This window comes from Phyllostomus hastatus, unplaced genomic scaffold (genome assembly GCF_019186645.2).
Source record: "Phyllostomus hastatus isolate PE091 unplaced genomic scaffold, TTU_PhHast_1.1 phas_contig_716, whole genome shotgun sequence".
NCBI classification, from domain to species: Eukaryota; Metazoa; Chordata; class Mammalia; order Chiroptera; family Phyllostomidae; genus Phyllostomus; species Phyllostomus hastatus.
The window spans coordinates 59,005-130,647 of NW_025333946.1; the positions used below are offsets into that span (position 1 = coordinate 59,005).

The window sequence follows — 71,643 nt, forward strand, 5'->3', positions numbered from 1 at the left end:
GAATAGGAAAAAGAAGTTAAGTGTCCAGCATGTAGAAGGCTCTTCATTTACTGTCACAAAATCCTGTGGGGGGAAGATTAGTATTTCCATTTTATAGACAAGAAAATTACAGGCTCAAGATGGTTAAGTAACTTGTGGAAAGTCATAAAAATGTCCAGATTCCAAATACATTCCAAGTGTATTCTTCCCAAAGCCCATGTGGCCCCTCCCCTGACTACTCACTGAAGTGACAGAAACTCTGTGACTCTGTAACCCAGTGTATCTACAGTGACATCACGAATGATGATTGTCTATGGCTCTTTCACTGTAGAACTGGATTTAGTTCTAGGATTCCTACCTGAATTGAACCTAAGTGTACGAGTGATGCTTCAAAAACAGGCACAGCAGTCGAGTCTGAGAAAGCCTCAAGGAGAACAGTGTGACCTTGGTTTCTGACAGGGGCCACGTGTACATCACCCGTCTGCCTCCCACACAGAGCAGACTTCTTTCAAAGAGGAAAAGCAGGACATCTTAACCTTGATAGATAAAATACAGTGTGGTAGATTTTCATAAAGTTGATTAGTTCCAGAACAACAGAAAGGGCTTTGGGGAGAAAAAGTAAAAATTAACCATTTACTCTAAAATTGCCTAGGAAAGTATAATCTAACAAGATGAGAGACAGAAGATTACATCATTGCTCTTTTTGATATATTTAAAAACAGAGAAAGGAAAATTATATAGATTATACATTTAAAAAATTCCATTCATAGTATATTAGCCTTCTTGCAGAAAAGATGAAGAGATGTGAAAAAAAATATGTATCTGCTCAACTCTGCAAAGAAATTAAAGAATAAACCAGGAACTAGTGAGATTGGTTACCAACAGGAAGAAATAATGGGGAAAAGGGAACTGGTTAGTAAGGATGAGGGGAGACTAACACTGCTGAGCTTTAAATCTTGTGTAAAGTTGGCCTCTGTATCTCAGAGCTCTGCCTCCACAGATTTAACCCACAGTGAGTGAAAAATATTCAGGGAAAAGGTACATTGTTGCCAACATGTACTATGTAGTCAGGTCTATGATTCTAGTGTCTGTACTGAACATGTACAGACTTTTATTTCTGGTCATTATACCATAAACAATGCAGCATAACAACTATTTGTACAGCACTTACTTTGTATTAGGGATTATGAGTCATCTAGAGATGATGTAAAGTATAAGGGAGGGCATGCATAGGTGATATGCAAGGACCATTTTCTAGAAGGGACTCGAGCATCAGCGGACTTCACCATCTGCAGGTTCTGGGGTTTCTGGGAGTGGGGTGTGTCCTGGAACCAATCCCCTGTGCATCCTGAGGGATGATTGACTGTAGATAGGAATTTCATGGTAATGTTTCATATATCACAAAAACAAATGAATACCTGCAATGAGCTAGAGTGTGAAGGGAACCCCAGAGGGAAGGAAAGTACAACAAATGAACCTGACTTTGACAGATGTGCACCCACACTGAAGGGAGGGAGGAGGAAAAAGCACTAACCTAAGATGGAAAACGTGTGTTCAATGGCTGCCACAGGACTGATGACAGAAGCAACTACACACAGATACTTCCTACTTAGGAAATTCATTTTCACAGGGGCATGCCTGAATTGGTAATTCTAGACTACTTTTCCTACTATATCATGATTGATCAAATAAACAAGTACATTGTGAATGCTGAGAGCCAAGTCTCTCACTCCTGGAGAAAGCAGTCCCCAATAAGCACAGGGAGAGGGGTAGAAGCACCCTGTGGTGTTGAACTGGAACAGGAAGTGTCAGTACGTACTCAGAGTCTCAGTATAAATACAGACTAATGTAGAAACACATACAAACGTGTGCACATGCGTACTGAGGCACATATACTATGTTTCCCAGCTCTGTCTGCTAAGAGGTTCTAGAAGCGATAACGTTCCACAGCAGGAGGAAACCCAGCACTCAGACCTCACTTTCTAAATCCCATTCTCCAATAAGACGACTCAGAGCTCCTTGGAAAATGGTGATTCTAGACCCGGAGCAGGGAGACTCCACAGTGGGCCTGGAGCACTAGTGGGGCCCAAAGTGAAAAAGTGCTTAAAACACCATGAAGGGCTTAAAAGGATGCACCAGCCAAGCTGAAGGAGAGCTTCCAAAGGACAAAGGTGGCACAATTTGAGCGGTAAAGCAAGAACAGTGATGTCCAATATTACAGAATAAAATAAACATCCACGGTCCCACACTGATATGAAAAAAGTTGAATAAATAAACGGGGGTGAAGAGGCAGCTCTTAAACACAAAATTCTGACTAAATGTAGAAGAAACAGTAGAAATTAAAAAAAAATAGTATTAAGCAAATATCACACTAATAACTGTGCTAAAGTCAGAGTGTGGAGATGTTCCACAAAAGAAGATACTTGCACAGTCTCCTAGTGTTTCCCTCCCAATGAGATACTGAGGAATCACAGAGGGAAAGAGCAGCTGTGCAGTGGGAACCAGGCAGACCCGCCTTCACCTGGTGACTCAGGAACATCACCAGCAAGGCCTCACCAACACCGTGAACCTCCCGAGAATGAGAAGCGCATGACATAACTTGTGAGGTATTGTCCCAAACATGCACAACCTCAGTCTAACCATGGGAAACATCAGACAGACCCACACTGAGGGATATTCTACAGCACATCTAGCCAGTTGTCTTCCAAAGTGTCCACGTCATGAAGAACACACGAGACTGATGAACAGTCAGTCACACACTGGAGGGGCTGAGGAGACAGGACAACCAAATACAATGTGGATCCTGAATCTGACCATGAACCTTAGAAAGGCCATCACTTTACTTCCTCACACAACCAAAAGGACAACAACTTTAAAAACAAAAAACAACCACAAATTCTAGAATATTGAACTGTATGGAAATCTGACAACCAAGGAGTTAAAGAAGAAATATTCAACCAGACCTGTAGGAGGAGCAGAGATGGGCAGCCGGGAGGAGAGGATGTGCAGCAAGGCAGCGGCTGGAGGACCAAGGCAGATGAGGCAGTGGCAGGTGGACCAGCTGGTCCCACGTTTGAGTGCAGATAAACTGGGAGGAATAACTGTGGAGTGAGCCAGACCACACAACCCAGGGTTCCAGCACGGGGAAATAAAGCCTCAAAACCTCTGTCTGTAAAATCCTATGGGAACTGCAGCAGTGGGAGAAACTCCCAGCCTCTTGGGAAAGTTTGTTGCAGAAACCCACAGGGTCCCAAAATGTACAAAAACCCATTCACCCAGGAATCAGCACCAGAAGGGCCCAATTTGATTGTGGATATCAGAGGAGGTAACTGAAATCAGGCTGAAAGCAGAGCAAGGGGCATTGTTCCCTCTCAGACCCCTCCCCCACATACAGTGCCACAGGACAGTGATGTGGGCTGCCCCACCCTTAGAATACCTCAGGATCCTTCTCTTACTATCTAACAGGCTCACTGAGACAAAGAGATATGGCCCAAATGAACAGATCATACCTTCAAAAATAGAACTAACAGATGAAGACATAGCCAACTTATCACATGCAGGGTTCAAAACACTGGTAATCAGGATGCTCACAGAAATTGCTGAGTATCATTACAAAATAGAGGGAAAAGTGAAGGCTATACAAAGTGAAATAAAGCAAAATATACAGGGAACTAACAGTGATGGGAAGGAGACTGGGACTCAAATCAATGGTTTGTATCAGAAGGAAGAAATAAACATTCAACCAGAACAGAATGAAGAAATAAGAATTCAAAAAAATGATGAGAGGCTTAGGAATCTCCAGGAAAACTTTAAATATTCCAACATCCAAATCATACAGGTGCCAGAAGGAGAAGAGGAAGAGCAAGAAATTGAAAACTTATTTGAAAAAATATAATGAAGGAGAACTTCCCCAATCTGGTAAAGGAAATAGACTTCCAGGAAGTCCAGGAAGCTCAGAGAGTCCCAAAGAACTTGGATCTGAGGAAGCACACAGCACAGCTGTGTTACATTACCCATAATTATATTACCCAAGTTTGAAGAGAAGCAGAGAATCTTAAAAGCAGCAAGAGAAACAGAGACAGTTACCTACCAAAGAGTTCCCATACGACTATCAGCTGACTTCTCAAAAGAAACCTTACAGGCCAGAAAGGGCTGGAAAGAAGTATTGAAAGTCATGAAAAGCAAAGATCTAGATCCAAGATTACTCTACCCAGCAAAGCTATCATTTAGAATGGAAAGGTAGATAAGGTGCTTCCCAGATAAGGTCAAGTTGAAGGAGTTCATCATCACCAAGTCCTTATTATATGAAATGTTAAAAGGACTTATCCAAGAAAATGAAGATAAAAAATATGAACAGTAAAATGACAGCAAACTCACAACTATCAAGTGACTGAACCTAAACAACAACAACAATAAAAACAACAAAACAAAAACAAGAACAAACTAAACAAACAACTAGAACTGGAAATGAAACCCAGAAATGGAATTCCCATGGAGGGTTATCAGTGGGGAGGGGGCGAGGGAAGAATGGGGGGAAAGGTACAGGGAATAAGGAGCATAAGTGGTAGGTACAAAATAGACGGGGGAGGCTAAGAATAGTATAGGAAATGGAGAAGCCCAAGAACATACATGTATGGCCCATGAACGTGAATTAACGTCAGGGAATGGTGGTAGGACAGGGGTACAGAGCAGAGGGAAATAAAGGGGAGGAAAAAAATTGGGACAACTGTAATAGCATAATCAATAAAATACATTTTTTAAAAAACACAGGAAGAAATAATAAAGTTGCCAGCACTGGGACGCTTTCCTTACAAAGCTTTTCCCCAGTTAAAAGAAAATAACACACCCCTTATGGAACTCTTGGAAAGTCGAGGAAAGCAGAGAGAATACCATAAAAGCTATGAATTTCTTGGTTCATTTCCTTCAAATTATACAGAGTGAGGTAAAAGTGGGTTTACAGTTGTGAGTGCACAAAACAGAAGTATTCTTGCATTTTTATTTATTAATTATTGCAGTATTTTCCACACTAACAACTGTAAACCTACTTTTGTCTCTCTCTGTACCTGCAGACTTTACTTGCATAGTATTGCATTGTATTTTTACATTTTTAAGATTCTGGTCATATTTATTTTGATTTTGTATTTTACTCTTTATATTTGATGTTATATGAGCAAGTTTCTTGTTAAAAGATAGTATTTGAAAACATGGCTTTTCAAAAAAAGATTTATCCACCTGTTTATTTTTTTAGAGAGAGGTCAAGGGAGGGAGAAAGAGAAGGAGAGAAACATCAATGTGTGGTTTCCTCTCACGTGCCCCCAACTGGGCACCTGTGCCCTGACTGGGACTTGAACGCATGACCCTTTGGTTTGCAGACCAGTGCTCAATCCACTGAGCCACACTAGCCATGGCTGAAAGCATGACTTTTAATAACTATTTACTATTTCATCATATAAATATACCATAATTTCACTACTCCCCTTAAAAACATGTAGGTTGTTTGTACTTTTTTCTTTTACTATTATAAAGTTTTAGTCAACCATTTTGGACCTAAATCTTCACATGACCTTTTGCATAGTAAAAAACCTCTAAACTGACACAATCAGACTATGGCTGGGAGTAAATTAATTTACTTTTTCAATAACTTTTTATTTGTCAATTACGGTTGCCATACATTTGTAGTGACTAGACATTTACATAACTCATGAAAGTATCCCCCAACAAGTCCAGCACCTACCCGACACCACCCACAGTTATCACAAGACTATTTACTGTGTTCTTCAGGCTGTACTTTATGTCCCTGGGACTGTTTTTGTAGCTGGCAATTTGCACAACTTAATCCTTATCCACCTTTTACTCATCTTCCCAACCCCTCTCCCCTCTGGCACCATCAAAATGTTCTTTGTGCCCCAGCCAGTGTGGCTCAGCTGGAGCGTCATCCTGTAACCAAAAGGTCGTGGGTTCGATTCCTGGTGAGGGCACATACCTAGACTGCAGGTTCAGTCCCTGGTCCTAGGTGTTTGTGATCCCCTGTACCAGCATGAACAGGAGGTGATCAATCGATGCTTTTCTCTTGCATCAATGTTTCTCTCTCTCCATTTCTCTCTCTATAACAAAATTCCCTCAGGTGAGGATTAAAATAAAAAGTTCTCTGTATCAGTGACTTTGCTTCTGTTTTGTTTGTTCATTTTTATGCTTCCTGGACTTGTATGTCTATCTCCTTCACCAAGTGGGAAGGTTTCCATTATCATTTCTTCAAATATGTTTTCAGTTCCTTGATCTCTCTCTTCTCCTTCTCGTGCCCCAGGATGCCAGGTTGTTACATCCGATGTTACCCCAGAGGCCCCTGAGTATCCTCACTTTTTTTGGATTCTTTCTTCTTTTTGCTGTTCTGATTGGGTGTTTGTTGCTACCTTGTATCATCCAAATGGCTGACTGGACCCTCTGCATCATCTAATCTACTGTTGATTCCCTCTCATGTTTTCCTCATTTCTTACTGGTTCTTTTTAATTTTCTATCACCACTTTCAATATTTCCTCTCTCTCTGTTAAATTCTGAGTTCACTGAGCATTCTTATAATCAGTATTTTAAACTCTGCATCTGGCAGACTGCTTGTCTCCATATTTAGTTCTTTTCCTGGAGTTCCGTCCTGTTCTTTCATTTGGAATATATCTGTCTCCTCATTTTGCTGGCTCTCTATCTTTGTTTCTCTGTATTGGGTTGAGCTGCTGCATCTCCTGTTGGTGGAGCGGCCTTGTGTAGTAGGTGTCACGTGGGGCCCAGGGGTGCAGTCTCTCTGGTCACTTGAGCTGGGTGCTCCAGGTGTGTCCCTTGTGGGCCCTCCTGCTGTAGTTGAGCCTTCCATCGCTGTTGACCCATCAAGGGGAGGGACTGACCCTCAGACTGACTGAAAGTGAAGAGTGGCTGTGACTAGAGTAGAGGAGCTGTGTGCAGGGGCTGCCCCCACAGAGGAGGACTCACTTAAGCAGGGTCTGGTGCTTGCTGAGTCTGCCTTTGGGTGTGTCATTTGTGGAGGTGGTTGGGCAGTGCTCTGCCTGGTGTAAAGCTGACCATGGAGTGTGTTGTTACTGGGGCTTTTGGAGAGAAGCTCTGCTGCAGGCCAAGTTCCACCACTTCCTTTGTTCTGCCAGGGCACCTGGTATGAACTACAAAGTGATCTGCAGACAGTTGCCGCTGGGGCTGGGCATGGAGGGGCCTGGGAGAGGCTATGCTGAGAACCAGTGCTGGCTGCCACTGGTGCCAGGCTTGGGGAGACTTGGCAAAATGTACAGGGTATTTTGAGGCCAGATGCTACTTGTTTGGGGTTTGTGAACCTTTGAGAGATTTTAGGGAAGTCTGGAGCATGAGGTGTTTGCCTGTAAAGCCACTGGAAATGGCTTGGGTGGGCTCAAAGATGGGTGGGGTCTCAGGGAATCACCTGGGTGAGGCAAACAGTATTGTCCAGGATTTTGGAGACTCAGCTATGGTGCCCAATGTGCCTGCAGGGGGGAGGCTCAGCAAAGCAACAATGGCTCCTGCCACACTTCTGTCTGAGAGAAAGCTGTCCGCCCCCCTCCCCCCGCCCAGTTCCTGTCCTGATACTGGACTCCCTGTATGTCTTTGGTGCCTTTTGAGCTGCTGCTCCAGCTCTGGAGCTCAGAGCAGGTGAGTTCAAGTGAGCCAGTGCACTGGTTCTCCAGAAGCCCTCTGTCTCACTCAGCCACAATTCCCACTGGAGACTTCCCTTTCCAGCACAGAAACTCAGGGCTGGGACCCCTTGCTCCTCAGAGGGACCTCCACAGCTGAGATTCCCCTCCAGATTTTTAAGTGCCCTGTGGGCATGAGCCAAGGTCATTCAACATCACCACCCCTCTGACCAGTCTCAAAGTGGCTTCCTCTTTATATCCTTAGTTGAACTTCTGTTCACCTAGATCTCTGGCAGTTTTCAGTTATGGTTGCTCTGTAGTTTCGGTATAATTTTGATGTGGTCATGGAAGACAACAAGCACAGTGTTTACCTACAACCATCTTCACCCCTCTATTATTATTTTCTTCATTTATTTAATTTTAACTTTTGATTTTAGAGACAAGGAAAGGAAGGGAGAAGGAGAGGTAGAGAAACCACATTGTGAGAGAGAAACACTGACTGGCTGCCTCCATACGTGCCCCAACCTGGGACTGAACCTGCGACTCAGACACATCCCTGACTGGGAATTGAACCAGCCACCTTTTGGTTTGTGGGACAACACTCAACCAACTGAGCCACACTGGCCAGGGCTCAATTATCATTAATTAATAAAGTTATTACTGTATCATGCCACAAACACTTCTGCTGCACTTGTGTCCACTCTTTGGCAGAGAAGGTTGGACCCACACAATGCACAGTTTCATCTTAGTGAAAAGGTAAGATGTGATGCTCAGGGCCTGCTGGTGGCCCTGGATCCCATTTCTTCTGCAAAGTGCTCCCTACACAGGAGACACGGCAACCTCACCTCAGGACGTCTAGAAAAGAAAATGCAAGCTTGCTAACTTGAGTCAGTGTTGAAGCCCAAACCTGTCTCCTGACATTCTTTGGGTGCTACCTGGTCCATTTTTAGGTTTCTATGTGTTCCAGTTGATGCTTTAAAGTCACCAGTGAGCTTTTATGCTCTCATGGATGATGGTGGGTGTCTGCCTACAGACTTATATCTTGACCAGAAGTCCGGAGGATAAGCTAATTTAAAAAGTTGCTTTAAATGAAGAATCATAAAAAAGAATGTATACATACCTCAAACATTTTTTTAGACTGAAAACATATTAAACTGCATTAATGCAGTAACCCTGTGTGAGAAGGCCCAGGCCCTGTCTCTGACTGCGGCCCCAGTGATAAGAGCCCCATGTCACCTTGACTAGAGAAACCAGACGTGATATTTCACTGGTGTTTACAATGTGGGTTTCTTTAAAGTGGAGTCAGAACCAGAAGACACTTGTAAAGTGATCAGTGAGCAGAATCCTTCTGATAAAAATGCATCCTGAATGGCCTCTGCTGCTATGAATATGAGTCACAAACAAATATGTCTTTGAGACCCTTTCAGTTATTTTGGATATGAACCCAGAAGCAAGTTTACTAAGTCATATGGTAGTTCTATTTTTTTAATTTTTATTTCTTTACTTTTTTTAAAACTTATTTTTCTTTTCATTGATTCCAGAGAGGGGAAAGGGAGAAAGTGAGGGAGAGAAATATCAATGTGAGAGAGAAACATCAACTGGTTGCCTCCTGCACGTGCCCTGAATGGGGACTGAACCTGCAGCCAGGGCACATGCAGTGACCCGGGACCTAAGCTGCAACCTTCTGGTTTGCAGGATGACCCCCAACCAACCGAGCCACTCCGGCCAGGGCACTAGTTCTAGTTTTCATGTTTTGAGGAATGTTTTCCTTCATGGCTGCACCAGTTTCCATCCCCACCAACAGTGCCCAAGGTTTCCATTTCTCTGTGACCCTGTCGGCACTTGTTTTGTTGTCTGATGGCAGCCATCCTGCTCAGTGTGAGGGGACGTCTCTCTGTGGTTTGACTGACATTTCCCTGGTGATTTCTGACGTTGAGCATCTTTTCATTTTCTTGTAGCCCTGATATGTCTCCTTTGGAGAAATGTCTAAGTCTATTGTCTATTTTCATAATCAGGTTATTTGGGGGTTTTGGTTGTTGAATTACAGGGGATCTTTATGTATTCTGGATATTAACCCCTTATCATTCATATGATTTATAAGCAGTTTTCCCATCCATAGTTTGCCTTTTCACTCTATTACTGTATCCTTTGCTGCACAGTGTTTTTAAAAATTTTGGTGTAGCATAATTTAGGTATTGTTTACTTCTGTTGCTGTGCCTTTGGGGTTACATCCAAGAAATCATTGCCAAATCCAAGGTCATTAAGCTTTTCCTCTACATTGTCTTCTCAGAAAATATGGTTTTAGGTCTCATGTTTAAGTTTTGGTCAATTTTGAGTTAATTTTTACTATGGTGTAAAGTTATGGTCTAACTTAATATTTTTGCATGCCAATATCCAGTTTAGGAACAACATCATTTGTTGAAAAAACTGTCCTTTCCCCATGGAATGGTCTCAGCACCCTTGATGAACTACTAACTACATAACTTTTAAATGTATGTTTGAAATATAAGCATATTCACAATTGTATAGGAGGAAATCTGTACAGTATTAAACAGAAAAAGTTTTTTTTCACATGGGACTAGAAAAGGAAATAAAAAAGATAAAATAAAAATATATATTATTTTATCCTTCCTCAAGGACACTGACTTTAGAGAGAAGAGATGGGGAAGGGGAGAGAGGGAGAGAAACTTGGATGTGAGGGAGAAACATGGACTGGTTGCCTCTCATATGCGCCCCAACTACAGACTGAACCCGCACCCCAGGCATGTGCCCTGACCAGGAGGCAAACCCGGCACCTTCCAGTTGATGGGACGATGCTCCAACCAACTGAGCCACATCCACCAGGGAAAAACATAAAATATCTTAACTGTAAAAAGTTTTCCTTTAAAATGTAAAAGTTGATAAATACTTAAATACAAGGTTAATCATTAATAAGTTTCAGATAATTAAAAATACATCTGATTCACTCCTACTGTGCTTTCATTGAAGAACTGCCAGGACCTTGCACCTGCTCCTGATCTGCAGTGGTTTGCGAGCACACGGGGTGGGGCGACAGTAGGTTCGCAGTTGTGAGTGTGCAGAACACAGTTTGTCCCTGTGTTACTATTCACTCATTACTGTATTGTTTTCCCCACAAACAACTGTAAATCTACTTTTGTCCCACCCTATATTCTGCATGTTTTTACAAATAAGGTCTTAAAATTCTATTTTAAATGCTATAGTCACAATCAAACCCCAAAATCAGCACGACTTTCCATTCAACCATTCACTTCTCTTTAGTCCCGTGGAAAAACAGGTGCACTATATGGGACCCAGAGAACTCAGTGTGCAGTGTGTGTGCTATAGTCCACGTATATTATTCTTCTTCACTTTGATGCATACAACTGCTGTAACACAGCATATACACACTGTCCAACCCATGTTTCTTATTTTACACAGGTAACTGGACACACTACGTTACAGGAGTTTTACCAAAGGCGTCCTGCCCTATCATCACATTTCCAATCATCACCTGAGGGAAGCCTCTAAAAATCTTGTCACACTGTGTTGGTTTCAGTCACGTACAGTTTTATTCCCACACTCTGTGCAGAAAGTACGCGAATGGAATCACAGACTCAGGACTGATCTTAAAGCCCTTCTCCAGATGCCTCCGTTATGCAGGCGCAGGGCAGAAAGTCAGGCAGCGTGTTCGTGCTCACACCCCGCAGTGAAGAGCAGAGAGAGGAGCCTGGCTGCCCGGCACCAGCTGGGGCTCTCCCCACGAGACCACGCTGTCTCCATACAGGTGCGTCACAGGTACCGCGTCTGCCCAAATTTACCTCTTCTCTCTGCTCAAAATCATAGGAAACATAAAAGACTCCTTCACCATAGAGTGTTTCACTGAGAAAACCTGGGCGGAGAAGGTGGCAGTTTAAATTCTCTGCAATTCTTAAGTCTACTTGCAAAGATAACAGCTGAGAGAAGACTTTTCTTAAATCTCTCAGCTTCTTCCAGACAGAAATTCAAAGGGAAGAGGAAGAGTTTGGGGCAGTGGGAACACAGGGGTCTGCACAGCCATTTACTCTGAGATCATCTAAATCGAATAATGTCATGGCCATGCCCTTGAGGTTCATATCCCTAAATCAATAAAAATGAAAAAATATATAATTTATCTGTCTTTATTATCTGCTACATCAAGAAAAGACTCTGTATTTGACTTTGACTGCTGTCTTATTGAAACACAAAATTAATCTCACATGAGACATTCACTCACTAAGGCCCCGAAGGAGAAGAGGGCAGTGGCAGGGGCAGCGAGACAGCCTGGAGAGAGACAGGACAGGAAGCAAAGGCACCAGGACACACGAAGGCCAGTGAGCACCAGGGGAGACAGAGTGGCAGAGAGGCAGAACAAGTTTAACACCTTAGCTCCTCACCCGCTGTTCCTTTCCCAGATCACTGGGAAAGCAATTGCTCATTGCTTAGTGAACAATCCAACTACATTGGACTTCTGGCCAAGATGGAGGTGTAAGTAGAAACACTTTGCCTCCTCAGACAACCAAAAGAAGGACAACGACAAATTTAAAAACAAAAAATAATCAGAACTGACAGACAATCGAACTGTATGTAAGTCTGACAACCAAGGAGTTAAAGAAGAAACATACATCCAGACTGGTAGTGGGTGCAGAGACAGGCAGCTGGAGTTGAGACAACTCACCACACAGCAGAGGCTGGAGGACCTGGGTGGGGTGAGGCAGTGGCTGGTGCAGCAGGTGGTCCCATGTTTGTGCAGATAAACCAGCAGGGGCAAATGGGGAGCAAGACACACTGCACAACTCAGGTTACCAGGGCAGAGAAATAAAGCCTCAAAAGCTCTCACTGAAGAAAACCTGTGGGGGTTGAGATGGTGGAAGAAACTCCCAGCCTCACAGGAGAGTTTGTTGGAGACCCACAGGGTCCTAGAATGTACACAAGCCACCCACCTGGGAATGAGCACCAGAAGGGCCCAATTTGATTGTGGGAAGTGAAGGAAGTGACTGAAAGCTGTCTGAGAGCTGAGCAAGCAGCATTGTTCCCTCTTGGACCCCTCTCCCACATACAGTGCCACAATGTAGCAACCTAGATTGTCCCACCCTGGTGAATACCTAAGGCTCTACCGCTTATTACCTAACAGGTGCAACTAGTCAAAAAAATATGGCTGAAATGAAAGAGCAGATCAAAGATCCAGAAAAATACAACTAAGCGATGAAGAGATAGCCAACCTATCATATGCACAGTTCAAAACACTGGTAACCAGGATGTTCACAGAACTGGTTGAGTAGGGTTGCAAAATAGAGGACAAAGTGAAGGCTATGCAAAGTGAAATAAGAAAAATATACAGGGAACCAACCATGATGAGGAGACTGGGACTCAGATCAATGATTTGGACCAGAAGGAAAAAAATAAACTTTCAACTGGGACAGAATGAAGAAAACAAGAAACAAGAATTCAAATAAATGAGGAGAGGCTTAGGAACCTCTGGGACAACTTTAAATGTTCCAACATCCAAATCATAGGGATGCCAGAAGGAGAAGAGAAAGAGAAAGAAATTGAAAACTTATTTAAAAATATAATGAGGAAAAACCTCCCTAATCTGGCAAATAGATTTCCAGGAAGTCTAGGAAGCTCAGAAAGTCCCGAAGAACTTGGACCCCAAAAAGCACGCACCAAGGCACATCATCATTCCATTACTCAAGACTAAAGAGAAGGAGAGAATCTTAAAAGCAGCAAGAGAAAAGGAGACAGTTACATACAAAGGAGTTCCCGTAAGACTATCAACTCATTTCTCAAGAAAAACCTTACAGGCAAGAAGGGGGCTGGAAAGAAATATTCAAAGTCATGAAAGGCAAGGACCTACATCCAAGATTGCTCTATCCATGAAAGCTATCATTTAGAATGGAAGGGCAGATCAAGTGCTTCCCAGATAAGGTCAAGTTAAAGGAGTTTATCATCACCAAGCCTTTATTATATGAAATGTTAAAGGGACTTATCTAAGAAAGAGAAGATAAAAACTATGAATGGGAAAATGACAACAAACTCACAACTATCAATGACTGAACCTAAACAAAAACAAAAACAAACTAAGCAAACAACTAGAACAGAAACAGAACCACAGAAATGGACATCACATGGAGGGCTAAAGTGTGGGAGGGGGAGGAGGGGAATGGGGGGGAAATATACAGAGAATAAGAATATAAATAGCAGGTACAAAATAGACAGGGGGAGGTTAAGAATAGTGTAGGAAATGTAGAAGCTAAAGAACTTATATGTATGACCCATGGACATGAACTAAGGTGGGGGAATGATGGTGGGAGCAGGCGTACAGTGTGGAGGGGAATAAAGAGGAGAAAGAAATGGGACAACTGTAATAGCATAATCAATAAAATATATTTTAAAAACCTAGAAGCTAAAAAAACCCAATTTCACTAAACTGTAGAGGCAGAAAGAGAAAGAAATTGTAGTAAATGCTGAGCCATGCTGATGGGCAGGGAGATTTGCCCTTTTCTCTACACTTCATCTGGCAATGAGCTAGAAGTCTGTCATGCCTAGGGCAATTAAGAATACAAAGACACTGCCCATTCCATGTATATGTGGAATCTAATGAACAAAATAAACTAACAAACAAAACAGAAACACACTCATAGATACAGAGAACAGACTGACAGCTGTCAGAGGGGAGGGGTTTTGGGTGAAAGATGGTGAAGGGATTAAGCAAAGAAATAAAACTCACAGACACAGACCACAGCATGGGGATGACCAGAAGGAAAAGGGGGTGGGGGAGGGAGGAGAGGCTAAAGGGGGATCATGGTGATGGAAGGAGACTTGACTTGGGGTGGTGAATACGCAATGCAATATACAGATGATGTGTTATACAACTGTACACCTGAAATCTTTAATTTTATTAACCATTGTCACCCCAATTTAAATTCAATAAAAACATTTTAAAAAGACATTGTAATTCAGCTATGAATTTTCAACAGGCAACCTGGTCCACAAAGTTCAATTTGATGTGTAGGCTATTATTCTTCTTACAAGAGTAAAGAAATAAAAATATCAAATCAACTGAAGACATTTAAAAGCATTTCAAAAGAAATTAGTAAAACTCACGTTTAGGGCTTGAAAACAGTGGTTATTAACCTGTTTCTCTCAGGATCCCTTCGTTACTGAACAGCAGTTGGGGTGCCGCTGTGTGCCGCTGCGTGCCACCACCCTCTAGGCAGAGTTCCAGTCACAAAAGTTTGCTGATAAAGGAAAGAAATCTTTATTCAAAAGCTGCACAATTTTGGAATAACTTTCCACAAGAATTAGTCACTTGGGCCTATCAATTAAGGCTAAGTTGTCCAACCTCTTGGCGTCCCTGGGCCACACTGGAAGAAGAAGAGTAGTCTTGGGCCACACATTAAATACATTGTGACACACAATCACAAAAAATCTCATAATGTTTTAAGTAAATTTATGATTTTGTGTTGGGACGCATTGACAGCTATCCTGAGTTGCTTGAGGCCTGTGGGCCACAGGTTAGATGCCCCTCTTTAGTCACAGCTTTAATTACTTAAGTCTGTTGAGTGATTAAAGCTAAATTAAGGCTAAATTCTCATTCCTGGGTTTGTACAGAACAGACCCAAGGGGAGTGTATAGGGTACTATTACTGAAAGGACCTCCTACTAGGTTCGCTTTGCCCATTGCCAGAGGAAAGATGTCTCTCAATGCCAGAGGTTGGTGAAAAGGAAAGGAATTATTTATTTAAAAGCTACACAGACTTAGAGTAGTGACTTAATGTCTTCATTAAAATACTGAAGTCCTTTAGGATACCCACAGACCCACACAGTATTTCCTTCTCCCTCTGCCCTAAACTGGGGTACCGTATCTCAAGAAAAGAAGTAGAAGTCCATGATTTGGGCTCCCAGCACCATCAGCTGTGTCACCGCCATGATCTCCAGTTAATCCAAAGTCCTGTGGCACCTTCTCATGGCCCACCAGCAAGAGTCCTTTCACCCCTTTTCTTCCAGGCAGTCTCTCCTGCTTCCTAATCCATGTGGTAAAAGAGAGCACTGCAAAGCTACATAGTCCCCACTCAGCCAAAGCCATGTAGTTCTCCCTAAGAATGGCTGCCACTCCTGGGTTTGAATTCCCACACAGTCTTCCTCAGCAGCCCCATTTCGGACTCCTCCTATAACCAGTTACACCTGCCAGCATTCCCGCATCCTTCCAGCTTTACTGGGCTGTCATAGTGAGTCTGGGCAGGTGTGTCCCCATGACATGGATCCAATCTTCTCCAAGCTCTCACGCAGGTGCTGTAACCAGGGGGAATTGCTTCCCAGTTACATCTTGGGTGGAGGTTGCTCCCTTCTCCCTGGCTCAAAGCATTGCCACAGCTATTTAACATATCTATGCAACCAGTTAAAGGTTACAGATATGTTAAATGACCATGCCAGAGGTTAGCTGCAAGGCTGTGGCTGTACAACACAGCTCCCAATGGCCCTGCTCCATGTACCCATTTCCCAACTCACACCTGTGGAGGGAAAGGGGGAGGACATCCTATATATTTTTCTAATATTTCCTGGACACCTTGAGTTCTGGACCCCATTCCAAATCCTTGTTTGGGGCCCCCCTCTTGGCTGTACCCTTTTGCAGCTTCTCCCTGCTCCTAGTTCCTACACTCTCAAACCCATGTCACATTTCTCTGAAAACAAGGCTCAGACCCTGTATTTTCCTATTTAAAAAATCCTCAGCGGGGAGTGGTATCAGCAGGGCTCTGGTCAAGGAAGCTCTGGACCCTCCCCCAGGGACGTGCTACACCAATACTTACACATGCATCAATCAGTGTTCCTGGTGAGAAATCCAGACAGTGTTCCAGAGAGGCTGCACGCTGGGAAACAGAAAATGCCCACAAAGACACTAGGAGGAAAGCTCGCCAGGAAAGGCTCCCCAGTCTTTCCATAAACCCTCCTCCCAGCACAGCACCACACAACCAGGAGGGAACCCCAACTCTCAGCTCTTCTTTGAGGAGCCACGTGTTTGGACCACACACCCAGAAGCCTAACTTTTCTGGCTGCTGCCTGAGGTCTGGTCTCTAACTCCCTGTCTCTCCAGTAGGCAGGCCCAGTGTTTGCAGGTCCCTGGGGGCCACAGAGAACAGGGGCAGATCTGAATGGGGGTGAGCACCTCCTGGGGCTCCTCTCCCTGGCTCACACAGAGTCAGCAGGTGGTGAGCACAGCCCCCAGATCCTCCCTGGGGGAATTGGACTACACGCCCAACACCCTAACTTTTCTGGCTGCTGCCTGGGGACCTGGTGGCCTGTCCCTGGCAGGGGTCTGGATTTATAGTCTCCTGGGGACTGCAGAGAATACAGCAGTGCCTGCGAATGGGCCTGTGGACTCATTCCCCGCCCACCCCCCCACCCCAGCTCCAGTGATGAAGTCTACCTCCCAACTTCTTTCTGGAAGGAGTTACACTGCACAGCTAGCATCCTGACCTTTTCCCTCTGCTGCCCAGAATCTGGCTTCTAACTGTCCTGTTTCCTGAGCTGATGAAGCAGGCCCTCCCTACTAGTCCCCTGGGGAATCTACTAGTCCCCTGTGGCCCTCCCTACTAGTCCCCTATATGACTAAGTGTGAGGACACTTCCCCTGGCTCCTTCCCCTGAGCTGCTTTGGCAGTGAAGCAAGCCTCCAGCTTCTCTATGGAAGGAGTTAGATTATACATCTAGCCTCCCAACGTTTCTAGCAGCTACCAGAGGGACTGGCATCTAACTCTCCTGTCTCTGAGGGCTGTCAGGGCTGGCATTTGCTAGAGAGTGAAGCAGTGGTCTAAAGGAGAGTATGAATGAAAATGCAGGCATTGACCACACAGCTGCTCTCCCTGGCTCAGTGCAGAGCTAGCAGGTGGTGAGCTCCAGCTCCCAGCTTCTCCCTGAGCAGAAAAGGCACTGGACACACAGGTGGTGCCCCAAACCATGCCAGCTGCTCCTCAAGGGACTGGCTTCTCTTTCACCTGTCTCAGGGCACAGACAGGACTTGTCAGAGCCTAGAATCCTGGGGCTGCTGAGAACAAAAGAGAAATAGAGGAAGTTATCTCAACACAATAAAGGTCATATATGAAAAACTCACAACTAACATCATAATCAATTGAGAAAACTTGAAAGATTTTCTTCTAAGATCCAGAACAAGGCAAGGAAGCCCACACTCACTATTTCTATTCAATGTAGTACTGGAAATCATAGCCAGAGCAATCAGGCAAGAGAAAGAAGTAAAAGACATCCAAGTCAGAGAGAAAGAAGTAAATTTATCTTTGTTTGCAGATGACAAGCTCATATATGTAGAAAATTCCAAAGACTCAACAAAATATCTGTTACAACTAATAAGTGAATTCAGTTAAGTTGCAGGAGACAAAATCCACATACAGTAATCAGTTGTGTTTCTATACACAATAATGAACTATTTGAAAGTGAGATTATTAAAATCTCATTCACACAAAGATTAATATAGGAATAAACTGAGCCAAAGAGATAAAAACTTGTACTCTGAAAATTATAAAACCCTAATGAAGAAAATCAGGGCAGACAGAGATAAATGAAGAGACATCCTTGTTCAGGGGTTGGAAGAATCTTGTCAAATGTTCACACTACCCAAAGTACCCACAGGTTCAATGCAATCCTTCTCAAAATCCCAGTGGCACTCCACAGGAATGGAAAAACAGTCTTACTCACATAAAATCACAAAAGACTCCAAATAGCCAAAGTAATCTTGAATATAAGAACAAAGCTGGAGGTATCACACTTCCTGAGTTCAAAATATATTATAAAGCTACAGTAATCAAAACAATGTGGTATTGGCATAAAAACAGATATATGGATTAAAGGAATACAATAGAGAGCCCAGAAAAAAATCCATGCATTAATGGTCATTTGGTTTTCAACAAATGTTTCAAAAATCAATGGGGATAAAGTGGTCTCTTCAATAAGTGTCATGGGGAAAACTGGCTATACATGCAGAAGAGTGAAACAACATCCTTATCTCATACCATATACAAAAATCAACTGAAATGGATTAAATACTGAAATATAAGATCTTAAAATGTTAGTTCTTTGAAGAAAACATAAGGGAAAGCTCCCTGACATTGGTTTTGGCTTTCTTTTTATGTATATAACATCAAGAGCACAGACTAAAAATGACAAAATGAAGAAGTTAGGTCATAACCAACTAAAAAAGCTTTCTACAGTCAAAGAAACAGGGAACAAAGCTAAAAAGGCAACCTATGGAATAGGAAAAAATATTTTCAAACCATAAATCTGGTTAGGGGTTAATATCCAAAATATATAAGAAACTCATAAAACTCAATAGCAAAAGTACAAGTATCTGGAGGGGAAAAAATGGGCAAAGAACCTGTATAGACATTTCTCCAAAGAAGACATACAGATAGCTGACAGGTATACGAAAAGATTCTCAACATCACTAATCATCAGGGAAATAAAAGTGGTTACTATGGAGGTGATGGGTTTGTCAATTAGCTTAATTGTGGCAATCATTTCACAATGTTTACATATATTTTAAAACATCAATTTACAGTTGTCTCTAACTATATCGCAGTTCACTTATTACAGCTTCACTGTATCACAGGTTTTTTAAAAAGATATATCTAATTCTGTATCACAGAGTTTTTGCTATATCGTGGGATTTTGCGGTGTATAGGTATTTATATAATATTTATGATTTTAATTATTTTTTTGCCTAAAAATTTAAAACAATATAAAAACATAAAAAATGTTAATTCAATCATATTAAAAGAATATTAAATAAAAATAAAATACAGTATGTATTTCATCAGCAGATGAATACCATACTGCACACAATGGAAATGCAGTAGGCCACTACCACTTGTGCAAGTTTGCCAACGTGAGATTGTACACGGCACACTATTGGCTGATGGAATGGAAGGCGACCAACCACAGCACTGTGTTCTGTACCCTGGGCGCTGATTGGCTCAGTGACCATAGCATCAGTCTGTCTGCTCTCCCGCACTGTGCCCATGTGTTCAGCATCTCTCCTTGTCTACTTCACATCCACGTCTGATAGCTGTGCATAGTGTTGCTCTGCAGGGTTGTGTTTTTGGGGAATTTTTTAAAAGTTTGAATTTATTTCAAGCCCTATGATGCCACCCAAATGTTCTACACCTTCTAAGGCTTCTGGCAGTGAATCCAAGCACCAGAGGAATATGCTTACCATCAAAGAAAAGGTGGAACTTCTCAGCATGTTAAAGGAAGGCAAAAGCTACATGGCCATAGGCCACCATTATGGGATCAATGAATCTACTGATCACTACATAAAGAAAGATGAGAAGAATACTAGGTCCACAGCAACAGTGACTTTTAACAAGACTGCAAAGAGGGTGGTCAGTGTCCGCAATAAGGCCATTGTGAGGATGGAGTCTGCATTGGCCCTGTGGATAAATGACTGCAGGAAGAAGAATATCTTGCTGGATACCAACAGCATCTGGACGAAGGCCAAGAAACTTTATGATAGTTTTTCGAAAGCATGGACATTCATGATGGTGATGAGGATGAAGACGAGGATGACGACAAAGAAGCAGGACCGTTGAGTGCTTCTCCCACCAGAGCAACCCTATTCAGGGCCAGCAAGGGCTGGTTTGACAAATTTCAGAGATGCTTTGGACTCAAGAGCGTTTCTCTGCATGGAGAATCTGTCTCTGCAGATAGAAAGCAGTGCCAGCAACTCCCCATAACTATGTTCATCACTCGGAAGAAGAGATCAGTTACGCCTATGCTTTTAGCAGAAATAGAAGTTATGGCCCAGGGCGAAGATTCTGCACCACCTGATGAAGTGCCTGATGAAGTAGTGCCTTCAGAAGAGCTGTAATGCTCTTCTTGGCTTTGCAATACATTCATCTCATTGTCATCACCTTCATCACCATCAGTACTGCACAGCTACATAATTCATGATCTTCATCATTCAAGTTGTAGTATACTTCACTGGTGAGTACCCATATAGATTTTATATGTTGTTAAAATTACTTAGGATTAAGAGTGTAGAAAAGTGTTTAAGAGCATATGAAGTGTTTTAAGAGTGTGGGAAAGGTTAATAAGAGAGTGGGAAAAGTTTATAGGAGTGTGGGAAGGGTTTATAAAGTCTTAAAATACATGTAAATAATAAAATAAATGTAACACTGCTACTTCTCAGATTTTCACCTATCGCGGGGGTCTCTGGAACTTAACTCCCACGATACGTGAGGGATCACTGTATATAGCTTAAATACATTTGATTCCTCTTTGTCAAATATACCTCAATGAAGAAAAAGAAATCTCCAGGGTCTGCAAACACATGGAATCACCAGAGAGCTCATTGAAAATACAGGTTTCCAGACCTCACCACCCACTGGATTCGAGCCTCTGGGCAGTGGCTCTGGGGGAATCTGTGCTTTGGAGAAGACCCGCAGGAGGCCGGGCTGAGCAGAGCTGGTTGGGACCTGCTGTCCTGGAGGACAAACCCGAACCCCTCCGGCTGGCCCCCGGGGCCCCCTGCAGTCTGGCAGCTGACTGCTGCTGGAGAGGGTGGGGTCACAGCAAAGGTCTGCGGCTCTGCAGCATCCTGGAAAGGCCCTCCACAGTCCCCATTCCTACTTCTGGTCTTGGGCATTTCTCTCACCTTAGCAACTTGCCTAAACTCACGTCACTCTAATTCCTAAACAATTTGTTCAATTTCCAGGGAAAAGAGGAAACAAAAGCTGGACCTCCCACAGCCTCTGTCTCTCCCACCCTTCACCCTTTCCCTTGTCTCTGTGATAGGGTCCTGTCTTCTCCACCCTCCATGGGACTTCCTCAGGTTGGTGCACCAGGTCTCCAGGCACCAGGTGACAGGAAGAAGCCTTGAGCCTCCTCTGGGTTCTGCACACACCTCACCTCTCTCCTTCCCGTTACACCCCGACTTCCTGAAAGAACAGCACAGTCCAGCTCCAACGCTGCTCTGTTCTAGCGATGGCACCCAGGACAAACAAAATGCCATCTCAGCCCCCAGGGATCTCATGCCCCACCCCCACCCTGCTTCTCAGCCTACAGCAGTGTGGCTCCTGCTGGACCTGCTGCAGCCAACCTGCTCTCCCCAAGGTCTCCCAGGTTTCCAAACCCACATTTCAACTTGTCTGTACTTCACTCTCCTAAGTCACTGGCACCACCGTCCACTGTCTTAGGTCACTCTCTCAGCCTCAGCTCCTATGCCACTTCTCTGCCCAGATTCTCTTCACTTTCTGGAACCTTCTTTTAGTCAATCACAGTTATTCACATTCCTAGGAGTCAGTCCTTTGCTCTCTTCTCATTGGATCTCTTTCCCTGGATGATCTCATCTAGTCCAGAACCTTCTCCTCAGCCCCACAGCCTTCACTGTGACTGCGCATCAGACAGTGCACTGGTGTCCCTCAAGCGTCTGAAACCCAACTGCCCCCCCCCCACCCCCCCCCCCCCCCCCACCCCCCCACCCCGTGTGTCTTCTCTTCAGCACCGGCTGCAGAGGCACCACCACCAGCCCTGTCTCCCCCAGCACACACCTGGAAGTTACCCCGTCTCCTCTTTCCCTCACCCCCACATCCAGCCAGTTACCAGAGCTGACAGACTCCTGACAATCTCACTTCATTTCATGCTCAGCCCCAATCTGGTCCTCGGACTAGCTCCCTCCCCCTTCAGTCCCAGCCCCAAATACTCCTTTGTGCCCCATGTGACAGGCTGTGGCCAGCTGCCCCTGTTGTCTGGGCTGATCCGCCGTCCTCCATCCGCCCTCCCCTCCACCGCACCCCACAGCCCTCACCTGGGTGCTTCGGGACTCAGCCTCGGTTCAGCTCGCGGTTGTGTCTGCACCCTTGTCCCCGAGGCCCGTGCCAACCCCGGACCCGCGTCTGTCCTTTCCGGTCCTCGGCCATGGACCGTCCCAGCGCGGTCACCGCTGTCCCCCATGTCTCAGTCCCAGCACGGACACTACTCCCGGGGGTGGATGTCACAGCCCGCACACCTGCCCAGGTCCCCAAGCGGCCCCCGGACTGAGCAGAGCAATGTTGAGGGTCCCCGAGTCCTCCTGGCCCTCCCGGGCTCCTGCTCGCTCTTCCCTGGAACTCAAACCCTGGGCACCCCGGCCCGGGCCTGAGAGCGCCGACCCGGCGCCCCGCGGTCCTAGTGCCCGGACCTGTCAGCCCTGCTCTGAGTCTGTCCAGCTGCGCTGTGTCTCTGTCTCGCATTCAGTGAGCGGTGTGCGCGCTACATTCAGTGCGTGCGGTTCTGGCTCTCCTCCCTCAAGCTCCCACCTCGGGGCGGGATTTCTAAACACTGTCTCCTCTACCAGTGAGTCAGGGGACCACAGGCAGGTCACAGAAACTCTCCAGGTCTCCGTGTTCCCACCTGTGAATGGCGAGGATTTCATTGAAGTCCTTTCTAGCATTGAATAATAATAGAAAGACCCTTCACAAGGAAAAGAAATTAGTAAGTAAATAAACACACACAGACACATTCATAAAGATATAAATTGTGAGTCAATGCCAAGGGGTGGCTCAGTGACCTTCAGAGAGGGGCGGTGGAACTGAGGAGAGAGCATGGAGTCTTCCCAGGAGGGGGGTTTCTCTGGGGTCTCAGGGAGGAGCAGACTCTCACCCGGGGAGAGGCCTGAGCAGAGGCCCAGCTGGGAGAGAGGAGCTGGGAAATGGAGGGTGCGGTTCTCTCTGACTCCCTTCCTTCCACTGTCGTCCTGGGGACAGTCTGGGTTCACATGTCACCTCTTCCATGAAGCTTCCTCCTATTTCTTTTGCTTTTCCACATGTCTCTCTTCTATGCCAATATTACCTCTTGAATATACTTCCATTTGGTTGTGCTGCATTGCTAGAAATGTGGACATAAGTGTCTTGAAGCTTTCTTAAAGCTTGGTGTAAGAAAGCTTCCTAGCTGGCAAGTTAATGCATCTCCTCACTTTTCAAGCAGGGCTGTGGAGACACCTGACTCAGAAGGTGTGGAATGTGCCCTGATCAGTGAAAACCATCACAACCTCCAGAGACCTATGGGGATGGACGCTGGGTCCCTAGAGGCATTAATGATGTAATTTTAATACAAAAATGTGGCAGCCTCTACATGCTGCTCCTGGCAGGGAGAGCCGCCAGCAGTGCTCTGGTGGGTGTGTGTCTGCACAGAGGTGACAGTGACCTGGCACATGGCTGTTCCCTCCGTCTGAGTCCCTGGGGGCCACTCTGTTCTTGGTCCCATCTGGGAATCAGGGTGGTGAGGGTATTTTGTTTGTTTTATCCTCTCCAAGTAAACTTCTCAAGGCAAATACCTACTGTCTTCTGTTTGTACTGAGTGTCTAATGTAGTGCTTAGTAAATGTTTGTGCATTAGTAAGTGAATGAATCAACACATAAAATGAACTATGTGCTTGGAACATAAGAGGAATCTCTAAGGTGTTTATAAAATGTGTATTTTAAATAGCCATCTCTCTTATCTCATTAAAAAGGGAGATGTGTCATCTCCCTTCCCCCTCCCGTGTGTGATCAGTTTCATATGTGCACAGATTAAAGGAACTCCTGGGGGAGATGGGCCAGTGCAGCCTGTGGGCTTTGGGAAAATATGGAGAGAAGGTGCCATTTGGAGCAGACCTTAAAGGTTGAAAAGTATTTGTTGGCTGTTTGCTGGCTAAATCTTCCCACCTTTTATTTTCCCTAGTGGTTTTATTTACTAAGGAGATAAGGAGGACAAAAGAGTAGGTACACAAAAACTTAAGTCCACAATCATCTTCTGCAACTGGCTGGTGTGACAGGGAGGACTTGGGAGTGTGGCTGAATGCAGTGAGTGTGGGGAAGGGGGAGCCCAGTCAGGGAAGGTCATTTAAAGAGTCAGAGCTAAAAGGATGTCACTTCCATGAGTCTGGTTTCTTCAAGCCTGTCTGCTTTCTCACCTCCTGCTCCCTAGGGTTGCCCCCATCCTTATGCCTAATCCCCGCCACCTCAGGCCTTTTCCCTTCTGCCCTCTTTCAGGCTGGGGGTACAGCTGGATGGGATGGATGTTACAGAACAGGGCCAAGGGGAATATGATATACTATTACAGAAAGGACCCCCCTCTAGGTTCGTTTGTCCTCCGCCAGAAGAAAGATGTCTCTCAATACCAGAGATTTGTGAAAAGGAAAGGAAATGTTTATTTTAGCTATTCAGACTTAAAGTAGTGACCTAATGTCTTCATTAAAATATCCTTTAAAAGGTCCTTTAGGACACCCACAGACACACACAGTCCTTCCTTCTCCCTCTGCCCTAAACTGGGGTACCATATCTCAGGAAAAGAGACCTCCTTCAGTGATTCAGGCTCCTGGGACCATCAGCTGTGTCACTGTCAGGATCTCCAGCTAATCCAAAGCCATGTGGCATTTTCTCATGGCCCACAAACAAAGGTCCTTGCACCCCTTTTCTTCCAGGCAAAGTCTCTCTTATTTCTTAAGCCATGTGGCCAAAATGAGCACCTAAAAGCTGCAAGGTTCCCACTCTCCCCAAAGCGGTGGGGGTCCCCATTCTCACCAAAACCACGTGCTTCTCTCTCACATGGCTGCAGGGGTCTCCACCCTAGCAAAACCGCGTTGTTCTCACTTTCACGCCTGCTGAGTCTGGGTTTAAATTCCGGTGCCAACCTTCCTGTGTACCCCCATTTCCAACTCCTCCCACAATCAGTTTCACCTGTCAGCATTCCTGTATTATTCCAAGTTTATTGGGCTGCCATCATGAATCTAGGCAGGTGTGTCCCCATGGTGTGGAGCCAATCTTCTCCAAGCTCTCACGCAGGCACTGTAACCAGGGGGAGCTGCCCCCCAGTTACATCTTGGGTGCAAGTGACTTCCATCTCCCTGGCTCCAAGCATGGCCACAGATATTTAACATATCTGTGCAACCAGTTAAAGGTTATAGATGTGTTAAATGACCACTCCAGAGGTTAGAGGCAAAGCTGTGGCTGTACAAAACAACTGTGCATGTTCCTGCTCCATGTGTCCCTTCCTCCAACTCACACCTGTGGGGGTAGAGGTGAGGACATCCTAATATTTCCTGGAGACCTTGGGTTCTGGACCCCATTCTAAATCTCTGTTTGGGGCGACTCTCTTGGCTTCACCCTGTAACATGGAGAGGAATGGTAGCATCACCCTTCCCACTCCTCCCACATCCTCCCATGTTTCTAGCTCCTCCACCAGCAGGTTCATGTGGAACACTTGCATGGAGAGCCAAGCAGGATACTATGTGCCAAGGGAGTTGGAAGCAGGCCTCAGGTTCAGCACAGCTGCCCTAGGCCACGGAAGACTGCCTGATAGATTGGTGTAAGGAAAGAATCACTTGGCTGTTTGCTATATCACTGTACCAAGAGGGAACAGCAAATGTTCTTAAAAAATACAATGTACCTAGCCTTGTGGTTTATCTTCCTCACGCTCTGCTTCAAAGCTGACTCAATATATACAGCCTGACTTCACCAATAAACAGTTCCCTTCTCTGCATCTCAGAGAAGGGACTCCACCTGACCCTGCTTTGACTCTGTCTCTTTCTTTTTTTTTTTTTTAGGTTTTGAAATAGTAGCTTTCATTTTATTTAAATTTATTTTTAAAATTATTTTATTGTTCAATTACAGTTGTCTGTATTTTCTCCCCACCCCTACCCCACATCCCTCCAAATCCCTCATTGCCTTCCCTTGGGACCTCATTGATGCTGGGCCGGTTGGGGCAATTCGTTCTGTGAAGGAAGCTCTGGCAACCTGCCCTCACCCTCCCACACACTTGCACATTCTCATCTCATTCCCACAAATCTCAGTGCTCCCGCTGCCCCTCCATCCATCACACACAGCCTTTGCTCTGTGTTTCCCCTTGCTCCCTTTGCTCACTGTCTGGGATTCCTTGACCGCTGCCACCCCTGTCCATTGTCCCACAGAACAGCTTTTTTTTTTTTATTAAAGATCTTATTTATTTATTTTTAGAGAGGGAAGAGAGGGAGAGAGAGAGAGAGAGCAGTTGCTGGGGGTTATGGCCTGCAACCCAGGCATGTACCCTGGCTGGGAATCGAACATGGGACTCAATCCAATGAGCTAAGCCAGCCAGGGCTTAGAACAGCTTTTCTTATGGGATCTTGTCACTGCCTCCCCTCGCCCCCTGCTGGACATTATTCAGTATCACCCAGCACTGCTCCAGCTTCCTCTTTTCCCAGCCTGACCCTCCCTGGTTCCTGGGCTTCTGAAGGCACAGGCTGCACAGCTGAGCTGCCCTGCTGGTTAGTTCCCAACCCCTGTGTGTGACTAACAGCAGCAAGGTCTCCCTCCCAGCTCAGCACGTGGTCCCAGCAGGATAGGAGTGGGGTCTTGGGCTTTGAAGGGCTGTCCTCAGGAGACTCAGACACTCTCACCCTTGGAATTGAGGCAGCAAGATGAAGACAGTCTCTCCCAGGTGTATCCTAGATGAAGGTGTGGAGGATCTAAAAGAGGAATGATCCATGAAAGGAAAGGTAGAAGTTGGTGAAAAACTAAGAACACCTAGTTTATAGCCCTTCCTCTCATGTGTTGGGTGTAAATCTGAACTAGGACGTTAAGGAGCCTTCTGAGCAATAAACACAGGACCCTGGAGCCCTCACATTGAATCAGCCACAGGGAGGCGGCACAGAGAGGAGGTCTTCCCCTCAGTCACTCCGCCCTTGGCCTTCTTTGTCCCTACACATTCTTGTCTCATTCTTGCTACAAATCTCAGTTGACCCTGACATTCTAATGGGAAAGCTCTGCTAAGGGGAAAATTTATAGCTGTAAATGCTTATTTTTTTAAAAAAGAAAGACCTCAGATCAATCATTTACTTTGCAAGTTCGGGAACTAGCAAAAGGAGAAGTAAACCCAAAGCCAGTAGAGGAAAGGAAATAGTAAAAATTAGAAAAAAGATAAATAAACCAGAGAATAGAAAAACAACATTGAAAAGAAACAAAACCAAACACTGGTTCTTTGGAAAGTTTAACAACATTGAGAAACCATTGTGTAGCTTGATAAGGAAAACAAGAGTAGATCAAATTACTAAAATCAGAAGTGAGGAGGGGACACCACTACTGATTCCACAGAAGTAAAAGAGAATCCTGTGAATACTGACATAACCAACAACTCAGCTACCTTGATGGAATGGACAAATTCCTAAAAATGCAAAAGCTATCAGGACTGTATCAACAAGAAATAGAAAGTCTCAGTAGATGTGTAACTAGTAAGAAGAGTGAATCAAGAATCCAAAACCTCCTGATGAAGAAAAACTCTGGACCTGATGTCTTTGCTGATGAATTCTACTTGGTATTAAAGAACTAATACCAATTCTCTTCAATATTTTTGCAAAGAACTGAAGAATAGAGAACACATTTTAACTCATTCTATGAAGCTAACATTACCCCAATACCAAACCCAGACAAAGACACTGCAAGAATGAGATCAATATCCCTTATAAGCATTGGTGCAAAACCCAACAAAATATTAGCAAACTGAATCCAGCAGCATGTTAGAAGTATTATATATACCAAAAACTGATCAAAGTTAAATACCACATTAACAGAATAAAAGAAAAAACCCAAATTATCATCTCCATAGATGCAGAAAAAGTAGGTGACAAAATACAACACTTTTGTGATTTAAAAAAACGCTAAAGAAAGTAGGAGTAGAAGAAAACTATTTTAACATAATAAAAGACATATATGAAAAATCCACAGCTGACATCATACTTAGTAATGAAAGACAGAGCTTTCCCTGTCATTTCAGGAGGATGAGGATACCTGCTTTTGCCATTTCTATTCAAAATAGTATTAGAAATTCTAGCCAGAGCAATTAGACAAGAAAAAGAAACAAAAGTCATCTAAACTGTGAATGAAAAAGTAAAATGATCTCTGTTCACATGTGACACAGTCTTGTCAGCAGAAAACTATAAATATTTTCCAAAAAATGTTAGAATGAATAAATGAATTCAGCAGAGTAGCCAGATACACAATCAATACACACAAATCAGCTGTGTTTCTAAACATTCATAATAAACAATCCAAAAAAGATATTAAATGAACAGTTCATACATGATAGTATCAAAAAACATAAAACACTTAAGGATTAACTTAACCAAGGAGGTGAATGCTGTGTGTACTGGAAACTACAAAACGTTGCTGACAGAAATTAAAAAAGGCATAAATAAATACACATGTTCATGGACTGGGAGACTTAATGTTATTAAAATGTCAATACTACACAGAGTAATTTACAGAGTCAGTGCAATCTCTATCAAAATTCTAATGATGCTTTTTTCAGAAATAAAAATATCCATCCTAAAATTCATGTGGAATCACAAAGAACCCTGAATTGCTCAAACAATCTTGAAAAAGAGGAAAAGCTGAAAAGAGTCAGAGGCATCACACTTCCTCACTGAACGTTCCCTGCAGAAGCGCGGCGCTGGCGTCAGGACCCGCACACAGACCAGGGCCGTGAAGGGGCCGGAAACGAGCTCTTGCCTGTGCGGTCGGATGATTTCCAATATGAGCTCAAGACAATTTAGTGGCAGAAGGACAATTTTTATTTCAACAAAAGGTGCTGAGAAAACTGGGTATCCAGATGTAAAAGAATGAAGTTGGACCCTTACTTACCTAACATCATGCATAACAATTAACTCAAAGATGTAAATGTAAGAATGAAAACTATAATACGCTTAAGAGAATACATAGGGAAAATGCATAATATTGAATTTGGCAATGATTGTTTTGGATATAAAACCAATGCACAGGTAAAACAGAAGTGGAGAAGAATTGGATTTCATTAAAACTTTTAAAAACTTTTGTTTATCAAAGGATACCATCAATAGAGTAAAAAGTCAACTCACCAAATGAGAAAAGTATTTTAAAATAATACATTAAAGGGGATTAATATCCAGAATGTACACGGAACTCCTACAACTCACAACAATAACAAAAACCAATTAAATGATGAAACTAAGGACTTGAATGATCATTTCTGCAAAGAAGATACATGAATAATAAGTACTGGAACAGATGCTCAGCATCAAAATGACCAGGAGGTACTTCCTCACACCCATTGCCATGACTACTTCCAAAGAAGAAAAAACAAGTTTTGGTGTGGGTGTTGAGAAACAGGAACTTGGTCTTTCCCAAAAAAGACATGAACTTATTTCAAAAAAAATTTTTTAAAGTAGTCTAGGCTCAGTTATGGTGTTGGGTATGTTAAGTGTATGTAATGCATTTTTTCTTTATTTTTAGTGTTAACACTATCACAGATGCCCCCATCCCCCCACCATTTTGCCCACCTTCACCCAGCCCCTGCCCCCTGCTTCCCTCTTACTATCATCACACTGTTGTCTGTGACTATGAGTTATACATACTTGTTCTTCAGTTAATCTCCTCACCTTCATTCACCCAGTCCCCCTCCAACCTCTCCAGAGACAGCTGTCAGTCTGTTCCATGTGTCCCTGCCTCTGCTTCTGTTTTGTTCATTAGTTTATTGTGTTCATTATATTCCACACATAAGTGAGGTCATATGGTGTTTATCTTCCTCTGACCAGCTTATTCACTTAGCATAATACTCTCCAGGTTCATCCATGCTGTTGCAAAATGTTAGGTTTCCTTCTTTTTTATGATGAATAGTATTCCATTGTGTAAATGTACCACTGTTTGTTTGTGTTTTTTTATCCACTCCTCTGCTTACAGGCACTAGGGCTGTTTCCACATTTTGGCTGTTGGAAAGTATAGGGAACTGATCAGCATGGCAATGGCGAATGTAGCCCAGCACCAAACTGAAAAACCAATCAGGTGTGAGGTGGCACACAGGACCCAGGCATGCAGATCAGCTTTCCCATGAGGAACCAGGTTGGCATTGTACCTAGGCTGCTTTAAGGCTTGCTTTTGCTAAAATTCCCTCACCCTGAGTTAAAACTGCAGATATTTAATGTATATCTCTGAAGTAACTCCCTAAATTCTGTGCAAAGCCATCCCAAGTACAGAATGTAACCAGATCAATCACTTTTATTGTTCCTTTGCATTTGCAACATTTTTTTCTTCACTATCTGTAAGAAGTAATCACTTACAGTAAACCTAAGTATAATGAATGAGAACCTTCTTGGATGAAATGCTACTGGAAAACAATAAAAGCCTGTCCAGGCAAGGGTTGAGGCACTCTCTCTCTCAGAGAGTGGCCATGCTGTCCCTTTTTCTCCACAGGACTTCTGCAGTCTGTGTGGATTTGTTCATCACATCCACAACACACGGACCCTGCTGGCCAGAGTCCACATCAGGAAAGCACACCGCTATGAGCGCAGAGGTGCATATATTCTTTAAAATTGGTGTTTCCAAATTCTTAGGATATATTCCCAGAAGTGGGATCACAGCATCATAAGGCAGTTTCATTTTTAAATTTTTGAGGAAACTACATACTGTTTTCCATACTGTTTGAGGAAACTCCATACTGGTCAGAATGCAGCTGCACCAGTATGCATTTCCAACCAACAGTGCACTAAGGTTCCCTTTCTTCACATCCTTATCAGCACTTGTTTTTGTTGATTTATTGATGCTAGCCTTTCTGGTAGGTGTGAGGTTATATCTCATAGTGGTTTTAATTTGCATCTCTCTGCTGATTAGTGACATTGAGAACTTTTTCATATGTCTGTTGCCCATCTGTATGTCCTCTTTGGAGAAGTGTCTATTCAGGTCCTTTGCCCATTTTTTAATTGGATTGTTAGTCTTCTGGGTGTTGAATGTATAAGTTCTTTATATATTTTGAAAACTAATCTCTTATCAAATGCTTCACTGGCAAATGTGTTCTCCCATACAGTGGGTTCCCTTTTCATTCTGTTGATGGTTTCTTTTGCTGTGAATAAGTTTTTTACTTTGGTGAAGTCATATTTTTTATTTTTAGGTGTTTTTTCTTGTATTTCCCTTCCCCTAGGAGACACACATATCATCAACAATATTGTCACAATAGATATCTGAGATTTTACTGCCCATGTTTATTTTTTCTAGGATTTTTATGGTTTTGTTACCTACATTTAAGTCTTTTATCCATTTTGAATTTATTCATGCATATGGTGTAAGTTGGTGGTCTAATTTCATTTTTTTTGCATGTACCTATTTAATTTGCCCAACACCATTTATTAAAGAGACTGTCTTTACTTCATTGTATGCTCTTGCTCTCTTTGTCAAATATTAATTGACCACACAGGCATTGGTTGATTTCTGGGTTCTCTTTTCTGTTCCATTGATTTTTAGGCCTGTTCTTAAGCTAGTACAAGGTTGTTTGATTACAGTGGCCTTGTAATATAGTTTGATATCAGGTATTGTGATTCCTGCAACTTGACTTTTCTTTCTCAAGATGAGGCTATGTGGGTTTGTTTTCTTCTAGTTCTATATACATATTAGGAATATTTGTTCTAGATCTGTGAAACATGCCACTGGTATTTTAACTGAAGTGGCATTAAATGTATAGATTACTTTGGGGAGTGTAGACATTTTAATGATGTTAATTCTTCCAGCCCATGAGCACGCTATGGACTTCCACTTGTTTGCATCTTCCTCAGTTTCTTTCTTCAGTGTCCTAAGGTTTTCCAAGTACAGGTCTTTTACCTCTTTGGTTAAATGTATTTCTAGGTAGTTTATTTTTATTGGTGCAAGAGTAAATGAGATCATTTTCTCATTTCCCTTTCTGATAGTTCATTATTGGTATATAGAAATGCCACTGATTTATGAATATTAATATACTTTGCTGAATTCATTTATTAGCTGTAGTAGCTTTTTGGTAGAGTCTTTAGGGTTTTTTGTATACAATATCATGTCATCTGCGAATAATGAACTGCAAATAATAATAATTACAGTGTTACTTCCTCCACTCCAATTTGAATGCCTTTTATTTCTTCTTCTTGTCTAATTGCTGTGGCTATAAGCCTTCCAGTACTATGTTGAATAAGAGTGGTGAAAACAGACATCCTTGTCTTGTTCCTGATCTTAAGGGACACAGTTTTAGCTTTTGCTCATTGAGTATGATGTCAGCTGTAGGTTTGTCATATATGGCCTTTATTACATTGAGATGTGTTTCCTCTATTCCCACTTTGTTGAGACCTTTTATCATAAATCACTGTTGGGTTTTATCAAATGCTTTTTCTTCATCTACTGATATGATCATATGGTTTTTATCCTTCATTTTGTTTATATGGTGCATCACATTTATTGATTTGTGGACATTGTAACCACCTTACATCCCTGGAATAAAGCCCACTTGAGCATGGTGTGTGATCTTTTGAATGTGTTGCTGATCTGGTTTGCTAATATCTTGTTGAGGATTTTAGCACCTATGTTCATCAGGGATATTGGCTTATAATATCCTTTCTTTGTAGTGTCTTTATCTGATGTTGGAATTAAGATAATGCTGCTTCATAAAATGAGCTTAGGAGTTTTCCCTCCTCTTGACTTTTTGAGAATAGTTTTAAGAAGTTTGGGTGTTATTTCTTCTTTGAATGTTTGGTGAAGCCATTCAGTCCAGAACTTTTATTTGTTGGAAGTTTTTGTTTTATTGTTACTTCAATTTCACTAGTTCAATTTGTCCATTCAGATTCTCTGATTGTTCCTGACTCAGTTTGAAAGATTGTATGTTTCTAGGAATTTTATGTTTCATTTCTCCCAGATGATCAATTTGTTGGCATATACTTGCTCATAGCATTTATTTACAATTGTTTGTATTTCTTTGGTGTCAGTTGTTACTTCTTCTATTTCATTTCTGATGTATTTATTTTTGGCCCTGTCTCCTTTTTTCTTGATGAGTCTGGTTAAAGGCTTGTCAATCTTGTTTATATTTTCAAAGAACCAGCTCTCAGTTTAATTGATCTTGTGTATTGATTTTTTAAGACTCTATTCCATGTATTTCTGCTCTGATCTTTATAATTTCCTTCCTTCTACGCACTTTTGGCTTTGTTGTAGGTTTTTCCAGATTCTTTAAGTGTAAAGTTATATTGTTCATTTGAGTTTTCTCTTGTTTCCCAAGTTAGGCCTGAAATACTATGGATTTCCCTCTTAGGAATACTATTGCTGGGTCCCATAGATTTTGGTTGTTTTGTTCCTATTTTCTTTTTATTTTTTTTAGTGTAATATATTCTCAAAGTGCTACTTCTTTTTTTATTGTTGTTCAATTACAGCTGTCCTAGTTTTTCCCCCGTTGATCTTTCCTGCCCTGCTCACCACCCTTCCCCTGCCCCCCAACTCCCTCAGTCAGTCCCGGTTTCATTTGTTTAACCATAACCTGATTTCTTCCTTGATCTTATTGTTAACTCATTTATTGTTTTGTAATATGTTTTTACCATCTAGGACTTTGTGTGCTTTTCAGTTTTTTTCCTGTCATTTATTTCTACTTCCATACCATTATCGTCAGAGAAGTTACTTAATATGATTTTAATCTTCTCTAAAAAAATGAGACTTGTCTTGTGTACCAACATGTGGTCTATCCTAGAAAATGCTTCATATGTGCTTAAAAGAATGTATACTTTGCTGCTTTAAGGTGAAATGCTCTGAAGATATCAATTAAATCCATGTGATCCAGTGTGTCATTTAAAGCCACCATTTCCTTGTTGATTTTCTGTCTGGAAAACCTATCCATTGACATCAATGAGTGTTAAAATACCCACTGTGACTGTATTATTTATGCCATGCAAGACTTGCTTTACATATTCAGGTGCTCCTCTGTTGGACTGCTCTTTTTACCATTATGTGTGTCCCTCTGTGTCTCTTACTGCAGCCTTTGGTTTGAATTCTATTTTGTCAGATATAAGTATTGCTACCCTAGTTTTTTTTTTCATTTCCATTTGCATGAAATATACTTTTCCATCCCTTTACTTTTAGTCTGTGTGTATCTTCCATTCTGAAATGGGTTTCTTGTACACAGCATATATGTGTGTCCTGCTTTCTTATCCATTCAGCTACCTGGTGTCTTTTTATTGCAGCATTTAAGGCATTTACATTTAAAGTGATTATTGATAGGTACATATTTATTGCAATTTTATTCTTTTAATTCTGTTCCCTTTTCTGTATTTTTCCCTTTCTTTTGATTCTTAAAGCAGGCCCTTCAATATTTTTTTTTTGTAGTGTTGGTTTGGTGGTAACAAACACCTTTAGCTTTTCTTTGTCTGGGAAGCTTCATTTCTCCTTCAATTTTAAATGATAGCCTTGCTGGGTAAAGTAGCCTTGATTGTAGGTCCTTGCTTTTTCAACAGTTTCAATATTTCATGCCAGTCCCTTGTGGCTTGAAATATTTCTGTTTAGAGATCAGCTGACAGTCTTTTGGGAGCTTCCTTGTAGGTAATTGTCTGTTATTCTCTCACTGTTTTTAGGATGTTCTCTTTGTCTTTAACCTTTCCCATTTTGATTATAATGTGTCCTGGTGTGGGCCTATCTCAGTTTTCCTTGTTTGGGTTTCTCTGTGTTTCTTGGACTTGTGTGTCTTTTTCCTTCATCAAGTTAGGGAAGTTATCGGGCAATATTTCTTCAAATAGGTTTTTGATCCCTTTCTCTCTCTCTTCTCCTTTGGGTACCTGTCTCCTATGATGCAGATGTTGTTACACTTCATGTTGTCACAAAATTTCCTTAAAATATCTTCATTCTTTTTATTTATTTATTTACTTAGTTACTTACTTTGCTGCTCTGAGACAGTGTTTTTTCTACCTTGTCTTCCAATTCATTGATTTCATCCTCTGCTTCATCCAAACTACTGTTTATTCCTTCTAGTGTATTCTTGATGTCAGGAATGGTATTCTTCATTTCTGACTGGTTCTTTTTCATGGTTTGTATGTCCTTTTTCATGCTGATGTAGTTCTCACTCAGTTCCTTGGGCATCCTTACAAACATTATTTTGAACTCGATATCTATCTAATTAGCTTAGATTGCTTGCTTCCATGTCATTTATCTCTTAATCTGGGGATTCCTCCTGTTCTTTATTTGGGGCCTATTTATTTGCCTCCCTGTTTTGGCTGTCTCCTTGTATTTGTTTCTATGTATTAGACAGATCTGCTATAACTCCTAGTCTTTGTGGGTTGGCTTTATGTTGTAGGTGTCCTGTGAGATCCAATGGTGCAGTCTCCTTGATCTCCTGAACTGGGTTCTCTAGGAAAGTCCCTTGTGTGGGTTAAGTGGAACCTCCTGTAATTGCATCTTGATTGCTGTTGGCCTATTCAGGTATGGGGTTGACCCTCAGGCTGGCTGACTGTGGGGATCAACCCCAACCATGTCATGCAAGCTGCTATGCAGGTGCAGTCTTGACATGGCTTCTTCCGCAAATTCTTGGTTATAAGACTCCTTTCCAGCTAGTTTTTAGTTGCCTATTCAGGGTGATTGTTCCCCAATTTACTTCTATTTCCAGTTTGGTCCTGGGAGGAGGTGAATGCAATATTCACCTACTCCACTGCCCTCCTGAAAAGCCCTAAATGCATGTTTTTTATTCTCACTAGAGGACATTTTTACCCAAGGATATTTTTTTTCATTGCTTTTAGAATGCAAAAAAAGATTGATATAAGAGAGAAACATCTATTAGTTGCCTGCTGTATACGTCGCTACCAAGGGCCAAACTCACAACCCAGGGATGTACCCTGACTGGGAATTGGACCCACAACCTTTCATGGGATGACACTCCAACCAACTGAGCCACCGAGCCAGGGCCTAAAGGTATTTTTGAAGTATGATATTTTCAACTTACCATGAGTTTATCAGGATGTCACCCTATTATACATCAAAGAGCATCTGAATATAATATAATATAATATAATATAATATAATATAATATAATATGTAGTATCATACAAATAATATATGTTTTAACTAGGCCTTAGAAATCCAGTTGCTTTATATTTACAGTATATCCCAATTCCAGCCGGCCGTATTGCAAGTGCTCCACAGCCACGTGTGGCAGGTGGTGACTGTTTTGGATGACACAGTACCAGAAGGAGGGGCCCTGTCCTGCTCTTCTCTGTTTCCCTGCTGGGCTCAGTGCCCTGGACACAGCAGGTGTTTCATAAATGTGTATTTAATGAATAGTATCTCCTAACACCTACCTCAACTTATTAGGCCAGAGAACAAAATAGATACAACTACCATCTTCTCAAAGTCATTGTTCTGGAGCACATAGAGTAACTGAATTTGTCATAGTCAAAGAGTAGACAGTTTCCTCAGATTTTCTGATGAGTCTGTGTCTATTTCTGGTATTTCTTCCCAGTATTGGGATGTCTCTCCCTAGAACTACTGGTATTCACTATATTTACTGTCATTGTTGACATCTATTTGTTAACTTGACAAACATTTATTTAATACAGTCCTAGCATTTGGGAAGAGGGAAGATTATCTTGGAGAAAATGTTGTTCATATATAAATATTACATAAAACTAATAGAGACACCTGCTTCCTGCCAGGATAAATTAGCATGTGTTGTTGGTTCCCACCCATTAAAATGAGCCCTGGGAAACCACAGAGGGAAAGCAGTGGGGATCCCTTGTGAGAATGAAGACTGTTTTGAACAAGCTGGTGGGCTGTTGGCTGTACTGTGAGGAGACCTGTCAGAGGTGTCCGCTCTTGCCTCTCCCTGGTGATGACCTTGGACAATCATTGCCTGCCCCACGCTGCAGGAAACAGTGCCAGACCCTGACTGTCGTACCGCTGTTGAGGGTTACAGAGAAAATCAAGGCTGAAATCCCTTCTGGAGTGAGAAGGAGGAGAGCATGACAGTCACAACTGACTGCCGCCAAAACATCAATGAAACAGAAAACCCTCATAGACACAGAGAACAGAATGGCGGTTGCCAGATGGGAGGGAGGTTGGGGGACCGGGTGAAAAAGGGGAAGGGATGGAGAAGTAGGAATTGGCAGTTGCGGAAGAGTCACAGGATGTAAAGTCCAGCACGGGGAATACAGTCAGTAATGTTGTAACAGTGTGTGGTGGCAGGTGGCCCCCGGACTCATTGGAGTTGGTTGCTTCTTAAAGTATGTAAATGTCTATCACCATGTTGAACACCTGAAATTCATATAATACTGTATGTCACCTGTAATTGAAAAAAAATGATAAAAAAGAAATGAAATATAGAGTAGAAAATTCAAAAGAGAGGGAGGAGATATCCGAATGTGGAAATATGAATTTCACAGAGAAAAAATAAAAATAGTGGATGAAAGAGGTGAATTTCTAGAATTAAAAGATAGGGGGATCCATAACGTCATATAGGAAGGGAAGGAAAAATCCATTTTAGATACAATGAAACATAATATCAAAGACAATGAGAAAATTTAAAATATTCCAAAGGGAAAGAGTGACATCAGATTTCCTAACTGTAACACTGCATGCAAATTGACATTTGAATGATAATATTAATATTTAAGATATAGAGAAAAAACTTCAAACTTATCATTTAATGCACAGCTAAACTTTATTTAAAAGTGATGGTATGATAAAATTTTTCTCAAGCAAGCAAAGCTTAAAATGATTTGCCACACAAATACCTTCATTTAAAACATTTTTGGAGAAAGTATTCCAATAAGAGAAAAATGTTCAGAGGTACCAAAAGGTATTGAAAATAGATCAGACACCATGGTGAGGAAAGAGGAAGCATATAAATGAATTTAAAGCATGCTAAGATTCTTATCCAGTTAGAGGAAAGGCAGAGAAGGTATAGAGAACATATTTTAAAAAATGGTGAAGACTACACAAGGAAACTTAAAAAAACAATATTGAAATAAATCAGGTATTAGAAATGAGTCCAAATACACCAATAATCACAATAAATACAGTTGGGATGGACAAAGACCACCACGTGGTCACAAAGTCATTACATTTTCCTGAACACAAGACTAAACTACCTTTTCTCAACCCCCTCACACATGGGCAGGTCACTGTCTGATGGTGAGGGACCCAAGCAGGATAGAACCCCTGGTTCATGAGCAAATAGCTATTGAGCACCCACTATGTGCTTGCCTGGGGGAAGCAAACAGAAAGAACTAAGGTTAGCCCCCATACACTAAGGTTAGTTGCCACCCATGTCTGTTGCTAGTTGTGATTTGGTTGATTTGAAGTCAGAAGCCATGATCTGCTCCACTCAGTGGAGGGCCCCTTAGTCATCAAGGAAAGCACATCAGAGATTTTTTTTCCCAGAAGTCAGCCCAAGAGTCACCTAGGGAGCAAGCATACTAAGCACACTGTTCCCCTGTCCCTGCCCTTGGAGAGGCTACTTTAACTCAGGGCAGGATGGAGCCCAGGAGTCTGTGTTGTTAGCAAACTCCCCAGGTGACTCTCTCGTGCAGCTGGGTTTGGAACCACAGACTCAGATGGGTCCTTAGATCCCTTCCAGGTTGAAAACCATTATTTCATGATCTCTGACAAATGTCTGCAGACATTTAGTTAGATTCCTCTTTACCTGGAAGGACAGTGAGCTTGATAGGGATGCTTTTTTAAAAAGCTTTTATTTGTTTATTTTTAGATATAGGGGAAGGGAGGGAGAAAGGGGAGGAAGAAACATCAATGTGTGGTTTCCTCTTGCACTGGGGACCTGGCTCACAACCCAGGCATGTGCCCTGACTGGGAATTGAACCAGCGACCCTTTGGTTCACAGGCAGGCACTCAATCCACTGAGACACACCACCCAGGGTGATATTTTTTATATTGGACATTCAGACAATGAACATTGGCATTCTGCCAATGCCTCCCATGAGTTGAGCCCAGCCAGAAGCCAAGGCGAGTGTGAGGATTCGGGTCAGCCCCAGGCAGCCTGGAGAAGGGTGTCCAGGAGCCCATGGGAACAAACAGAGGTCACACAGCACCCTCTGCCCTCTGAACAGTCCACTGAAGCTCCTCACACCCTTCCTGAGACTAAGCATCTCCCACAGTTAGCACATTGTTTGTCTCACAAAATGAAATAAAGTAATATTTTTCTTAAGTAATTCATAGGCTTTCAGTATTTTCCTTCTACTGAATATTCATCAATTCCATTTTCAAGTTTGTAAGTAAAACTTACATTTTAACCCCAAACTCGTGTGCAGAAACTCCCAAGGGAGAGTGTGACTCTGTATACTACGGATCAGCTCTGAGGGAGGGTTTGTCCCAGCTCAGCTGCGTGCTGCTCTGATGGCCTGCTCTCCCTGAGTCCTTCTCGGAGAATGTACTAACTTTTGACCGAAACCCCTCTGTGTCCCCCAAACAGAAATGTGCTTTTGACGTTCCTGTGGACCAAGCCTCCCTGGTGCACAAGGACCCAGTGAATTCTTCTGTTTTCTCACCCAGGCTCTTCACTTCTTTGCCCAGCAATAGCCACATTAACACAGAGGATTTCTCTGATTGGCTGAATACAGCAGGGGTCTCCCCCAGTCTAGAGTCTGTTTTCTTCTTCTTTACCTCTGCCTTGTTCCTCTACCCCCACACCCACAGAGATTTGTTTGGTTAAAGCACCAGAGGGCAGTGGTCCTCAGTGGGGGCTGGTCCTGGGACTCTACACCTTGATGTCCCTCCTGGGTCCCCAGGAAGCTGGGCCCATCAGTGGTGAGAGCTGAGGGCCCCTGGGTGAGGAGACTTGGGGTGTCAGCTCATGTGAGAGACAGCACAGAGCATGAATGGTTCCTCCCCCTCTGTGGCTCATGGGAACTTCCCTCCCAAGAGATCCCCAGTCCCTCTCACCTCTCACGTCCCTCTGAACCTGAAGTGCAGGTGCAGCTCAGTCCAGCCAGCCAGGGTCTGGCTCAGACTTTTTCAGGTTCAGGTGCCTCCCCAGTTCCTCCCAAACCTCCATCCTCTGCCTCCCAGCACTCTGATTCCTCCCCCACTTCCTGGCTTGGAGTGCGCCCTTTCCAGTCCAGTTCTACTGCAGTATTTACCACCTCGTCCCTGGTCACCTGTTTGTCTGTCTTCATCCTGCTCCAGACGTGAGCCCCGTGTGTGGGGTCCACAGCTGGTTTGTCTGTGTTTCCTCGGCATCGTGCTGGGCACACGGCAGTCCCTCAGTGACTCCTGAACAAACCATTTCCCAGAATGCTACAGGAACCTTAGCAGATACAGAGAACAGGCTGATGGTTGCTGGAGCAGAGGAGAGTCGGGGCTGGGTGAAAAAGGTGAAGGGATTAAGAAGTACACACAGTAGTTACAAAACAGTCCTGGGAATGTAACGTACAGCACAGGGAATATAGTCGACAATTTGTAATAATTCTGTATGGTGCCAGGTGGGCGCTTGAAACACCAGAGGGGACACTTTGAAAAGTGTATGATTGTCTAACTGCTACTCTGTACACTTGAAACTAATATAAAAATAATGTTAAATTTTTAAAAATAAAATTAAGCAGATATTGCAACATAATAAAGGAAACAATAAGAGAAAAAAGGAATCTTACCAATTAAAATCTAACCCGTGATTTCCAGAAACTGACTTCAGTTATGGGAAGAGACTTGTTCAGTCACGATGCTCTGAGATGGGAGAGTCGGACGTGAACCTTGAATTTCTGACCCCTTTTCCAGTGCTCTCAGCCACCCCTTGGGCTGCCTTGTCCTCGTCTTTGGTTTCTGTGTCACAAATCTTACCCCTGTCACCACTGCCTTTTCCCCTCTCACCCGTCCACACCACATCTCTGTGCCAGAAGTGCCACCTGTGCTCCTGTCCTTGCTCACCTGCCCACCCCACGCCCACGCACCCTCATCCCACACAGAGGACCTGATAGCACAGTGAGAGCAGAGGGTCACAGCCAGGACTTAACCTCAGGGATCACGAGCATGCTGCTAGGCAGCCCCTCCTCTTCCCAGCCTGGTGAGCCAGGCCGCACCTGTGTCTCTGTGCTGGCCAGGGTGTTGGGCACGTGCCCATTTCCCTCCATCCTCTCTCTTCCACCCCAGCAACCCTTCCAGTTTCCAAGGACCAGCTCAGGTCAGAATAGGGCTTGTCCCCTGAGAACCCAGGTGGGGCTCAGGCTCAGAGACTGAACATAGCACATGTCATGGATGAGATGGATACATTTTCTTCTCTCTCCCTGACCTGAACTCACCAAACTCAGCTGACCACATGGGTTCCTATGCATTAGCCTTCTACCAGTCCTACAGGGCCTCAGGGGGTGCAGCTGTTCTCTGTAGAGCTGAAGAGGACGGAGGCTGTCTGGTGCCTGCCTGAGTTTGGTGACTTTACCCACTTTGACCCGCAGAAGGGGCTGGCCAGCATTGTGGCTGTCAAAGCCGTCTTGCAGCCTGTCAAGGACAGACAGATTCACTGGAGGTTCCAGCAGTCCTTAGAGATGCTTGCTATGCCTTTACTCAAGGATGGGTGATCCATGCAAGCTGCATGTCCCCCTGTGTGTCTCTGCATGTCTCTACATGTCACCTGTCCCCCAGAATGGCTCCCCAGCATGGTACCCAGTGGGGAATCTCTACCCCCTTATATACTAGATTAGAGACATAGCTGGCAGGGGCCAACAGAATTATGCAACAGAGCTTATTACTATACATGTGAGCCCACTCCAGGCTATGAGAACACTGCTTATCAAGTCCATTCTCAAGTTTATGGGAAAATGCTTCCCCTAGTTGCCCCAACATCTGGGTGAGAGAGCCAGACTGCCCCTGTTTACCCTGCAAGAGCCCATCTGGACGTCTTGTTGGAACACACAAACTGCACCAGAGCCACCAGCAGTCCCAGGCCCTTCCTCAGATGCCCCCTCCTCCGCCAGGCAAGGGAAGCCCAGAACCGCCTCCTCCCACCTCACAGGCCCCCATCCGAGCTGGCACTGGGCTCCCAGAGTCTGTGCCTGTGGTGCTGAGCCCCTTCCTCTCCCAGGAGGCTCTAGATCTCTCCCGCCACTCAGCTGCCCTTCCTTCTGGAGGAAGGAGCCTTCCCACCTGGACTTCCCTTTAGGGGCCTGTCAGATGCAGGAGCTGCTGGTGCCCCCACTGCCCTCCTCAGTCTCTCCTCCTCTGCCTCCACCCCACTGCTGTCGCAGCAGCTGCCTGCCCACAGATGGCTACATAGAAGGACATGTCCCTCAATCCCAGTTCTAATAAGGCCCAGCTGCAGGGATGATCCTTTGGGATTCAAGGCCTCGTTTCTCCTCGTGCCTCCAAAAGGGTGACTTTGCTCCCTGAGTCTCACATAATGCTGGGCCAGCCCAGTGCCCTCATCTGCATCGTGAACAACATCTTCCCCACTGTGGTCAACACCACCTGGCTGCACAATGGTCCAACACTTACCGATGGGGTGGCCCAGAGCCCGAGTACTTGTTCCCCATGTTCTAGTACCTGACCTTCCTGCCCTCAGTGGATGATGTCTGCAACTCCCCTGGGGGCACTGGAGCCTGGACAGCCACTCCTCTGGCACTGGGGTGTGGGACCCTCCCCAGTCCACTCCTCTTAGTACCTGTTTCCTTTACCCTAGAATCTCTCTGCTGCATCTCTGATCTTCTTTTCTTTCCCAGAGCCCCAAGTGCCCATCCTGCTGCTAGACACTGCAGAGACCCTGGTCTGTGCCCTGGGTCTGGCCATTGGTCTGGTGATTGTCCTCATGGAGACTGTCCTCATCGTCACAGGCACATGCTTGCCCAGTGCCCCCAGGTGCAGAGCCCGGGGTCTGGGGAGGAAATGGAAGAGGATGAACAGAATGAGGGTGGGAATCAGAAATGCTGTGGGGAGGAATGGGGTCTGGGAAGGGTGAGGGGGACAAGGAGAGGACAGGGAACAGAAGAGCAGAGGTGAGGTGAGAGGTGAGGTTTTGGGGAGGTGGCAGTCAGAGGTAGGATCCCAGAATTGTGAGCCTGACCAGCCTTGGTCATGTTGGCTTTTCTCCATTAGGTAATGACCCTTCTGAGAGAAATGAATTGTGGGAGATTCCTACAATTCCTGAAAATTTCTGACAGCCCTTGTGTGCTCCATGCCACAGTCCTAGTATGTCCCCCTGTGCTGACCTGGAACAGGATCAACCTCTGCCCCTAGGTCTCCTCCTTTCTGTCCCCAGTACTCACGGCAGGACTTGTGGGGCACCAACTAGCAACCCTGCTCTCCTCAAACACACACCAACACACACATAGAGACACATACACACATAGCCACACAGGCATATAACCATGCACATAAGCATGCATACATATACATACAAACATGCACACACTTTGTTGCTCTACCCAAAGCTCTGGCTGGCAGCAATAAATTTATTAGTGATGTTTGCACTGGATCCTCTCACCAGTCCATGGCTGGTTCCCCCACGTGTGAGGGACACTGGGACTTGGTGAGAGGGGACTCTGGGTCATGGTCACCGAGCATGACCACCTAGTCATTTGATTGGCAGTTAATGTCAGACTGGCCCGGCTTAATTTGACTCATTGATTCAGGGCCCATTGTGTGTTACTGTGAATGGGCTGCTCCCAGGGACTTCAAGGATCTTGCCTCCTGATTTGAGATTTTCCCTGAACAGGATGCAGCGTGGTCTGTTTGTTGCAACTCCCTGCAACCAACACCAGGTCTGTTGGGCACAGGGCGAGGAAGGTTCATCAGGATTCCAGTCTTGTCCAGACTTTCTCTGTAATGACGAGGCCATTGGTGTCTAGCCATGATCTACAGCGTCATCTTTCTCCACAGTCCCTAGAGTCATGTGCATGACAAAGAGTGTCCTGAGGATTGAACAGGATGACTACTTCCTCAACCTGGGGTCAGTGGTATCAGGTAAGAGGGCAGCAGAGTAGATCAGAAGGTGTCTAGTGAGCAGGGAAGGTATGGCTCTGACCACTGTTGTTCAGTTGGTTGGAGCATCCTACCACAGCCAAAAGGTTGGGAGTTCGATTCCTTGTTAGGGCACATGTGTAAGCTGTGGGTTCTCATCAATGTTCTCTCTCTCTTTAAGAAAAAAGAAAGAAAAAAAAGAAAATGAAAAAAAAAAGCAATGTAAAATTGTCCTCTGGTGTGGATCAGAAAAAAAAAGAGGGGAGGTGTTTTTAAGAGAGATCAACTTGAATGTCTTCTAAATATGTGGCCTAGAAGATATTGGTTTACTGTGATAAACACACACACACACACACACACACACACACACACACAGAGAAAATAACCATACAAACTAGTTTATGTCAAGGACCAGAGGAGTGGTATAGAGAAGTGGTTTTCAAAGCACAGTGAACATGAAAGAATCACTTGGGAGCCTTTTAAAAAGTGCAGGCTTCCCCCAGATCCACTAAACCAGCTCTTGGGGAGGGAGGAGGCGGGACAGGGAGTCTGTGGTTTGGACACGTTCTGGATGATGCTTCCTTTACTTCTAACCCCTGGAAAGCCTCCTGGGAAGTGACCACACCTTTAGGGGAACCGTCACCTCCCCTCAGGGAGCACTACCTGCGACCCGGCTCCCTCTTGTGGTTGATTCCCCTGCTGTAGAGGCTCGGAGTCTGAGCAAGCCCCAGTCTCCCAAGGGGAGAGCACCGCGGCACTTCTGGCCCCTGGAACTTTCTGCTACCTCCTTCTTAGAGTCTCAGGCCCACTCCTGAGATGTGGCTGGATTCCCAGGTGCCCTTCACCCTTCCTTCAGGCCTGCAGTCTGTGACTTGGCCCCAGTACAAGTTCTGACCATAACACCTGGGACACGGTGGTTACTCAACAAATATTGAAACAGTGAACTGACTGAAGAGTCAAATGTGTCCATTCAGCTCTCAAATTTCTAATGACATGTCCAGATAGAGAAAAATGAACAATACAATGTCTGCTGTGGTTACTTGTGTCACTATCATCTGTCACTTACTGAGCACGTCCCAGGTGCCCAGCACTGGTCTAACCACCTCACTTGTGTCAGATTTCCTGGTCCGCACGTTCACCATGAAGTGCAGTTTCCTGGATTGTTTCAGGAAACTCAAGTGCCCTCAAGAATGTTAACTAAAAATAAATAAATATAAGTGATATTTTTCTTCCAAAATACATTTTGATATGTGTAAGGAAATGCTGAACACATGTAAGGAGTCATGACTAAACAGCCATCCACCGTTCAAGACGGATACGCCATGTTTGTGATTGCGAAGGTCAGACTGCACTCAGGGGGAGCGGGGTGGTTGGGAAGCGGTGGAGCATCCACACAGCAGGTAATGTACCGCTGATAGAAAGAATGAGGAAGGTCTCTCTTGTTTGCTTTGTTTGCTGTCTTTTATCCTCACCCAAGGACAGTTTTCCATTGCTTTCAGAGAGAGGGAACACCAATGTGAGAGAGAAATATTGATTGGTTGTTTACTGTATGTGCCCCGACCAGGGATCAGACCCGCAGCCTCTGGGTGTACAGGTCAGCACTCCAACCAGCTGAGCCACACCTGCTGTTCTACAACTTTGTATAACATGGTGTATGTACAATTTTAATAAAAGTCAAGCAAAAATTGTAAAATTTAAAACAAACAGAAGCAAGTGAAACACACAGAGAAAATGTTAGCTAAAACAATTAGTTAAAAAGCTAGAGTTATTAGAAAACAATACTGTATATTTTTAGTGGAATATATTGTAAGGACAAAAAAATACCCAAAAAAGTCAAACATCACTCAATACTTTTAATAGTCATTGTTAATTGTAATACTGCATATTATTTGAAACTACATTATGCATATTAGAGGATAGAGCAAATCAGTAATTACTGATGTAATGTAATTAGGAACCAAGATCTTCAATGTATAAAAAGGGAAGAATAAAGAAGTTGAATTATAACAAACGTGGATTCTAACTAATAATTTACTCTGTATCTATAAATTCCAGCCCCAGCAAAGTGGAGAGCCCAGAACCAGTGCTGCCTCAGCAGCAGTGAGCGTCCCAGCGCCCTGACTGCAGCTCCCAAACCCCACTGTCCCCGGAGAGAGACGGGGCTTCCTGGAGAAGGACTGACTTCAGGTCTGGGTCAGGGAAAGACAGGGCCAGCATGGTTTAGAAGACAAGGAAGTTTCAAAGACTGACAGAGTCCTGTCAGAAGAATAGAGCAGCCGGCTGGAAGGGGTTCTCATTTGGGATAATATGACCATCAGAAAAATGACTACAATTGATGTAAATCATTGAATACATAAAAATCTATGATTTCTAATAATGAACCAATAAAGATAAAACACACAGGCAACAACAAAACTTAACTGTCACCACTGGACGTGACATGTGAATTGCTAAGACAGAAAACTGGTACTTACACAAAACAAGCACATCTATCCTGACTTTTCAGAAGGACCACGCAGTTCCCTTGGTGACAAAAAGCTCTCCCCTTCAGATGCTGCCTCCTGTCCTCCTCCCTGCCTGGCTCACTGGCTGCTGCACATGCACCTGAGGACAGAAGGAGCCAGGCTGGAGCCGTGATCCTGCCCACCATCGCCCACTGCCCTGCTGAGTCCCCGTGGAGCCGGGGCCCTCAGGGGTGAAGCTCAGGTGGGCCAGAGGGGGTTGGGACTGAGGGGGGGTTGCAGCCCCAGGTGCTGCTTTCCATCCTGAGTCTCCTCTCTTATTTTCCCTCTTGTGTGAGGTCATCTTTTCCCTTCTTGTTCTGGCAACAATTATACCCACTGTTTACTGAGCCCTCCCAAGTGCCACATCTCATATAATATTCACAACAACTGTTTCAGGAACATGTTTATCATTCTCAGTTTAGAAATGAAAAGATGGAGACTCAGAGAGACTAGTAAATGCCTCCCGAGCCCCATGGCCCAGCACTGATGACTGAAGAGTCACAGCTCTGCATCCTCTGGGACAGTTTGTCTCTCTACCATTTCCAAGGCAAACTTCTTGAAATAAAGCCTGTAATGTCTGTTTTTTACTTTCTCCAGTTTCATTCGGTCCTCAATTCTGCATTCCTCCTGAGCCTCCCCACCTCTGCTAGTCTCCACACAACAGAACCGGTGGTCACTTCTCTCTGTGTCTTATCTGCATGGTTGGTAACATTTGCAGTGTGACCGCGTCCTCCTTCCTGGAACTTTTCTCCTGTTCCCTGTCTTTTATGAGCACGCTTCCTCCTTGTTTTCTTCCTGCTGTTGAAGCCTGTCCTTTTCAGCCTTTTGTCAGAACTCAGGACCTCACACTCCAATCCTGCTTTTATGACTTTATATACTTTTCTTGGGTGACCCAATCCAAACTTATAACCTCATCCACCACAAGGACTTTTAGCCTATGTGCCTAGTCCAGTCTAGCCCAGGATTCATCCATTTATTTCAACTGCCCTCAGATCAACTCCACGTTGTCCCCTGGAAATGCAAACTCAGCATGTCCTAGAGAGAACACGTTCTCTTCCCTCTATCACTTTCCTATCCATCATTACCTTCTCAGACTCCACAATTCTCCATGTGCCGGTTCTTCTGGACCTTCATGTCCCTACTCTCACCCCACCATGTACTGATTCCTGTGGCTTCTCATCTCTGTCTTTTTAAAGATTTTATTATTTATTTGTTTGTTTGTTTGTTTGTTTGTTTGTGAGAGGGGAAGGGAGAGAGAATGAGAGGGAGAAAAACATCAATGTGTTGTTCCCTGTTGAGCACCCCCTACTGGGGACCTGGCCTGTGAACCAGGAATGGGTCCTGACTGGGAATCGAACCAGTGACTCTTTGGTTCACAGGCTGGTGCTCAATGCACTGAGCCACATAAGCCAGGGCAGCTTCTCATCTACCATTCAGACCCATCCGCTCTTCTCCTCACCCTGTGCTCCTCCCCCACTGACACCTCCTCACTTCTCACCTGATTGCCCAAGAGTCCTACTGGTCTTGCCTTCAGACTGGCCTCCTCCAGTCCATCTGCCCTACTGTTGCCGCCTCCAAGAACAAATTTGAGCATGTCACTGTCTTGGCTGAAAGCCTTGCATGATTTCCCAAGGGCTGTGGAATGAAGTCCAAACGCCTGCTCAGCCCAGGGCAGGGCACGGGGCAGCCCCCACCCCTCAGCTCTGTCACCCCGACCACAGCTTCCCTTCTCCAGGCACTTCCATGCCTCTGCACTCCGGAGCCCACATCCCTGCTAGCAACACCAGTTCCCCCTTTCTCTGCCTCGCTAACCACAGGGAAACCCGAGCTCTAGGACGCCTCCCTGAGGTCTCTTTTTGACATTGATGCTTCCTCTCGCTCCCGAGCAGCATCTTGGGTACATCTCGTGGTTCCTCAGCAGTGACCAGACCACACGCAGGATGTGCAGTGTCGAGTTGTTCTTCTTGTTCTTTGGATTCTGAGCAGTTTGAGGACAAGGGCCATGTGTTTTGAGTTATATCCTTGGTGCCTGGAGAGTGAAACTTCATAATAAATATTTTCTTGACTTAATAATAAGTAACATTTTTGCTTCAAAATGCATACACCTTCAGTTTTAAGAATTTGTGAAAAGGATACAAATTAAATATCTGCTCTGGATGGTGTGACTCAGTGGATTGAGCACTGGCCTGAGAACCAAAGGGTCACCAGTTCGATTCCCAGTCAGGGTACATGCCTGGGTTGCGGGCCAGGTCCCCAGTGGGGGACACATGACAGGCAACCACACACTGATGTTTCTCTGTCTTTCTTTCTACCTCCCTTCCCCTCTCTGTAAAAACAAATAAATGAAATCTTAAAAAAAAAAAGAAATACCCTAAGGTGAACAAACTACACCCATATAGCTGAGTCTGTTCCATTTGTTCCCCTCTTCCATTTTCTTTCAGCTTGTTTTCTGTGTGCGAGCGATTCTCTAGCCACTGTACTCAGAGGAGGACCCGTGCAGTCCTGTGTGACAATGGTCCTGTCCTTGGGGGAGTCTCAGGAGAGAACTGTCTTCCACAGGCTGGGGCTGCAGGGACGGGTCTTTAATCAGGGAGTTAGAGCCCCACGGTGTCAGCTCCCCGAGCTCCTCTGCCTTTCTCAACCCCACACCCTGTCATTTTGACTGTTTTACAGTAACACTAATAGATTTTTTGTTGTCAGCCTTTTGCTGCTTCTTACACATCGGCTCAAACTCAGATACTGTCCCAGAGGTGTTGTAAATGCAACAACTTCCTTTCCAATGGCAACTGCAGTTAAACACATATTTTCTTTCAACAAGAAAGTTTGTGAGTATATAAATAGTAATATTTTTAAATTTAGTATGCTTAAAATGAAAGTTTTGTGAGCAAAATTGCATACCCTACTATTTTTATTAAACAAAGAAAGTAACTTGGAGTCTATATATGTCACTAAAACCCCGAAGGGTTTTTCATTTCTTTCACTGTTTAGACAATTTTCCATTCTGAAACATCTTTATTCCCTCTCCCTGCCCCACTCTGTGGCTTCCTCATGTCTGCTCCTATAAGGCTTCTGAGAGACCGTGGGGTGGGGTGAGGGGGACGGTTCTACACTGCTTCTACTGGGAGTTGTGTTACTTGGGGCCAGTTATTTAATCTCTGTGGTCAATGCCCTAATAAGCAAAATAATGCTGCACCTGGGGGGTGGGGGAAGTGAAGATTCAGCGAGTAAGTTGAGCTCATGGTCAGTCCTCAGTAAACACTATCTTATTATTGTGTTCGACATTATTATCATTGTACTGGAGTGACGTATGCTTAAGTCTTCAGGGACAAGAGAAGCAACCTCAATTTTCAAGAAGTCATTTCTCTTGGTTTTCCCATTTTTTTTTAATGTTGCATTTCTCACATTCTGTTTTTCCTTCATGTAGCCAATAACCCTCCTTTACCTACTTGCTTTCTGTGTTCCGTTCACTTTTCCTACTTACTCACCTGTCCACCAATCTTTCTTCTTGTACTTTATGCAGCGGACCCCATGTCAGCGTACCTCAAGTTTGTCCAGACTCACAGGCCCTCCAGGGAGTTCATGCTTGACTCTGATGAGGACGAGCAGTTCTACGTGGACTTGGATACGAAGGAGACTGTCCAGCATCTGCTGGAGTCTTTTCACGCCTTTGACTGTGATGCTCAGGGGCAGGGTGGGGGGGTGGTAATGCTGACATCGTTGTGGAGGAACATGAACACCCTGATCCAACGGTCCAACCGAGGCAGGGCCACAAATGGCACTACTTACTCTTGCTCACTCCTCTCCAGCCCCCTTGCAGGTGGGGGAGCCCCGTGCCACATAGGGGAGAGGAGACCCAGATGCCTACTCATGATGAACCCCTGAGAGTGGGCAGGATTCCGTCCACCAAACAGGGTGCTTACACCATCAGAGGAGGCATTTTCCTTTTACCAAGAAGGAGGCTGGGATGAGGGAGACCAGGTCAGGAGTCTGAGAAGCTTTGACTCTGACCTGGGAGCCCTGGGGGCAAAGGGTGGGCCTGACAGAGGTGGGTCCTCATCTGGAGAATATGGGGCCTGAGGTGGGTCTTTGAGATGCAGGCAAAGGCAGTAGACTCACCAGGTCCCGTCCCCTCTCAGAGCCCCCTGAGGTGACTGTGTTTCCCAAGGAGCCCGTGGAGCTGGGTCAGCCCAACATTCTCATCTGCCACGTGGACAAGTTCTTCCCACCCGTGCCCAGTGTCACCTGGCTGCACAACAGGCAGGCAGTGACTGAAGTGGTGGCTGAGACCATCTTCCCGCCCAGCACAGCATTCAGATTCCACAAGTTCCACTCCCTGACCTTCGTGCCCTCAGCGGACCACCTCTCCGACTGTGGGAGGAGCGCTGGGGCCTGGACGGGCCACTCCTCTGCACTGGGGTAGGAGCCCATCCCTTTGCCAACGCCATCCTGACACCATCTGTGGTCCCAAGACCCATCTCTCCCTGGTAACCGCATTCCTTAATTCCGTGGTTTGTTGTCACTTCATCCAAACCTCACATCTCATGGTTTCTGACTCTTAATGCCCCGCCCCTGAGGCCAGTCCTGCTCTTTGCACCTCTGACTCCATCTTTCCTTTGTGCCCCAGATGCCCAGGAGTGGATCCAGGTGCCTGAGATGGACACTGTGGTGTGTGTGCTGGACCTGGTGGTGGGCCTGGTGGGGGGATCATCACTGGCACCATCGTCCTGAAGACCAGGAGACCCGAGGGCACCCCCAGGTGCAGGGACCCCTGTGAGTCACCCCAGGGGGGGAGTATTAGGGACACAGTGGGGAACGGCATGAGCTACTGAGCAAGGGCCTGCTGCCCTACCACCTAGAAGCCAACGCTGTGGCACCAGCCTTTGAGAGAAGAAAGGGCTTTATTTGTGGGTCACTGGCAAGGAGACAGGAGGCAGCTCAAGCCTGTTTCCTGGGATCCAGGGTTGGGGGCGGGGCTTTAAAGGGGGAGCAGTTAAGGGTTCACAGGGGTTACTCATGAGTGGTGTTTCACACGTGTTACTGGTAAATGATACATCCACTATTTAAACTCTGGTTCTGGGTCTGGTTAGAAACTGCAGAGGACCAGTCTGAGCTAGCTGTGTGTGCCAGATGGGCAGGAGAGACACTTCAACAGTGTTTAGTCACTGAACTAGAGGGAGACAGCAACAAATGCCACGGGGAAGCATGTCAGCTGAGGCTCTGACTCTGAACCAGGCCCTGTTCTGTGTGCCTCTCATGTGTCCACTCCCTTATGTTTGGACATTGTACCATTATTTCCCATGATGCACTCAGGGAAACAGACATGTGGAGAGGTGAAGGAATCTGTCCAAGGTCACACAGCTTGGAAAGCCCAGAACCTGGATTTGAACTTGGGCATTGGGGCTCCAGAGGCTGCAGACTGAGTCCATATGTAGGTTTTATCATCTGCAGCCAGCACCTCCCTCCCTTACAATCTTCATCGCCTTGATTTCCTTCTGCTCTCATAAGGATGTCCAGAACCTTTGATGCTGGTCTGACACGTGTAATACGGACATTCTACCTTTTGTATAATCTCAAAGGGAACACGTCTAATTTCTCCAAAAATATATTTGCTGCAGATTTTTGGTTTGTAATCTTTACCATATGCTGAATTTATCAGATTTTGTTTATGCATCTATTGAATTGAAATCAGTTGACATTAAAGTGAATTTTCTTTTTTGGTTTACTAATTTTGGGTCACATTTTAGCTCTCTTGACTTTGAACCCTGGGCTTTTCTGTAGGTCTCAGCCTATTGATGGTGAGGCCACCAGTGGTGAATGCCCTGGGCCCTCGCCTGGGCACCCAATTCTTGTGGAGCCCCCGCCCCCCCACCGCCCAGACATTCCCCGAAGCAGAGCCGGTGTTGTGGCTGGACTGCCCCTTGTGGTTTGGGTTATGATTGCAAGATGCATCTCAGCCATGACCTTCAGGGGACTGTTGACAAACAAGGTTATTACTGACAGGCCCCAGAGGGTTGAGATAGGGTGCCCAGGGCTGCACAGGGAGAGGGAGGGAGAGGAGAGAGAGACACACACACACACACCTGGGGATATTCCTTTATTGGGGTTAAGAGTAGGTGGCCTAGGGTTTCCTGGTTCACTCTTTATTGGTGAATGTAAAACAATAGAGCCAGAGTTAGAGCAATAGCAAGGTCCCTCAAGCAGTCAGTCATCTAGGCCACCCAGGGCTTCCTAATAGGGGTGGGGGGGGCTTCCTGGTGGAGCAGCCGGCCTCTAGTCCTGGTTGTGTAGCTGACAGTGTGTGCATCTGAGGTGGGTGGTTTTGAATAGATGCTCCACAGTCCGAAGCTGAATGTCAGGCACTTACATTACAATATACAAAGCTGATTGTCAGGCATTCACACTAGGCTAGGGTAACTCTTAGGTGCTCAGAACAAATTATTTTTGTAATACAGTGTTGGATTCAGTGACATGGATGAAGTTACTGTGTTATTTTCTTCTCTTGCACGGCCCTTAGCTGTCTCTGCAAATAGAGGTGCCCCAGCGTCACAGAATGACCTGGAAAGCCTTTGTTCATGTCCGTGTTCCAGAGCGGCACTGACAGGGGAGGGACAACTTGTCTTTGAAGTGAGGTTGGGCTCGCCCACCCGCCACGTGCTCGAGGCGGGGCTTCGGGAAGGTGTTCTCTCCCCCTCAGGTCACTGTCCCTGATGATCGTTACCTTAGTTTGGTTTCCATTTCTCCTGTAGTTTCGACCTCTACAGCTTTCTAGAAATGTATCCATCTTATCTAAAATTTCAGACATTGGCATAGAGTTAGTTTATCATAATTTTTTGTTTCATTTAAAATGGCCCGTATATATAATTATTTCTCCTTTTCATTCTGAATGTCCTATATTTTCACTGACAGTCTGGCCAGAGGTTTATTAACCTCTTTAAACTTTCCATTGAATCAAAACTTCATTTTGTTTAACTTCCCTATTTTTCCTGTTTCATTGAATTCTGTCCTGTCTTTATTATTTACATGTTACTTCCCTTTGCTGTTTTCCTGCTTTTCTATCCTCCTCATGGAAATGGTGAGCTCGTTCACTTTCATGCTTCCTTGTCCCAGTGAATTTGTTGAAAAGCTACATGTTCCCTTCTGTGCATGGCCTTCCACCCACAGACTTTCCCTGATAACTGAGTTTTCCGTCATTTATGTTTTCAGTGCCATGGCTATTTCATTGTGTGTTTTAGGTGTACAGAATTAATTAATTAATTTTTTTAAGATTTTATTTATTTATTTTTAGAGAGGAAACTGAAGGTGAGAGGGAGAGAGAGAGAAACATCAATGTACGGTTGCTGGGAGTCATGGCCTGCAACCCAGGCATGTACCCTGACTGGGAATCAAACCTGAGACACTTCGGTTCGCAGCCCGCTCATTCCACTGAGCTACACCAACCAGGTTAATTAATTAATTTTTAAAAATTCATTTAGAATTCAGTTGCATTATGGAAAAAGTCTATGTGATACTGATTAATTTGAAAATACTAAAGCTTCTTGCGTGGCTTAGTATAGGTTTTCAAAAATTTTCCTTGTGTGCTTGAAAATAGTGTGTATGTTATACCCTTTTGTTGGCTGTATAAATCTCTATGTGGCAATTATCTCATTCTTTTAATTTTATTATTTAGATCATCTATAGGTGTGTTTATTTTCTCTCTGCTTCAGCCCTTAGTTTTTTAGGATATGTTCAAGTCTTCAGCTAAAATTTTAGATTTTCCATTTTTAGTCTTTTCCACATTTCTGTTATTTGTTGCTCTTATATTTTGAGGTTTTATTTCCAGGGTTAGGTGTGTTCATGATTATTATAGTTTTTCTTTTGTTTTTAATTTCTTTTTTGGCAGGTATTAGATTTCTTCTGTCAGCTATGTTTGTTTCAGATCTGCCTGAAATGTCTTTTCCCATTATTTCAACATTTCTACTTATTTCCTGTACTATGTTTGAGTTTGTTAGCTCTTGTTGAAAATAGAATCTGAGAGTTTCTTCATTTCAATTGGTTAACTCAGTCAATTAGCAATTGCCATTATATTAAAACCATACTATCATATTATTAAAATGTTTTGTTTAATATACTCTATTTTTATTCATTTTTTCCACTTCTTATTTTCTGAATGATAGGCCAGATTCCGTTGTTATATGGGCTGTGTGTTCTAAGTGTACTCATAAAATGGTTTATCTTAACCTAATGCCCAAAATTACATTTACATACCCTACTGACTTTAAGCACCAGTGACGTCCTGTACTCTCCCTGCTCCACAAAAAAGACAAGTACTTTGCTATACTTTTGTTTTCCCCTTTATCACCACCTTCCACCTCTGCTATGTTGATATCAACTACACTTTTAGTTTTGGGGCTTTTTAATTGAAGTTATTGGGGCGACATTGGTAATAAAATTATATAGATTTCGGGTGTACAGTTCTGTCACACATCATCTGCAGATTGTACTGTGTGGTCCCCACCCTGAGTCAAGTCTCCTTCCACCACCACTATCCCTCCTTTACCCTCTTCACCTCCCCCACCCCCTTTCCCTCTGGTCATCACCGCGCTGTGGTCTGTGTCCATGAGATTTTTTCTTTTTGCTAAATTCTTTCACATTCTTCATCCAGCCCTGCAAACCCCTCTCCCCTCTGACAGCTGTCAGTCTGTTCTGTGTCTCTACAAGTCTGTCTCTGTTTTGTTTGTTAGGCCTTTTATTCCATTAGATTCCACACATAAATGGAATGATGTCACACTTGTCTTTCTTTGTGGCTTATATCACTTGGCGTAATACTGTCTAGGTCTATCCATGCTTTCACAAATGGTAAGATTTCTTTCTTTTTTTACAGCTGAGTAGTATTCCATTGGGTAAATGTACCACCGACTTTTTTACCCACTCATCTACTGATGGGCACTTGGGCTGTTTCTGAGCCGTGGCTACTGTAAACAACATGGCAATGCACATAAGGGCGCATATATTCTTCTGAATTAGTGTTTTGGATTCTTCAGATAAATTCCAGCAGTGGAATCCCTGGGTTATAAGCTGGAAAATATAGACAGTCTCTTACCATTTTTTAAAAATTTAGTCTCTGCTTTTAAAGATAACAATAAATTTTGTTAAATTATTTGGTCTTTCTTATTTTCCACATTTCTTATAGCATTTTCTTGGATGTGTTTCTCTTCTGTGGGGGGAGCTTTTTCTAAAGCATTTTAAAGTGGTTCTTTGAATAGCAAACTGTCTAAGGTTGAGATGTTTGACAATATTTCTGTATTGTATTAAAACGACCATTTGCTGGGGTACAAACTCAGGGACAGAAAGTTCCTTTCCCCCCACTGTGGAGCAGCACCCACAGTCCGCAGGCGGTGAGAGCTGCGGTGATGAGAACGACGTGTGTCTGATTCTCGTGCTTTTATCAGGGAAGGGCTCTCTCTCTGCAAGAGTTTAGAACTTTGTGGTTTGAGTTCTTACAGTTTCCTCATAATGTATCTAGATATGTGTGCTTTTAAAATATATATTCTAAAATACCTGTTTGTCACTCAAGGCACCATTTCAAATGAAATAATTACACCTTTCTCTAGTCCCTGAAATCTCTTTTCTCCCCCGATCTCATCTCCCTTTACTATTTCCCCTACTTTTTAGGTGTCTGGTCATGCAGATATCAGAACATCTGTGTCTGGTCCTCATGTTTCCTAGCATTTCTGTTATATTTCCTATTGTTTAATCTTTCATTCTGCTCTCTTGTTCTTTAATTATTCTTCAAATGTGTAAGTCCTAGTAATTATTTCATCTAAATGCTCTTTATTCCAACCACTGTAAAAACTCAATGTTTCTGCTTGACTCATTGCTTCTTGTTTTTGCTTCAAATTACTTAGATCCCCCTCTACCTCTCTCTTTAAACCCTTGTCCTGTGAACAGAAGACACGTGTAGGAAATTCACAGACATTAATGTGCAGCCAGTGGTCACCAAGCAGACACCATGGAGCCACTCCCTGGGTCAGGAAGGGGCCCTGCCAGCACCCAGAGGTCATCTCCTGACCAGCAGGTGACTGGTGAACTTCTCAGGAAGTAGAAGCTCCTTTTACCCACAATGCCTACCATAGGTGCTGGTACACAGTAGGTCACCAGCACATGTCCCTCATATCAGTGAGTAATTACTACTTATTTAATATGTGCTCATTGAATACTTACTACTTCCAGAGATTCCAATCCCTTTGAAGTTAGACACACCCATATGGGTTGTTGGGACAGTGATATGTGAGAAGGGACCTGCTGTTTCCAGGAGGGGTCAGGAGAGCCATGTGGGGGTCCCTGGGTTCCCTCCCCTCAACTGGGAGGTGAGGGGAGCAGATGTGAAGAAGGCCTGTCAGCCCGGCTCCAGAGGGACTGACCGGCAGAGCTGCCCACTGCCCGCACTGCACAGGGGGTGTGAGCCAAGACCAGGCATCAGGGACTCTCCCCTGCAGCCCTGCTGGTCTTCTGACTGCACAGAAGGCTGGGAAGAGAGGGGCTCAAAGACCTGGAAGAGCAGGGAGGCAGGAGAGTTAGAAAAATGCTTCCTCACAAACGTTGAATGAGCGGGAATCTCAGGAAGGAGGAGATGGCTGATGGTGTTGAAGTCCATGAGCCAAGTCGTCAGCTGAGATGAGGACCCCGGGGCCTGGGGGCAAATGATCCCTGGAGCTGCTTTAAGGAGCAGCTACTCCCAGCATCCGACCCCAACCTCCCTCTGCTCTCTGCACCGCACTGCTGGGCCTCACCTTCTGCTGCGTTGGAGCAGGCGGGCTGTGCAGAGCTGGGAGGTGGGGGGTGGCACCTCCCGAGGGTGCCCCTGACTTCTCGCTGATCCTTGTCTGCAGGCAGCAGCACCTGCTGGGGAGACACCTTCTCCTGGGAGGAGGAGTCCCCTTCTTCCCTGTGAGGGAGGACAGGGAAGGGACAGGAACCAGTGCTGCCCTGGGTGTCCTCCACTGGGTGTCCTCCACACCCCCACTGTGTGTCCTGCTGCAGGTGACGAACTTTCTGTGACAGAAGGGGACACAGGGGAGACCCCAGGGTCTGATCTACTTTAAAGCTCAAGTCGCTTTGAATCTCTGTGCTCATCACCAGTGACTGACATCCCCAAAGACCCCTCCAACTGCTGTCTGTCTGTGATCTCACTCCCTCTTAGCAGCCTGCAATAGACTCACACATAGAAAGTGCTCAGTAAAGGTTGAAATTTGAAGTGTGGTGACACTGCACGGTCAGTGAGCCCCAGTCCCCACTGGGCCTTCTCCCCACACAGCATCCTGCCTGAGAACCCCCAGAGACCAGTGAATGCCTGTGTATGTCTGACCTGGATGGGGCTGGTGGCTTGTGTGCGACTTCAGGGCCCCCTCCCGGTCCCTCTTCCCCACCAGTTCCCTGGAAGCTCATGTCCTGGGCCTGTCCTGTGGGTGGGGCACTGCTGGCTGTGACCCTGCAGGAGGTGGGTCTGGAGAACTTGGGCTCCACCCAGGCACTTCTGGACCTACATCACGGGCACAGGGAACAAGGAGGGTTGGGCCCCCTGTGGAGCTGGTCTACTCTGACGTGTCCCTCATATCATCTCTGTGCCACTGCTCCCCTCCTTAGTACCCCTACCTTATTTCACCCAGATTCTGACTGCGCCAGACCCTGACCACCAGGCCCCCTCCTGCTCCAGGCAGCAGGAAAGGCCCATCTCCCACCAGACCCCTGTTGTGCAGGAGTTTTCAGCAGTAAAGGTGTCAAGCCCTAGGGACTAGATGTCTCCTTCCACACCACAGCCCTCTCCAGGGCACAGAGGCATCCCAGCTGGGGCTGATTCAGAAAGAAGGACCAGCACAGTGCCACCCGCACTGTGTCCACTGGACTCCCCCTGCCCCCATCCTTCCAGGATTTACTTTATTCACCCCCCCACCCCACCGCCTTTTTCTTGCAGAAGCATCCGCAGCCACCTTTGGAGATGCCCAGTGTGTTTGCTGGTTTACTTGTGTCTAAATCCCAGCGGTGCATTAAGGTCCTGTCTCTCTCACAAGGTACGGGGCCCAGAGCACAGCGTGGGAATATGGATGTGCATCAGTTTCAATCGGCAAATTCTAACACAAACCACATCCCCCGTCTATTCTGTGTGATCGTGGTGGTGAACTGGAACTAGAAGGTCAGAGGGGCCATGAGGGTTTGATACAGGAACCTGGAAGTCATCAACTTCAATGTCGCATAAGGGGCAGCCTGGGGAGGAGGTGTCTCCTGTCTTTCACTCCCTCTGACTCCATCCTCTGGGCTGGTGTGGGGGCTCAGGACGTGGGGGTGCAGCCGGTATCTCTGTCCTCAACCTCAGCTCATCCTCACTGCCCCCCTCTGGCCCTCTGGCCATCACTGGTCCTGGGATGAGCCCCGCCCGGCTCCTTGGAAGGGCCTCCGCCTGGAGCTCTGGCTGCACAGCATGGTCCTGGGACCCTGGGCACCGCTGAGTGACCATGGCTTCCCCTTCCGATCTTTGATGTTGAAGTGTCTTTTTTTTACATTTTTGTTTTTGGGGGTTTGTATTTTTTTAGTTAAAATTGACACTGAACATTACATTAGTTTCAGGTGTTGCTAAGAGAGTAACAAAAGTTTTTATCACAAGAAAAAACATTATATCTATGTATGATGACAGATGTTAACTGGACTTATGGTAATCATTTAAAAATATATGCAAATATGGAATCATCATGCTGTACACCTGAAATGTCATCTTGCCCCTCCATGAGAACCTTGTCCCTCCAAAATCCATCTAGACCACCAGGTACCACAGTGTCCAACAGACGCACACACACTGATCTTCTCCCTCTGGTGGGAATCAGGACCCTGGATGATGTCGGACCCCCAAGGTCTCTCTGTGGGTGGGGCCCACGTGGGAAAGCCCCAGGGGTCATTCCCCTGAGCCAGGCCTCCAAGAGCAGCAGCTCTGCCCTTACCTGGGGGGTCTCTGCCCTGACTCAAAGGGGAGCTCAGCATCACCAAGGAAATCATCAGAGCTGCCATCCAGCCCCCCCAGGGACCTGCAGGACCACCATCCTGGAGCCTGAGAAAGATCATCATTTGTCTGTATGTCTGATGTTCTAGTGAAATGTGAATCTATGTAGATCTCTTTTTATTGAAAGTGTTCTATAAACATTGCTTAATCTTTAGCAATAATCCCTTCCAACAGCGCCCCCTCCATGGACTCTTCACCTCTGGGACTTTGACTAGACATCTCAAACCTCTCCATTCAGTCCCCAAATACGCTGTAGCAGGCAGAAGAATGGATGTGCAAATACGTCCCACCCCTAGTCCCTGGGGCCTGTGAGTGTGCTACGTGCCCAGCAGAGGGGACTGTGCGGAGGTGACAAAGGCATGCATCTGCCATGAAGAGACAATCCCGAACATGGGAAAAGAGGCTGTCGCCTGGGTCCTTTGGAGTGAATGTGACTGAGGAGTGTGGGTCAGATGGAGAACTGAGGTCCCGCTGACGTGACTCCCACTCACTGAGACGCGGTCATCCCTGTTCTCTCAGTCTTTAAGTGGTGGGTTGCACTCACGGGACACCCGATCTGGACACGATGTTTAATCGTTCTGTAGGACACTGATAGATACAGCCTGCTATATCTTCTCAGAATTTTCACATCTCCTTTCTTAAATAGGATTTGCTTTATTTTCTTATTTGTTCCCTAACTGGCTTTAGGGTCGGTGTTATTCATGCCTAACAAATGAGTTGTTGACTTTCCCCATGATTTTCATTCTCTTGAGTATTCTATAGAGGATCAGAGGTCTTCCTTGAAGGTTTAGTAGAACTTACCAGTAATAGATTCCGAATATGGTTTAAAGAAAGTAGAAATTTTAAACTGCTTTACCTTCTTTCTTTGCAGTCTTTCCAATTGACATAATTTCTCCCTAGTTTTAGGGTTGTTTAAATCCCTCCTGTACCTGCAGTGATGTATTTATCTAACACACCTCTGTTGTGTTCTTAATTAATTTCACCAGTTTTAATTCTCTTTTCTCAGAACAAGCTGCTGCAGCAGGTGGGGCCATCAGCAGGCAGCCACCAGATCAGCCTCGGTGAGTGGGAGCCCCGGTGCTGAGCCCATGTTGCTCCTCCCTGTGGGCACAGTGTGCAGGGGCCCCATGAGCAGCCCTGTGCTGCTGGGGAGAGGCTAAGTGACCCCATCCATCCAGGCCTCTCCCCACCCGTGTACAAGCAGCGCCCCCCACAAACACCCTCTGCTGGCATTGCCTCCCACTTCAGTACCTCCACCCTCTCCACCCATGGCAAGGGGTCCACGAGCACATCTCTCCTCCACCTCTCAGCTCCCAGGTCGTTTTCCTCAAGTTCCTGACTGTCCAGCCCACTAGCCACTGTCCACGGGTCGCTCATGCACTGCTCAGGGGCATCTCTCACACCCCCTCCCTCCCAGGGGCTGCTGGGGTGTGATTCCCGGTCCTGTCCTGACCGCCGTTCCCGAGGCCATCTGGGCGTCAGCCCCCGGGCTCATGCTCTCGCATTGGACTCTCTCCTTCTGTCTCCACCATGGAAACTTGTCTCCTTGGATTTTAATAACTTGCAGTGGGTATTTCAATTCAGCATTTCTAAAAGTTTTCAGTAACACTCATTCTATGTTGGCTTAGAGAGAATTAATTCAAAAAACCCAGAAAAGCATCCTTTCATGAAGGACCACACCCACAGAGAGAGGGGGACAAGTCACAAGAGTGCAGTGGGTTCCCACAAAGGGAGCGCTGGGATAAACGCCCAGGGACACTCCCAGCGCCCAGGGGACTCTCTTGGGTCTTACTCAGTCACAAACCTCCCCCATCCCAAGGGACCGCTCTCCGGGTGTCTGACACAGTGGGTGAGCTCTGTCCGCTGTTCGGAGGACTGGACATCCCAGCGGGCTCCGCTCTGCACCCGGCTCCCACCAGCGTCCTGTCCCGGGTCCCGTCCCCATGGCCTGTGCGGTTGTGGTTTGTTCATGCTCATGGCTGCACGGGGTGTGACTGTGTAAACAGCCCACTCCTTGTCCTCTGCTGCTCATGGGCATTTGTTACACCCAGATTGTACAAATCGCACTGCTATGAGTAATTTCTTCATATTACTTAGCACACACATGTGCACATGTCTACTAAGTACTCAATGAAGCCTGGAAATGCTGGGTCATAGGGTAAGTGAATGTTTGGATATAGCAAGTACTGCCATAGCATTTTCAAAGTATTTGTTTTTTAAGTATATTTTATTTATTATGCTATGATAGTTTTCCCGCTTTTCCCCCTTTATCCCCCTCTTCCCTGTACCCCCCAGGCATCCAGCATTCCCCCCTTAGTTCATGTTCATGGGTCATACATATAAGTTCTTTGACTTCTCTGTTTCCTATACCATTCTTTACCTCCCCCCGGCCTATTTTATGCCTATCATTTATGCTACTTATTCCCTGGTAACCCTCCTTGTGATCTCCATTTCTGTGATTCTGTTCCTGTTCTAGTTGTTTGCTTAGTGTTTGTTTTCATTTTTTAGGTTCAGTTGTCGATAATTGTGAATTTGCTGTCATTTTACTTTTGATAGTCTTTGCTCTTTTTCTTTTTGTTAGATAAGTCCCTTTAACATTTCATATAATAAGGGCTTGGTAATGGTTAACTCTTTTAACTTGCCCTTATCTGGGAAGCAGTTTATCTGTCCTTCCATTCTAAATGATGGCTTTGCTGGATAGAGTAATCTTGGATGTAGGTCCTTGCGTTTCATGACTTGGAAGACTTCTTTCCAGCCCCTTCTTACCTGTAAGGTCTCTTTTGAGAAATCAGCTCATAGTCTTATGGGAACTCCTTTGTAACTGTCTCCTTTTCTCTTACTTTTTTTTTTAAGATTCTCTCTTTATCTTTAATCTTGAGTAATGTAATGATGATGTGCCTTGGTGTGTTCCTCTTTGGGTCCATTTTCTTTGGGACTCTCTGAGCTTCCTGGACTTCCTGGAAGTCTATTTCCTTCACAAGATTGGGGATGTTTTCCTTTATTATTTGTTCAAATAAGTTTTCAACTTCTTGCTCTTGTTCTTCTCCTTCTGGCACCCCTATGATTCTGATGTTAGAGCGTTTAAAGTTGTCCCAGAGGTTCCTCAGCCTCTCCTCATTTTTTTTTCAATTCTTGTTTCTTCATTCTGTTCCTGTTGGATGTTTATTTCTTCCTTTTATTCCAAATTGTTGATTTGAGTCCCAGTTTTCTTCCCTTCACTGTTGGTTCCCTGTATATTTTGCTTTATTTCACTTTGGGTCATTTTCATTTGCTCCTTCATTTTGCAACTGAGCTCCATCAGTTCTGTGAGTATCCTCATTACCAGTGTTTTGAACTCTGCATCAGATAGGTTGTGTATCTCCTCATCACTTAGCTCTTTTTCTAGAATTTTGATCTATTCTTACATTTGGGTCATATTTCTTTGTTTCCACGCACCTGTTATATTGTAAGGGGGGAGGGGTCTTAGGTATTCACCAGGACTGGAAACCCAGGTCACTGCTTTGTGGCATTGTCTTTGTGGGAGGAGTCTGAGAGAGAACAATGCTGCTCACTTGCTGGGCTCTAGACCCAATTCCCAACTGAGACTGGGAGTTTCTCCCACCAGGCAACCCCCACAGTAGTTTGCAGCTAGCTTCGGGTCTTTAGTTTCTCATTCAGCCAGCCCTGCCTCAACCCCGCCCCACTCCACCACCTTGCTGCACCTCCTCTCTGCCAGTCTCTGCCTCACCTACAGGTCTGGGTGAATGTTTCTTCAACTCCTTGGTTGTCAAGGTTCCATGTAGTTTGATTTTCTGCTACTTCTGGTTGTTTATTGTTTTTATATTGGTTGTTATTCTTCTTTTTGTTGTGTGAGGAAGTGAAGTGTTTCACATTTTCATATTATTTGAATCAACTGACTCTCACACTAGCACTAACAAGAGATAGAATTACTCCCAGTTCTTCCCAAGAACTGATTTTGTCTGAGTTTATTTTTCGCTGTGCTGGGAGTTGTGCAGTGACGTCACATTATGGCTTACTCTGAACCTCCCTTTGACGCAAACTGTTGTGCAGTTTCCACAAACATTCAGGCCGTGTGAGCACGCTGACACAGAGGACGGACTGGGCTCGTCGTCGGGACTGAATGGGCTCTGGCCGGGAGTCAAACCACTTCTCTCCCTGTTACGATGCCCTTTCCTGCTCACAGGTCTGTGGTCAGAGACCTGCGGTCTGACACAAAAATGCAGCAAAACCTCGCTTCTCAAACTTCATTCATTCTGGAATTCTGTTCGAGAAGTGGTTTGTTTGAGATCCCAGTCATACAGGTGACTAATCATACAGGTATCAGCCTGAAAGGGTGGTCAGGTGAAGAATGAAAACTTTGTTTGAAAACTGAGACATATTTTTCAGAAACATTTTGGCCACAAATTCAATTGTTCCAGATGGAAGACATTCGGGAACTGAGGTCTGACTGTGTTTGGTCTTTCCCCCTGGTTCCTGACACAGAGCTCCTAAAACCCTTGGAGTCTCCTGAGTGACAAGGATGCTAAAGAGGTGACCCTTGGCCGAGGGTCCTGGACAGTTTCAGGATGGGGGCCGGTCACCAGAAAGAGCAAGTTTGATCAGAGGGTCAGAACTTTCAGCCTCACTGCCCACCCTCGGAGAGAGGGGGCTGGGGGTTCAAGTTCAATCACCAATGGCCAAGGGTTTAGTCAAATCTGTCTTCATAGTGACACCTCCATAAAACCCCCTAATAATGGGGTTCAGAGAGCTTCTGAAGTAGTGAACCCCTCCCCATGCTGGCAGTTGGAGGTGACACTTTCCAACTCCACAGTGACAGAGGCTCCAGTACTTGAGACCCTTCCCCACCTCACCCCATGTCCCTCCTCATCTGGCTGCTCACTTGCATTGTTTATAATAAAATGTACAGTCAGCACAGCATTTTCCTGAGTTCTGTGAGTTGATGTAGCAAATTAATGAACTTGATGGAGAGCCCCTACCTTTTGTAGGCAAGCTGGAGAGATGAGCAGGTAACACAGGGACCTGAACTTGAGACTTGCTCTGAGGGGAGGGCAGTCTTGTGGGACGGACCCTGACCACGTGGGGTCTGAGGCTGACTCCAGGGAGTTCACATTGGAGTTGAGCTGAACTGTAGGAAACACGGCTGGTGTCCGAGAACCAGAGAAGTGGGTGAATGGAGGAAAACACCCCTCACCATCCCACAGAGAAACTCAGAGGAAGAGCAGGTGAGAGACCCTCTGCTTGGGACGTCATTTATTGGTCACGTGTTCCTGCAGCCAAACCCGAGTGCCTGCAATGCACCAGAAAGTTCCAGCCTCAGACCTTTGCTCCAAGGACTGAAATGTGTCTTTCTTTTCCACCCCCCACCCCAGGTCCTGAGCTCTGTTCCTACAGGGGAAGGTTCCACACGTAGGGTCCTGGTGGGCACGATCTCCCTCCCTGGAGCACAACTGCACTTTCCCTTCCCCCTCCCTCCCCCACAGGTGGGCGTGTCCTAAACCCTAAGGGACCCCAGGAGACTTGCAGCCAGGGGAGCGCTGGGCAGCAGCAGCTCATCCCAGGCTGACCCCTGACTATGCCCAAGGCCCCCTTTTCTCTGACTCCCCAGTGAGCTGACAGCAGCCCCACCTGGTCTCCTGTTGCTTCTTCTGTTCTAGGCCCTTCCTTGCTTCACCGTCCGCAGGGAACGTTAATAACCGTGTTCTCCAAAAAAGAAGAGTCTCGGTGGGAGGCAGAGACCACTTCCCTCCATGAAAGAGGGAAACCCAGGTCCCCAACATTCGTGCATGTGGACACGGCACGAGGCTCCACCCATCAGGTGACCACATGCCAGACTCTGACTCAGGACGTGGTGACACAGAGAGGCTGGGACTGAGCAGAGGGCACTCAGCCAGGGTGGTGGGAGGGGCAGCAACAGTGTCCGGGCACCAGAGCAGCAGAGACAGCAGTCTGGGCCTCGGTGCCCAGGGTCCCACCTCAGGAGAGTTGGTGGGTGAGCGGTGACATCTGTGCCTGGCAGCAGGGCAGCGGGGCCTGTGTGGGACCCGACCCAGGCTGGGCTGTGGGCTGTTCCTGGCTGTGCAGCCTCTGGTGTGTTTTGCAGCTTTCCCCAAAACAGCACTAGAACCCACTATACTGCTTTATATCTAAATTAGAAAAAATTAGGATTCCATTATTTGCTCCAAGAAATATACCTGGGGAACAGTTTCACTCAGAGATTTTATTATGCTGACCTGGGGCCACCTCTTCAATCTCCCACCTGACTCTACCCCGTGGTGGAGAGAACGACTGTGATTCCCAACATCACGTCTCATCAATGACAATATTTGTCCCCTCTTTTCTTTCTGTGGGAAAAAAAATACTAAATGTGCACTGAAGACCCCTCCCACCTTGAGCCCCGTCACTGACCTCAGTGGTCCCGGTCTGGCTGAGCCCCAGGAGGGCTCGTGGGGCTTCTTACAAACCCCCGGCCTCTCCCAGACCCACGTCTCAGGGGAACAGGCCCCAGGCCAGGATCACTCGTGTGACAAGCCCTGCAGGTGAGGCTGACGCACAGCCGTGTGGGGTCCTGTCTGGGTTCCTGCTGCTGAATGTGTCACCTGAAGGCCAGCAGCATCCACACCAGCCTCGTTATGAATCCAGAATCCCACTCTCTGCTCCAGACTCTCTGAGTCTTAACAAAGCGTGCAGGAAAGTTGTGGGCACAAGAAAGTTTGGGACTCAGTGCTCAACAGCCTTCTAGACTCAGAGACAGACTGTGCAGGCGGCTCTGGCGTGCGGTCCACTCAGATCGCTCAGCACTGGGGCCCTGGGTTCAGTCCTTCTTCCTTCATCTTCTGTAGCTGTCACCCCCTTGGTGACCTCGCCCGTGCTCATGGCTTAAATAGCACTTATGTGTGTGGCCTCCCGAGTCTATCTGTGCAGCCCAGACATCCCCCCATCTCCAGACTCAGCGGTCCGCCTGCCAGTTGGACGACTCCCTGGGATCTCTCACAGATGTCTCAGCTCCACCGTCTCTGACAGTGAACGTCTGTGACGTCCCCTCAGATACGCTGCTTCCAGAGTCTCCCCATCTCTGCTGACGCAACTCCATTTCTTCTTGTGTCCTCTGAGATGTTTGCTGACCTGGACTCCTCTCCCTCATGCCCCAGATTAAGCATCAGGAATGCCGTCAGGTCCCCCTCAGAAGGCATCCAGGATCCCCCCACACCCACTATTCCTGCCGCTCACCCCGGGAAGCATCCCCACCCTGGAGCCCGGCACAGACCCCTCCTGCATCCACACTGCCTCCCTCACCTCCCAAGTCTGCCCCCAGCACAGCAGCCACTGGGACCCACTAAAGGGGACGTCAGGCCATGTCTCCTCCTGCTCTACACTGTCCCCTGACCCCGCCTCACTCAGAGCACAGTCGTGCCCTTCCAACGTCCTCCAGGCCCACGTGGTCTGGCCGTGCCTCTCTCCCATCTCCCTCACTCCCTGCTCCATTCCCACACTGACCCCCACCCCTCCTCCTTCTTCCCAGACTCCAGACACACCGCTGCCCCGGGGCATTCGCACTGGAGGGTCCCCTGCCTGGACAGAACTTTCCCCAGACATCCTGGTGGGTAGTGTCCCATATCCTTCAAATCTCCCCTCAAGGCCACCTCCCCAGTGAGGCCCACACTGACCACCCACATCAAGCAGCCACCTTCCCTGTCCCCACAGCCCACACTGGGGACCACCATCCCCCTGCGTCTTCCCAGACCACTCCCCCTCCCACAGACACCTCCCTGTGTGCTGTGCTCACACCCACTGTCTCCCCACACAGCACGGGCCCCAAGAGGCCGGCAGTGATCCCGACTGTGCTTCAGTGATGTCCCCACATGCAAACCCAGTGCCACACGTCTGTCACACAGCCATCAGTGCTTCACAGATGGTCAGGGTAGAGCACCTCCCTACACTGCAGGCTGTGTCTGTATTAACGTGGCCTCAACCACAGCAGCTCCGTGGCAGCTACCACACCATGTGCACTCACACCGACATCGATGCCCCCGCACTTTCCCCACAGAGCTGCTCCCCTGAGTCCACAGCAGACCCCGCTCTGTGCATCCTGGAGTGCGCACCGCAGCCAGCACTGCAGCGAAGGGCAGGGGGAGGGCACGGGTGAGCAGAGCAGGATTCCAATGGGGACTGATCTAGGATGGGAAATTGTGGGATCCCAGCTCTGCTCGGTCCTGAACTCGGTTCCTTTGAGAGTTTAGGATGAGATGAAAGATCAGCCAAGCCCTAGAGGAGGCAGGAGCAGGATGAGTCTGACAACTCATCTCTCCACACCCCAGACTCCTGTGTGCAGGGACCCCCTGGGCCTGGTGGGGACAGTGACAGGCAAAACACCTCTGCTGCTGACAGACAGGGGACACCCAGAGGAGAATGAGACCAGGACTCCTAACAAGGACAAACGCAGTCCTGCTGCTCTACAGAAACAAAGAAGCAACAAATAAAGACCCAGAAGATGGGGCTGAGGGTCCGACCCAGGCCTGAGCCTCGGCTGACCCGGCCTCACACAGCCCTCGCTGCCCGCGGTCCTGGAGACGGGCTCCATGGGGACAGTTTACAAGGCCCGGGGGATGCTGGTTCCTGTGATCCCAGGTCCTGCTGGGACACGGTTCCACTGAAGGGACAGGACAAAGGGGCAGAGGGTGACCCAATGGAGGAGGGACCACGTCAAAGCCCACGATGCACTGAGCACTGACTGGGCACAGCCCCGACCATGCTCGGTCCTCACAGCCCCTCCTGTCCCTGCCACAGACTCAGCACAGCACACACACGAGTTCTGTAAAGTTCTTGATGATTCCATTTATTTCCTCTCAAAACTTAGGGTCTTCAACTTTTTAATTAACACATCAACCACTCATGGCAAGAACTGAAAAACATCTAGATCCTTACTTTAATGAGGAGTGAGAAGGTGCAGCTCAGGCACCAGGAAACACAGACAGGGGTGGGGAGGCCCAGCCCACCCTCTGCTGGAGCAGGGGAGTGTGGGGAGGGGCTGGTGGATGGGGTGGGCCCGCCTCCTACCTCCTCAGTGATGCTGATGGGAACACAGACATTCAGATGCCAGTTGCAGAAGCAGAAGTGAGATGTCCCTGAAGTCACAAACAGGGGCTGGTGTGTGTGTGTGTGAGGAACCTTCCATCACTCATTTCCCGACAGGGCAGCTGTCTCACGCTGGAGAAGAAGATAATCGTGAACAAACATCCATCAGTTGCTGTCGGTGGTGACATCTGTCCAACAGCCCACCTCGTGCTCAACATGGCCCGGAGGGTCCCCATTACCCAGTCCCATCCCCTCCACCGAACCCTCCCCATGTCAGGGCCTCACCTTTACAAGCCGTGAGAGACACATCTGAGCCCTGGGCACTGTCACTGCCTGGGGTGGCACAAAACAGGATGTGGTCAGAGCCCCCAGGACAGGAGACCAAAGGAGAGACTGGGGGTAGGGGCAGGTCCCCCATGGGCTCCCTGTCTACACCAACACAGGGTCTCAGGGGTCCCCCCTCCATACTCACTGGCAGCCTGAGCGTAGGTCCCTCCTTTCCCACCTGTGGGAAGAAAACATCCTGTGAGACACCAGGGAGGAGGCAGGGCCCTGAGGTCCTACAGGAAGCCCTAGTGCTGGACCCCAGGGAAGAAGTTTCCAGAACTCTGACTACAGACCCAGGACAGGATCGGGAAACCTGAGGGAAGTTCATGTGCAGGGACTGGACCCACCGCCCTCCTGCAGGTCTGTCCTCAGCAGGGACCCTCCCCTTGAACCTGGGACTGTTGGGAAGCAGGTCCCCATCCCCAGAGTCATCAGGGTGATGAATCTGTCCCTTATCTCACACGTGCCTTCCTAACCAGTCAGTGTAGCCAGTAGGGCCCCAGACTGGCAAGCACATGAGTGAAGACGATGCTTCCCTTTAATGACTAGGGACACAGGTCTCCTGGGCTTGAGACCCCCGGTGGGACAAGAAATCAGACCCCACCCACCCTACCTGAGCGCCTCCTCCCCCACATCACAGCTGCAGCCCCCACAGCTCCAAGCAGGACCAGGACACTGAGTAGGACGCCCATGATGACGATGATGGTGTTGGTCTGAGGAGGCGGCTCTGCAAAGGGACAGGAAGGTGAGGGCCCTGCCCCCCAGGTCTCGCCCCAACCCCGCTGAAGTCCCTGGAGGACCCTCCTCACCCCATCTCAGCGTCAGGGGCTCCCGCAGCCCCTCGTGCTGCACATGGCACGTGTATCTCTGCTCCTCCCCACGCGGCACCACCACCGCCGCCCACGTCTGGAAGGTCCCGTCCCCCGCGGGCCTGGTCTCCACCAGCTCCGTGTCCTGGGTCTGGTCCTCCCCGTCCCGCCGCCAGGTCAGGGCGATGTCCTCAGGGTAGAAGCCCCGCGCCCAGCACCTCAGGGTGGCCTCCCGCTCAGAGGTGGGGTGGCGGGTCACTCGGGCCTCTGGAGGGTCTGAGGGGAAAGGTCAGAAATTTGGGAGCTTCCAACGGCCGTGGGGCAGTCCAGCAGCGCTCCCGTGGCCGTCCTGAGACTGGACAGGACAGTTGCGGGGGTGCGAAAACTGCAGACCCAGCCTGGACATCGCCGCCTGGGCGGATCCTCTGGTTTGTAGAAAGTTCTAGAACCAAAGGGACGCAGCGCTGGTGGAGGCCCGTCTGAGCGGAGAAAAGCGTTTCTGCTCCAGACTGGGGAGCACGGGGCCCGGAGGGCGGCCCAGCGAGCCCGGTACCTGCGCGCTGCAGCGCCTCCTTCCCGCGCTCCAGGTACCGGCGGAGACACTCTACGCACTGGTCCTTCAGGTAGTTCCTCCTTCTCTCCGCCCAACCGGCCGCCTCCCACTTGCGCCGGGTGATCTGAGCCGCCGCGTCGGCCGCGGTCCAGGAGCGCAGGTCCTCGTTCAGGGCGATGTAGTCGGCGCCGTAGTAGGCGGACCGGTAATACCCGCGGAGGAAGTGCCGGTCTGGCCCCACGTCGCAGCCGTACATCTGCTGGAGGGTGTGAGACCCTGACCCCGCCCCGAGGTCAGCCCCGCCAGCCTCCCCGGTCCCTCCTGGACTGGACCGGCGGGGATCAAACCTAAACCGAAACCGAACCGGGTCAGAGTCCCGCGGGCTCCTCTCGGGGTGAAGCTCGGACGCGGACACTCGGGGCGGCCCCGCCCGTCCGCGGGGAGGGGGGTCGTGCCGGCCCGGCCCCGCGCGCTCACCGTCCGCGCTCTGGTTGTAGTAGCCGCGCAGGGTGTTCAGGCCCACATGGTAATTCTGTGTGTTTTCCTGGGAGATCCGCGTCTCCGTGTCCCAGTACTGCGGGTCCACCCGCTCCATCCACGTCGCCCGCGGCTCCATCCTCGGGTTCGCGGCGTCGCTGTCGAACCGCACGAACTCCGTGCCGTCCACGTAGCCGACGGAGAAGAACCGGGCCTCCCCGCGGCCGGGCCGGGACACCGCGGTGTGGAAATACCTCAGGGAGTGCGGACCTGCGGGCGGGGAGCGGTGAGGCCGGCGGCCCTCCGCGCGGCGCGGGTCCCGGGTCCGCGGTCGAGGGGACGGAAATGGGACGGGGAGAGGGATCTGGGGTCCGGACCGGGGTGGTGGAGACCCGCCCTCCCCGGGGTCCCGCGCCCCTGTCGGTCCGCGCTCCTGCCCGCAGAGGCCGACCCTCCGGACCCCGCGCTCACTCGCCCCAGCCGGGGTCAGCGCCAGCGTCCCTGAGAGCAGCAGCAGGAGGCTCAGGGACCGCATGATGCGCATCCTGGGAGTTTGG

The 71,643-nt window shown here is 46.4% G+C and overlaps 1 protein-coding gene and 2 pseudogenes across 2 annotated transcripts in view; 2 read left to right on the top strand and 1 right to left on the bottom strand.

Annotated features, from left to right (window-relative positions):
- Positions 1–20,170: 20,170 nt before the first annotated feature.
- Positions 20,171–44,243, top strand: LOC123825911 (annotated as a pseudogene).
- Positions 44,244–44,247: 4 nt separating this feature from the next.
- LOC123825912 lies at positions 44,248–57,902 on the top strand (annotated as a pseudogene).
- Positions 57,903–68,684: 10,782 nt separating this feature from the next.
- LOC123825908 (class I histocompatibility antigen, Gogo-B*0201 alpha chain-like) overlaps positions 68,685–71,643 on the bottom strand; it is a 2,975-nt gene continuing 16 nt past the window's right edge. Inside the window, exons 1-8 of one of the 2 annotated variants that reach the window (XM_045849556.1) lie at positions 71,558–71,636; positions 71,087–71,356; positions 70,610–70,885; positions 70,057–70,332; positions 69,861–69,974; positions 69,396–69,425; positions 69,206–69,256; positions 68,685–69,052 (exon numbers count right to left, since the gene is read on the bottom strand). In XM_045849556.1, the coding sequence (XP_045705512.1) occupies positions 69,048–69,052; positions 69,206–69,256; positions 69,396–69,425; positions 69,861–69,974; positions 70,057–70,332; positions 70,610–70,885; positions 71,087–71,356; positions 71,558–71,630 (1,095 nt within the window). In that variant the 5' untranslated portion in view covers positions 71,631–71,636 and the 3' untranslated portion in view covers positions 68,685–69,047. Of the gene's footprint in view, positions 69,053–69,205; positions 69,257–69,392; positions 69,426–69,860; positions 69,975–70,056; positions 70,333–70,609; positions 70,886–71,086; positions 71,357–71,557 lie in introns of both variants that reach the window. The other variant, XM_045849555.1, reaches the window with a different exon arrangement.